The sequence below is a fragment of the Oreochromis niloticus genome, linkage group LG11, assembly GCF_001858045.2.
Source record: "Oreochromis niloticus isolate F11D_XX linkage group LG11, O_niloticus_UMD_NMBU, whole genome shotgun sequence".
NCBI classification, from domain to species: Eukaryota; Metazoa; Chordata; class Actinopteri; order Cichliformes; family Cichlidae; genus Oreochromis; species Oreochromis niloticus.
This window is the reverse complement of record NC_031976.2, coordinates 31,194,997-31,267,085: the sequence shown is the minus strand read 5'-3', so window position 1 is coordinate 31,267,085 and position 72,089 is coordinate 31,194,997. Positions and strand designations below refer to the sequence as shown.

Here is a 72,089-nt window from a genome sequence, read left to right as displayed (position 1 = left end):
GTTAAGTGATCTGATGTTTTGCCTTCAGGCACTTTCCATTAACCTTCAGCTCTTTTTAAAACACATCAATTAATGATAAAATTCCCTCAATGCAACCCCCTATAACAAATCTATTAGTGCCCAATCCTGTATATTTCTTCAGGCACACCCTGAGCAAAATGGTTTTCAGAGGTACCGTCTCTCATTACAGTGGTAAACATTTGAAACAGGATGACCTGTTAACTCAAAACCCCTCTAAACCGCTGTAGGGCTATATAATTCTCTATATTAAATCTTCTACCAGTGTAAAGCTGCAGTCAGAGAAAAGCTTGCAGCTTATAACAAGATTTCCTGGAAGCCCATTCCCTTTGACCGATAACCATGCATTTCTTAAAAGTTCATCAGGAGTTTTGATTGTGTTCTATAAAACTAATGACAGCTCGCATTCTAGGAAAAATAAAAAAGAGTTATGGGGCAGGTGGGAGTAGTTTAGTCCCATTCTTCCTTGGAACGCCTGCACAGGAGAAATCGAGCAGAGCAAAGCGAAAAGCAGCGGGATGTTTTGAAATGGATTAATGCTCCCACTGTTTGAGGTTAACAGCCTGTCGCTGGGTTTCCTTATCAGATGGCCAAGATCAATGGCACAAACACATCTGCTCCCAGAACAATCTGCCAGGGTATTGCTGGACACTGCACTAGGAATGAAATAAAATCATTATCCAGCAGCTCCTGGAGCTATTTTAAACCTATTGGTCCTCTGAATCCAACACAGCGTAAGGACCAACATCCATTGACCTGTTTGGGAAGACTCATGTAGGAAGACGGTTTCAAAACTGTCTGAGACAAAACTAGAACATGTTTTTTTCTTCAGATACACCATGGAATTGTCTGTGATTAGATATCTGGGCTTTTTTTTACATTAGGTAGTGTAATCTTCCATGTAGTAAATTACATGTGTTATCATATAGTGAAATTTTACCTGAAAGCAAGCGTGTTGGTTTCTCTCTAATAACCAGAATTCGGGGCTGATACCACACATTTCCAAGTAATCATCACACTCCTGATAATAAATCCTAGTTTTTTATAACAACCACAGGTGTTTCCAGGTAATAAACCACAACATAATATTTACATTGCTACCTTCAAACAAATAAGAATGCTGGAAACATAAGGCAGGATTCATTTCAGCATTACATAACGGCAATAAAAGCATAATGTTAAAGTATCAAACAATTACTTTATTATTACGAAGTTACCACCACAAATCAGCATGTAAGAAATACACAGATATGACATTTTATTGCTGGCAGGTTATTATCTTGTTACCAAAATATTACTATATGATTACTAATTGGTTTTTCCTCATAGGTCTCCACTTAGTTTCCATGCCATTATACCCGATTTCTGGCCTGTTATTACCCAGTTACATAACTTTTAATGTAGTTTTGCTCATCTATAACCACTGTTAATAGAAGAAAATTATTTAGACATTACTTGAATATTACTTTGGCAACAAAGAGGCATGCTATTTCCACATATTACGTTCTTGTCTCCACCTTATTATCCTGCTACTACAAAATTATTTCAAATAGAAAGTGCTAAAAAAATCAAGTCACAGTTACTGTAACTTTCTAATAAATCTAAAAGAAAAAATCTTAATTTCATAAAAGATGTTTTCTGTTAAAGACAAAGCAAACTGAGGTCACCAATGCCAAATTCTAAGTTTTCTTATCCATAAGATTTATTTTTATATAATCTGGGCACGTAAAATAATTATAGGAATTCTGAATTGCACGGTGGTTTCTACAATTCCCTCTTACATTTTATATTTGCATTTTATTAGGCAGATACTTCAATGATAAGACACAGTTCAATGACAAAACCTTTCCTCAAATTTCACTATATTTATTAAACTAGTTTAATTTGTTTTGTCAGAATTAGTTGGCATCAGTTAATACACCCAAGTGGTTGTGTGTGTCATGCTATCTGTTTTTGAACTGAGCTGAATGCCCACCATCCTTTTGCATCCTTCCACATAATATAAAAAAGCCCCAGTGTGGCTCTTGTACCATTTGAATAGTCTCACTTAGCCACAGGCACAGTACCAGTATAATCATATATTCTGCAAGAAAAAAAATGAGGCAATTATTTGTACATTTTGTGCAATAAAAACTAATCATGGATGGAAAACCTTTTTGTGTTAAAATAATGGAAAGTAAGAAAAAAATCTTTTGAAAGAATTAGGACATTCAAATATGTTCAGCATTTAGTGTTTTGGCCCCATGACTAGTTTTGCAAGTTAAATTGCTTTTGAAAATAAATCAAATGATCGGTTTTGGTATTAAACTTACCATTTTTTTGTGTACTGTACTGACAACACATACTATGCAAGATGACATGTGTTAACGGCCTTGATGATCTCCCTTACAATAACAGCACATGTCCAAGTTTTTCATTGGAGATCTGGCTGCCATGTCATGATGCAGCTGGACTTAAAAGAGGTATATGTTATCTAATTATTGATGTATGCAGTTAAAATTGAAGAAGTTTTTTTTTTCTCAACATAAAGCTTCATTTTTAAATGCTGCATATATATCAAATTTAATGCATCAGTTTAAAATGAAAGGCTTTTGAGCAATGCTAACAAGTCATGTAAGTGCTGTGATCATGTCTTTGTTTTGTTTTTTTTACCCATTTGTCTTGAAGCAATTGCTCTCACATGACTTGGAATGGTGCTGAATGCCTGTTGGGAAATCAAACAGGGGCTCAGTTGAAGCGAAGAGTGCTATTTTGTTAAAATGGAAATTGTATTGAACATTTCTAACATACATACACTTCAAAGAAACTTTCAACACTAAGCCTTCACATTTAACCATTATCAATTTTTGCTGTTAAGATCAACAAATAGCATAAATAGCGTGCACTAGTTACTATTTGACAAGACTTTGAGTTATCCAAAAACTGTACAGTATTTCATGTTATTTGTTATGCAAAATTTATTTCTATAGCACATTTTAAAAACAACAGTGTTGACCAAAGTGCTTTACAACCAGCCAAAAAGAGAATAAGTAGTTAAAAACAAAGCATTAACAAACAACACAAGTCACAAACATAAAAAGCAAAAAAGGGTTGTTTTTTTTTAGCAAAATTAGGAGGAGTTTTAAGGCGTGATTTAAAAGACGGAATAGACTCGGAAGTACGAATGTCAACAGGAAGGTTATTCCAGAGTCTAGGAGGTGCAGTTGCAAAGGCATGATCACCTCTGGACTTCAGCCAAGACCTTGGTTGTACTAAGAACATCTGCCTAGAAGATCTTAGTGCTCTTTTGGGGTTATACAAGTAGAGGATTTGCAAATAATGCAAATAAAAACAGACTTCAATAATCTTAAGCTTATATGTAATCACAATTTTAAATGTTGAAAGTGTTGAAAAGCAATATAAAAGTATATTATAATTAAAACTATATTTATTTTAATTTCTAGCTGTTTTGCAAAAGGCATGTGGTTTCATCGGCTTAAATGTGATGAAAGACTGTCAGATTAGGGTTACTGTGAAAACAGAATGAAGTAAGAAGGCAATACCTACCAGTAACATATAAAGACCCATTTAAAACCTACTTAAAAAATCAGCTCAGCAATTATTATTTATTTTGTAGCTTTGAAATAAAATTTTCATTTCATTATGCTGAAAATGTTTGACAGTCTTCTTACTGAATAAAGCAAATAAAAAGTTCTCTCATGCATTACTTGTTCAGCCAGCATCAGGACAAGTTACAGTAGCTACTGAAGGAAGGAGAGTCCAGCTAAAAAGAAAAGGTCACCTGGGAGTGTATAGCAGTGGGATGCCTTAAAGGTTAGCTCCATCGAGCTCTATCAAATATTAATGGCATCAGAGGCCCCGACAGGACCCCCCGGCAGACAAGCAAGTCTTTTTAGCAAAGGGGGTGTTTTAAGAAGCGATGCGCATTGTGATGCAACACTTTGTTGCTGCTCTGCTTCATCCCGATTCTTTCTGTTAGATTTTCACTTCGTGCTCCATCTGCAGAGGTCCAACAAATCCTTGGCAATCCTATGCTGCAGTTTATGTGGCAGCATGCGGTGTTTTCCAATGCACCATTCCTGTATTTCTCTTAAAAGGTCACGGGCTGGTGGATTGTGACTTCTTGCCCTTATATTTCCAGTATTTTGTATTACCTTATTGATCCAGTAATGTCAACAAGAGGGGCATAAAGGTTACTGTGGAGTGTGCTATCTCTGCACCCATGCCTTATTAACTATGCACCTGCCTGGAGACATTAGGCTTGGTAGTAAAAAGAGCCAAAACTAATATTTAACAGAGAAAATCTGTCCTTTCTTTAATGGAATATTGGCAGTGCTCCTAGCAGAAACAATCTGAAAGGGTGCAACCATTTCTCTGATTGATTCCAAAAAAGGATATTTTACCTCAGTGGGGCAAGTAACAGTAAACACCGCTATAAAAGAGCAAAATGTGAGTTTATATTTTTCTTGGCAAGTCTCAAAACAGGGCAGTTTTGTTTACTTCTTTGCAAAGTTTCTCTTGACTTACTGTAACCTGATATGAAGAATTTTCTCCGCAGATTAATACAATATAGAGATGCAGCGAAAGACAGCAGGTGTTGGCCAGATGTTCGCAAGGAATGCTGTGGGATGCATACAGTTTCTCTGCTGTATATTTGCCATTGATGTCATTGTTTTTGGCAACCGCAATCTGCCTTTTTTAAGCATGCAGGTGCCCAAGGGATGCATTCAAAACAAAAAGTGAATTTGTATACAGAGGGAGCCAACAGAATTACAGTAGCGGTTTATTTTTTATGACAGTAGCTCTGTGTATAATGAACAAAAGAAGTGCTCTGTCTTTCCAAGCAATATCAAAGTACTCATGCAATCAAACCAATGAAAAACTACCTTTTTACATATTTCACCTTCTATCTTACCGCATAACTTACTATATCCCATTTCGTTGCAATTGCTTGAACGTGATTAGCATGCTGCAGTCTGGTTTATGTTCAGATAGCACTAACAAATCTGGCATTCAGACTTTAGGTGCTCCATTTGTTGCAGGAGGCTTTAGTGTTTTTCCATTAAACTTTCATCCATTGCTTACATTTGGAGCTGAATTCTTGTGCATCATGCTTGTTAAATTTAAGAAATATCTTGTAGTATCTTGTAGAGGTCATATTGTAATGGTTTGTGATCTTTTTGTTAGTTTGAGTTGCCATTCATGAAAATGGATTTTTAACAAAGTAATAAGAAAACTGAAAATCACTTTCTCTGAGCCAGTTGAGTCACTTTCTTTCAAGAATGTTAAAAGGATGGAAAACTTGAGATTCTTTACAAAAAAACTTGCACCTTTCCCCCAACAACTAAAAGTCAATATCAAATTGACATAACTCATGATTTGTATGATGTAAAATGAAACAATTCCTTCTTCCTGGCTTTTATAATCTCAATACCGCCAACCCATTGAGTCCACCCCAGCAGTCCTGCAGATGCCCCCATCTTCATACAGCTTTCATCTGCTCCTTAATAATAGATTGTGGTCAGCTAGTCAAGTCTTCCTCCTGCTTTGGGGAGCCTCCGAGGCCTTTGGTTACAAGACTACAGTACTGCACTTCTTTACGCAGCACATGAACGGGGAAAACCAGCTTCCCTGCCTGCAGCTCTTTGCTCTGCTTTCCTGTTTCTAATGTTTTGTGCGTCGGCTTGGCAAGCTAGGCAAAGGTTCACGGAGCCACAGTGAGTGGAGGAATTCTGCAGTTCATTTCCATGTGCTGAAAATGAACCGAGAAAAATAACCACAAGGAATTGCTTTATGTAATCTTTTATGTCTGAGTCTGCATCCTCAATTTATGAAGCTGTAAACAGTATGCACATATTTCATCACTCCGAGGCGAGAGAGTGTGCGTGTGCGGTGTTTGTGGGTATGTGTGCATGTGGTGGAGAGAAGAGGAGTAGGGAGGATTTGTAATATCACCACAATATTAGAATGTGAATAATGCATATAATCCACCTTAGAGCGCGAAATAAGACTGGGCCATTAAAAAAAGCTCTAAACTGAAATTGATGATAAGCATCACAACTGCAAAGCAATCTACTATAACCGAGAAACAGCAGCACGAGTGGTTTCTGAGTTAGATGAAGCTGCTTGGCTGCAAATGAACATGCAGTGAGTGATTTACAGGTTAGCTGTTTATCTGGGACAGTTGCAGCCTAAGTGGAGTGTGGGAAGATAAACCAGTCTTGTGAAAATCTGGGATATAAATTTGACTTTTTAAAGGTAAAAATGTGCACCAGGGAATGTCAATCCTTTCATTATCATCCAAAGTATGAAAGAAATGAAAGTGTTGAGGTGTCTGTTTTGAAATGGGAAGTTGGTGTACTTCATTAGATACTAAGAATATACACAAGCCAAAAAAGGGGGCTGAAAACAAGCAAAAAAAAGAAAAAAAAAGAGATCCAACGGCTTTCACACTGCAGGGCTCCAGTTTTTACATATTTATTTTATAAAAGAGTGATGTTTTGAGCAGAATAGAATATCATCCTGTTGCACAGCAAGCGTTTGTATTGTTCTTTTCATTGTTGTCTTTCATTGTTTGTTAGAAACAAATGAGGATTAGAGTGCATATCTGTTAATGCTATTGTAGTGTTCTATGATTTAGTTAACACATTTATGCCCTGTATTTTATACTATTGCACAGATATATCTACATAGATGTCACATGGGAGCCGCTGTTTATTGGAATAATGCATCAGTGCGGCAGCCTTACTGCGTAGCTGGAGCTGGGCCTCCACCTAGAGATTTAAAAATCCTCATAACTGTCCGAATTTTTTGAGGAGTTTTCAATTGTTTTGGTTGTTACAGAATGGCAGTGAAACCATTTATGAGTTCTCTAACTGTTGTGGTCCATCAATGTTTCTAACTTTATTCTTTATTAATTCATTTGATCAACACTGTGAATAATTATTAACTGTGTGTTTACATTAGTGCCGAGAAACAACCTGAAAATTTAGGCAGATTTAAGTCTTTAATTTAGGTGTTTAAGGACTACTGTATGTATCTACAACTATGTTTTCATGCCATAAATGAATCATGGCTAAAATAGTCCTTTTCAGTCAACAACCTTGCACAGGTTGTTGACTGGAGCACAGGAGGTTCTCAGGCCAGTTATGCATCAGTTTTTGAACACAAATACTTATTGTGCATTATCATCAGTATATGGCTCTCTTTTTTTTGGAGTGTGCATTGAAGGCTGAGAAAAGAGCATTATTCTACTAATGTATGAGTTAAGGTGAAGTTGCAGCATTGCAAATGAACACCACATCCTGTTTACATGTAAATCAATACTGTTATATGTCTAAATGGTGAGAAACATCCAGGTCACACTTGCGTAGAGGAATACTGGATGAGGCTCCATGTAGCTGGGAAAAAGAGATGTCTCAGATATTTCTGAGCACCTAGTGTTATATACAGTATATACTCATAAAAAGATATGGCTGCAAAAAGTCAGAACATTGTGTGTTTTTCCCCCCGGAACACAATGATGTGATATAAGATAACTTTAAAGACATAAAACACGAGCTGGAGCTAGATGACAGAGCATAGTGTCTGGAGAGGTAAATTATTACAGTATACAAAGGCTTGGTAGAAAGCTTTATTCGAATAAAAAACATCAAAATGTTATCACTAGATTCCAGCGGCAGCATCAACTTCTCTAATTAAGTGCCAAAAACATCAACAACAACCTCTGCAAATGGTTCAATGACTCTAAGTAACAGAGACTTTACAGCGTGCTTTCATCCAGGGAGAATACTATGAAGTTGTCACGTTTATATTCTGTCAAAGATTGATTTACTGAATATAAATGAATTTTCGGAGGTATGCTAGAATTATGCAATAACTACCGCAACTTTGAGGCCTTATTTCTCTAAACCCGGTAAGTTTGAGTAAATGTCTCTTTAAAATAAAGAAATATGACAATGGTGGAGGTGGAAAAGCCAGTCGTCGGATATATTCCTGTTTGAGATTCATCAAGTGTTATGTGCGCATGGCGCCCATGCATGGTTTTGCTGTTGGCCAATGACAAATTAATTTTGAACAGCTTGTGGAGCTTAGGAGACTTGCTATACCTTCTATGCTCTACCAAAAGAAACTGTCAAAGAGTACACAATAACGGTGAAAGCCAGGTACTTAAGTTTATCTGTAGGCATGCACATCCATGAAAACAACTGTTGAGAGCACTCTAGAAGTCTCTCGTTACATGTTTGTAACTTTGTCCCCACCTTAGACCAAAACATTGGGCTCCATGTCAAATTTGCTACTCGCTCATACTGAAGCTTAAAGTGCTGCTCACTAAAATTCTGAGTGCTTTTGATTTCCTTTCAACAGTAATAGAAGATGTGACATACAGAGAAATTAGTTAACCAAATGGCAACCTTCCATCCATCATGCATTTTCCTAACCACTTATCCAATTGAGGGTTCTTGGGGGTGCTGAAGCCTATCCCAGCTGACATCAGACAAGATGTGGGAACCACCACAGACGCATTACTAATTCATGACAGGGCTTACAGAAACAGACAATTTAGAATCACCAGTTAACCTAACAAGCATGTCGTTAGACTGCGGCAGGAAGCTAGAGTAACCAGAAGGAATGCATTTGGGGAGAACATGCAAACCCCACAGAGAGAGGCCTCAGCTGGCCAGCAGATTCAAACCCAGAAACTTCTTCCTGTGAGGTGACACTGCTAACCCGTGCACCATCATACCACAAGTAATAAATTGTATGGGTAAAACCCCCCAAAATTCCAAGTCTTTAAACATGTCTACAAACTGTGACAAAACACTTTTGGGCTCTATAGTTAATTTCCTTCACACAAACTGTAAGTAATGCTTAAAGTTAGCCTTTAGTGGGGTATAGCTGGTTTGTGTGAAAGGTTGACGCTTACTAGGCCGCTAACTATCTAATAGGCTTCACCCCTAATATAACTTAGAGCACTTAACTGTTTAACAGAGATTCAAAGTAAGTCTCTGATCCAGTTTTGTTGAAATTTTGGTGGAACTTGTTTTTTTTTTTGTTTTTTTTACAAATTTGCTGATATTTGTGTTTGCACACATGCAGTTTATGAACTGTTACTTTAGCTGATGACTTAGAACACCATTTCCTGTCTAAACATGGTTACTTTTTACTTCTAGGGGGAAAAAATCACTACAGTTGTACTGTACATTCAAAAAATGATCCTTCTGCCTCAATAAATATGAATTAATAATTTTCAATAAAATCCAACTGAAATATATGAAATCAAAGGTTTAAATAATTTAACGCTCCACACAGAAATGGCAGACAGTGGAGTTAAACTCAGGACCTTCTTACTGTGAGGCAACAGTGCTAACATGTACTTATATATATACTAGTCAAGGAAATTTGTATTTTAAGATTTTATCCTATGCTTGTATAAAAAAAAAGAAAATTCATGGAAAATTTACATGGTCCAATCATCTCAAATGCACATATGAATAATATCCATCTATCCATTCGCTCTTCTTATCCTTTTCAGGGTCGCGGGGGGCGTTGGAGCCTATCCCAGCTGTCATAGGGCGAGACGCAGAGTACAGCCTGGACAGGTCGCCAGTCTAACACACAGAGACAGACAACCATTCGCACATTCACTCCCGCATTCACACCTATGGGCAATTTAGATTGATCAATTAACTATCTCCACTAACTGCATGTCTTTGGACTGTGGGAGGAAGCCGGCGTACCTGGGGAGAACCATAAAGACACAGAAAGAAAGACTCTGGAGCTTCTTGCTGTGCGGCAACAGTGCTAACCACCGTGCCACTGTGCCGCTCATAACCCATATGAATAATAACCCTGGACAATTTACAGAAACTGATTACTTAACAGAAACACCAATACTTGAAAAGGGAAGACATTTACACACCGGTTTTTAAAGTGAATTAAAGACTTATATATAAAATAATGTAAACGGTCAATTTCCGTAACACTGAAGTATTTACATCCCCTTCTTAATAAAATGAAACAACTGAAAGTGTATGCCCTGAGAATATTTAGTTACTGCATATCCTCTCTGGCTAATGTCAAATTAGTTCTAAATATTCATGATTCTGATCCCTACATCAGCATGGATTAGCACTCTCATCGCTTGTGTGTTTTCCGAAAGAACGAGCTGGGATGGCACCACGGCATCAATTAGTCATGTAAATGTCATCATCATTATTTAGACTGGGTTTTGATGCCTCTATCCTGAGAAGCTGGCTTTAAATGAAAGCTTAAAATGAAACAAGAATGGGGAAATCTCCGCTGATGATATCCACACAGCTGTAGATAAAATATTAAACACAGACCTCCAGGGCATGAAGGCTATCTGATTGGCAATAAAAACGGCTTGAACAATTTTAAACAACGCTAATTGGGATGGGAAAGACAATGAGATATGGCAGCAGAGGAAACACAATGAGAAAGTTCAGAGATAGCATGTGATCACAGATCAGTTTGCATTATGTTCCCCTTTATTACCTAAGATTTAATTTTACACGAAAACAATATGCTCTATCCTCCCGCCTGTTTCATACGCCTCACCATCTGTTGTTTTTCTTACTCAACTGTTCTCTTATGTTGCACTTCGCTCTAACAGTGGCCAAGATTGTCTAACTGTACCTCAATTTCTACAGAGATGAAAAAATGAAATGAACAAAAGGCCTCTTTCGACACAGGTATATTTTCTCTCAGTCCAGAATAGAATGATTCTATCTGCGGCCATCACAGAAAATCTAATCATACAAGACAAAAGAAAGAAGAAGAAGAAGAACGTGGCCACCTTTGGCTCCTCATGATGTCAAACTCAGGATAAAGGTAGACAGATAGAGCTGCATACCTCCTAAAAATCTGAGTACTGTCAGTGCACAGCATCAACAAAGTACTTTTCTCAGTGCTTCCTCTCAGGCCTTTGATAAGCTTTAATAAATGTTAATAGAATACAGACTGCTTGGGGTAGAGTTTAGGAATTACAAATTGCTGAGCTTATTCTCAGGCATCCTCAAGGGACTTCTTGGACTGCAACACCTTGACACATTCCCTTGAGGGCACAAACGGAAAGGAATGAGAATTGTGCAAGAATGTAAATTTGACTACAGGGAGACGCTGCCAAGCAAGCGCGCAGATGGCTGTGTCAAGCTGGCAGAGAACGACGGAGAGAGGAGGGGTGGGTGGCACGTGGCTGTCTTTGGCACACCACAAGCATCTGGCACAAGAGGAACGTGCATCCCACCAACATCACTGCCACCCTCATCACTGACGACAACCCCACCTCCCTCCCTCTATATTCAGTTTATCGCACCACCCAGCGTCTATGAAGACAATGGGACAGTGAAATTCTAGCGTGTGTGTGTGTCCCCTTGTTGCTGGAGCCTTTCTCTTTGTGCTATGAATGTGCATGGCTCAAGGTTTATGATAATCTCGTCCCAGGGCTGATGGTGTCATGCAGGACTGGGTGGTCGCAGGGAAGTGAAGCATAGAGAAAATTTGCAGCTGTTGTGAATGAGAGGTTTTGTTATAAAGGTGGGAGCCTTACCCCTGTGGCAAAATCTTCTTTACAATGAACTGATGAAGTTGTACACATTGAGCTCCCAAGTGGTACCCTCTTACACACTGCATGGCCGTTTTGTAAGGTTCGTCTCGGTCTTGCACACATTTATGGGTCTAATGGCTATAATCTGGGATCTTTTCCCCTGGTCCTCAGTTCAAAAAAGGCTCAAACACCGAAAAGGCAGAAACATTTCTGAAGTTTTTGACCATTATATACACCCAAGTAGTTTGCATCTTCTTTAGTCTCTGTTGTCCATAATTACATCTTGTTGTAACTGTCACAAAATTCATGATACCATGTGCATTTAACATTTATCACATTTTCATACAGAACCTGTACTTTACACAGATAAGCATCCTGGCACTATAGCACGCATCTCGTTAATGAGTTTAAACATATGAGATCAACAATCTGGTATCCATTTACCGCCTGTGAGGAGATTCCTGCTAAGACCCAATCACTTGGCAGAGACCTGGCCTCACAGCATCCAAAATGAGCTGCACAGCGATACATTGAACACACTGGCAAAACACACAGCAGTGTCTTATCTACACTGGCATGCAAACAAGCCAACGCATTACAAGGGCAAAACATTATGGCAAAACACATTCATTTTCAACAATGTCTCACACAGTTTAATGAGTTTTACAACAAAACAATGTACACCGTTGCACTGTTATATTAGTATCACTGCTATGCCTTTATAGTACTTGTCTTTTAGCCAAACCCTTAAGATTCACATTTATATAACGAGTAAATGCTTTAGATATATGACATAGATTTGTTGAGCATCAAATGTATTACATATATTTGTAATCTTTAATCTCTATACCAAAAAAGAAACTAATAGGCCACCTGATTTCCAAAACTTGGAGATACAATAATGAACAAGAGTAGCGTATGATTTAAATCAAATTCTGTGACTTTCAAATATAGAGAATTCATTTTTTCTTTATGTTTGGCTCTTTTTGTTTTAATACATTTTATGTATTTGTGTAACATCATTGCAGTGTACATGCTGTAGTCTCATAGCATTATATTATAAAGCTCAATGTTACACCACTGTATGCGATGATGATGTTTCCTGGCGTGCTAAAAGCATTTTTGCCCAAAATCAAAAGGTAAAAAAAAGTAGATCTCTGCCTTGGTGACAATTGTAAGAAGTAAATAAAATACAATTTTGTTTGTCTCTCACTCTTTAGTGTGAACAGACTGGCCTAAAACATCAAACTTCTTAGATAAGAATGACATTGCTGCAAAGATGACAGCAGACACTGATGCACACAGCCATGAATGATAAAAGGACCTCCCACTGCACGGGGACAGCGAGGGTCAAGTTCAAATTTTTTGTATCATCTGCACTCCAGAAGAATCTATAGAGAAATAAAAAGGATTATAGATCTACTCCCAACCCATGCTGCAGGGCTTCATCATCAGCCCCTGTGCTGGGAAGGGGAGCGTGCAGAGGGCTTTGACAGACTCACACCATTTCAGTGTCGAGACAAAAGCACCATGCTGCTTTATCCAGCAGGAGGTGTTTAACCAGCTTCAGAGGGCTACTGGGACTCGCTGCCTGCCAGATGACCTGTTTAGTGCTGCGTGGTGCCAAGATTTTTTTTTAAGGACAATTCACATTTTAGACTGTTTTTTCCTTGTTATTTAGTGTTTTCTGGATATTCTATGATCAAGTATTGTGATATTCATGTTTGTAGAGGTTTTTTTAATCTTTACTCTGACATTTGTTTCTTACTTTTCTAGAAATGATTTTCCAACACTGAAAAATAAACTGTGTGCAGTTATTTTTTATTAGTTTTGGGTAGAAAAAGATATATAATCCATCATATATAATGCATCAAAAGACAAACCATGCTATTGCTGTATTGTAAACTTTTCATTTTCACTATCTGGATTGTAAAAATAGTTTTTATGGCTTTCTTTGAACATATCACTGTATCAAAGCTGAACATTACTTATAGGGAAATTATGTCTACTCATTTTTCATCATTTTGAATAACAATAAAAAATACCACTATTGATGTTTTATATCACTATAATTATTTTTCCCTACATCTAGATATACTGTCATCATTTCAGGTGACTAAACTGTCATCAGCTTCTGACTGATGATTGCTTGATTTAAAAAAAACTAATCAGCTCAGCTCCATTCACTCAGGCCAATTACTGTATTGTAATTATACAGTAATACAGTAATAAATTGTAATTATATTAAGTAACACTCACCATGCAGGTTTACTTCAGCTGTTCACACCCCGAAAAACAGAGTTGTGTTAGAAGCTACAAAAAGGGCTCTTGGGCACTTGTGTTTTGAGAATTCTGGACACAGAACGACAGTAAATTCTGATTTTTGAAAGAGTAAAAGAGTGTGCATAAAAATCTAAAAGGGAATGGTGATGGCCTTAATCAGACTGTTAACTTCTAGACTATAACTCCTGTTTGGGACTTTTGTGCATCTGTGGCTGTCTGGGGAGAAAGGAATTAGGCTTAGCTAAAGAATACAGTTAAAATGAGTTAAAATATGCCCCTTTAACCCTAGATGTTGAAAATGATGCTTTAGGCTATCCACTACACTGAAATGTGTCTGCAGGTCACAATATGTGACAAAGAAATAAGATGGGCTAACTATTGACATGAGAGGTGCAGTGGCACCAGCATCTTTGACCAAACTGTTATATTTACTAAACTTTACTACAGTAAAAAAGAGTTGACCAGTCTTCTATTATTCAAATCAAAAAAGATGTAAAAATGTCTTGCCAGCACTGCAAGGGGGCAGGTTCATGCCTGAATGCAAAACATGACTACGTAAAAGATGTTTCTTTATGAAAAACATTTGTAAATAGAACTTTTCAGCACCAACACATTAGTCCTTGAACATTACAGAGGTGCAAACACACAGTTGTTGGAAATGTACAGACATGGATGTGTAGACATCTCCAAACCAGCACACATGCACAAGCTTGGCCATAAACTACAGTTCAATAATTGTCTGATTTTTTTACTAAACTCAGTAAAGTGAGTGTGGATGTGTAATGTGTTTATACTATGTTAACATAAGACACGACTTCTCTCATCACCAAAGAAACTATAAAAATATATTCATGTAGCTATGTTCTAATGCTGATGTACTGTAAGTCCTGTGGCATTTTTTAAAATGTCGTAGATTTGTCTGTATAACACAAAGAAACAGTAACAGAAGAACAACCCCTGTCTGAATGACCGAATGCCAGAACTTTGACAGACCAGTGTTACTTGAAAAGGCTACATGAGCACATATTTGGAGAGAGAATTATATTACTGAGTTCAGAAAGACATAGAGTAGTTCCATTTTTATGGACAAATCTAATGATCCATATAAGTAACTATACTAAATTTAGATGTTCTAATATTTTGCTGATGGTATCTCTGAAATAATAACAGAGTGGCTGGGTAGTAAGCATGACCCATTATTACCCACAAAGCATTTCATTACCATTATCATCGACCTGCAAGTAAGAATTCTTAGGTTTCAGGCTGTGTTAGATGACAGTTGGTGACGAATGTGGTTAAAACTGAGATTGAAGTTCAGCCATTATTTCAGTGTAAACAATACTTCAGCCATGATCTCCAAGCCTCATTGTTGTGTGAATGATTTACGACACTCACTGCTGACTGAACCGCTCCACCACTGGAGGCCCGTCTGTGCATGTAACAAAATACAACACGACTGCACATGCACAAACATAAAGGGGCCTACAACAGCCGGGCTATGACCCTGTTTTAAATTACTTCTTTGTGATGCAATTACCCCTCTTGCTGGAAACTGATGTTGGCTTTTTGTTTCACCATCATTTGTTTTGTCAGTGTATCCTCTGGGGACCATCTTCACAAACACTCCGTGACCTTGCCTCCCATTTAGCCACCAATACCCAACCACGCAAAAAAATAAATGTGCTACTCTTAAAGACATTCGGGATGATGACAACTGTCAAAGGACTCTCAGTGGAAACATGGGGGATAGGAATAGGAAATGGGATGCTCAATGGTGTGTGGAAAGGTGTGTGTGTGTGCCACTGTGTATGTGCATTGATGTGGCAACAATAAACTACAAAAGGAGATGAAGGAAAGCACTGAAGGTTTATCATCTTTAAGTTGTTGTCTCCTGTTTCCTGGGCTGTGTGGTCACTGCAACAACACCAGCTAAGAGAAGAACTGCTGTCTTCAGCACTTGTTCAAGTTACCAAAATAAAATGCAAAACTTTTGTTTACCTCCCAACCACTCTCTCAGTACGTACTCTTTGCCTGCCACTTCACAAGGGCAGAAAAACTTCCATGACTGGAACTCTGTCTGTTTCCACTTTTGAAGCCTGCAAACAAGAATACACAAATCATAATTGTGAACTGATCTGTACGAATAATATAAAATGCAATGTGCCAAATGGTTGTCATTTATGAATGTGAAGTCACTACCTATTTTTAGTATAAAATCAAAACAGAATTGATGCCAGCATTACTTACAATGTGCTCAATTATCTGCCTTTCGGTGTCATTCATTCCAGTGTGGGCTGTTTGGACCATAAAAATCAATGTGGGCAGATGGCTGAGCAGTAAATTACATATAAAAGTCAGTTAATGCAGAAACCCACAGACAGAAAACAGATAAATGGAACAAATGCATAAAGTACTGATAGTCATAATCTGAATTAAATACCACGCCGCCACCCTCCCCAGTCAGTGTCCTTACTTCACCCACTCTGTGCATGCAATGTCTCCTGCCTACTAATAATACAATCTAGGTGTGAAATCAACACGGAGCTGTAGCATCTGTTAGCAAACTCAAGTTACTCCAGTAACAATCGAATTTCTTGGCTGGAAGAAAATGCTTTCTTACCAGGTTTAACTCTGGTGAAATGATGCCTTTGCACACAGACTTGACTAAATTTACCAAATACAAATCACTGGCTTGTCTAATTTGGAGGAAGAATCCAATCCAGTAATATCCCTATTAAAAACCATATTACACATGCCAGCTTAAGTAAATAAGATACAAAAATACATTCTGACAGACTAACTATGATTCCAGAACTGCTGTTAACTTGTCTTAAGTTAAGAAATATTCAATATGATTGTTTGTATAGAAATACTAAACTTTCCTTCCCATTCCCACACATTCCTGCTTCATGAAGTTTACCATCCTTCATTTAAGGCTTAGCAGCTCAAGAACAATGCCATACTACTTAAAGCCATATCTCTGATGGAGAAAAGTCATAATTCACTGATGATATGACAGCCACTGGAGGTCCCTCAATCTTGGGTTGCCCAAAATCTGGACATAAGAGCAATAAAAAGGTTGAGGCCTACAAAATTGGCAAACACTTGTGAAGTGATGCAATATATTCTTGAAGTAAAAAAAAAAAACTGCTGCCTTGTGTTTGCGTGTTTAAAAAACTACAGATTTGAATTAACAGTTTACAACCCAATTTTGAATTTTTATTGAGCGGTAATAGTTGTACCAGGCCTTTAAAGAACATTTTTGGTCTTGTGCTGCATTTCTTACTGAGTTTGTTTGTTGTATGGGAGTGCAATTTTCTCATTTCCAGCAACTATAATGCAATTTCTATACCATCGGTTAATGTCAGCCCTTGGTGTCAGTCACTCTGAATCAAAGAGCCATGGGCTTATTCCTAATCTCACAATTCTGCACCAAGATTCAATAATCAAACAGGGAGAAATCCATCATGGAAGGCGCACAGAGACTAATTTCTCTACTAACAGTATCCCCAAGAGGCTGATGCAATTCAGCCATGTTTCGTGCTGAGAGTAAAAGAAAGACTGACACAATGTCTAAATCTGCTTCAGAAGTCTAGTCATGTTAATTTAACAAAATTGGAGTGTATTTTTCCACTTAATGAATTCTTAGTAATATGGCAGAATGTGGTTGGAAAGTAAAGCAAACACTCAACTCTGGAATTATATTACTGCCACAATACAATACTACAGCAATTTGTCATTTACTTAGCTATTGCTCAAGCGTTCAGCAGCAAGTGAACCTTGAGTTTTGCTCTATCACAGTAATATAGTGGGGTTTAAAGAATCAGTTCTTCCAATATTGAATGAAGCCTGTGCATTATTAAGAGAAACTAAGTAATAGTTTTTGGAAAGACATTTTATTGTGGAGATTTTTGTTTCTTGAAATTATTTTTGATTAAGGAAGCTTTTTGATTTGTAGTCTCGTAGCAGGTAAAGGCTTCTAGCAGGTAAAACATCTGTGTGGATGGCATTCAGCAAATCTCAAAACCATCGACTAGTGTCTGATGATGATGATTTGCCTTCTTACTCTTTTTATTTCCCATTTATACGCAAGCATGAGCGGGTGCAAAAGGACAGTTTGCACCCGCTATTACTGTAGCTGTCTTTAGATGGGTTTCCAGTCTACCCTCATGGTAAGTCTTGCTGACAGATACATTAAATCCTTAGCAAAGAAAACCCAAATGGGTAGTTTAGATTAAATGTATAATTTAAACACATGTTGAGTAATTGACAGACATAAAGATTATCTGTATACTGAGTTACTAGTCCGTGTTTTGAAGGTCATGCAAATGTGTGTGAGATTTTGTGTGTATGCATTGTAAAGTGCACACCTGGACATATATGTATCCCTCACTGTGTGCATTGTGTGGCTACTGTATGTGACCTTTCAAAGTGTGCATGAACCACTTACGTGTTTGTGTGGGTGCATAAGGCGGGTGGAATCGGTACACCAAACCACGTTAGAGCTGTCACAAGCAGAGCTGAAATTGGATTAGTGTCACCCGTGATAAGGAGAAGGGGCGAAAGAGGGAAGAAGAGAAAATTGGAAGAAAGGAAGCGGCTATTTCACCACCAATACTTCCCTCTCTACCTCCACCTCCACAATAATTTCATTTCAAATTCTAGGCACTGAATACAAAACCGCAGAGCCATACCGTTATGGAGCCGGCTGAAGTTAATAGAATATTTATATGCAGACTGCGGAACCCTGAATTCTCTTTCTTTCCGAATAGCACCCCCCCTACGCACTTCCCTTTCTCCTATCTCTAGTTTTAGAATTGCCTTTGTTAGGATTTGACACTATTTTTACACCTCCAAGAGCACTGTATTTCCATTGGTTGCAGTTGAAAGGGCCTGTAGAGAGACTGAGTGAATATGAGCAGCGTTTGGTCAGGTGCTGTTACCTTCACCTCGCAATGGCACACAGAAATAGGCGTAAAAACATGCCCACACCACATGCTTTTAAATGGCAAAGGAAGATTCAGTTAAATTAATGCAGAGTGACGCAGACAGGGGGTTACTACTAGATATGTTAAACCAAGAAATCACTTAAATAGAGCCTGTCTGATAAATTAAAGTAGGTTAGATGATTTCCAAAAGCAACACATTATACCACACTCTGAAGAAGCAGCTGAGAAACAAAGTCATTAACCTCCTTCCAGGTTGGAAGCAGTTACAAAGCCATTTCTAAGGTTCTGGGACTCCAGCAATCCAGGTTAGAGCCATTATCGACAAGAGGAGGACAAACTGGAACACTGATGAAACTTCCCAGGAATGACCAGCCTAACAAAATTACTTCAAGAGCGCGTCAACGATTTATCAGTGAAGTCAGAAAAGAACCCAGAATGACATCTAAAGAACTTCAGGCTTCACTTGCATCAATTAAGGTCAGCGTTCATGATTGAACAATAAGGAAGAGACAGAGGGAAAATGGCATCAATGAGAGAGTTCCAAGGCAAAAACCACCGCTGATCAAAAACAGCGCGAAACCCCAAAACATCCTGATAACCTGAAGACATTTGAGAGAATATTCTGTGAATTGACAAGACAAACTGTTAACTTTTTAGAAGATTTGAGTCCCGTTACACCTGGCATAAAAGTAACATAACATTTCATGAAAAGATCATCATACCAACAGCCAAACATGGTGGTGGTAGACTGATAGTCTTAGGCTGCTTTAGGGACTAAACAAAATCGGACAAACATCTGAAACACACCAGCAAGTCCACCTCTGGATGGCTAAAAAAACACAAAATAAAGGTTCTGGAGTTACCTAATCAAAGTCTGGACTTTTCAGACCTTTCATGCTTGAAAACCCTCCAATGTGGTTGAATGAAAATAATTCTGCAGAGAAGACTGGGACAAAAATTCCCCACGGTGATATGAAAAAAAAAAAACATTGCCAGTTATAGCAAATTCTTGATTGTAGTTCTTTGTGCCAGGGGTGAAACAGGGCAAGGTAGGTTTGGTTACCTTTTTTTCCTTTAATAAATGAAATCATCTTTTATTAAAGGAAAAAAAAACTACACTTTCCAATCCAACTACATTTTGGATTTCCTTTGGTTATTTTTGTCTAATATTAACATTTGTCTGATGATCTGAAGTGTGACAAATGTGCAAAAAACTAAGGAATCAAGAAGACGGAAAACACGTTTTCATGGCACCTTATTTGATGAATCATAGCCATAATCTGGAAACGCTGCCTTAAATGATGGTGGAAAGCTGGAGACAGCTGGAGTTGGAGGAGACTGAAAGTTGGTCTTTGTAGAAATAGTAAAAAAGAGAGAGAAAAAAAAGTATCAGGTGAAGTAAAGAGTACCGGGGGGAAAGATAGAGATGCTGACAGGTGAAACTGAAAAGAGAGGGAGGGAAGACAGGGGGAAGAACTCACAGAGGAGCTATAAATACAGCAAAAGTGAGGACCTTGGTTGCTGCATAAAGTCACAATAAGATGCTTCGACATTGTTAGCATTCAGCTAGCGTCGCTTTATGGAGCAGCTCCTGCTGTGTCTACAGTAAAACCAATAAGAGTGGGGTATCATGGGATTGTGCAGGATAAATATGGAATATTCGTTTGCAGTGGGAGGTATGTGTGCACGCGCATGTGTGTGTGCATGCGGGGGAGAAAGGGGTAGGTGTGGGGGGCATGGTTCAGTGGATTGAGAGATAGGACGGCTGGGATACAGATAGACTCCCATTAAGTATTCCACCACAGGGTCACAGCAGTTACAGCTCCTCCACAGAGGCAGAGATTTCCATTTTGTCACATCGCAGGATTCATACCTGCAGCTTTAGTGCAGTCACAGCCCTGCTACAGCAAAGGGATGTGTAATTTTATCTTGAAGGGCTGCTGGTTATAAAATATAAGCAGCAGTTTATGGTGCGAGTTTGTCATCCGATAACTCCATCGCCCGAGTCTGCTGAAATGCTCCAATAACCCGATTGTGCTTTGTGCTGATGCTTTAATCAATGTCTCTTATTTGAATGGTGAACTCGTTTCGTGCTTCGATGATATAAAACTTATATAAACCGCTATCTTTTTGCCGTAGCCGAATAAGCCCAACTATGCATGGCTTCCTCCAGTGACCCCGATTCTCTCCAAAGATTGGATCGCCGCTCTGTTAGGGGAGTTATCAGCCTCAGCCAGCCCAGATAACCAGCAAGGACAGAAAAGAAACATATATGAGTAAGAGTGAAAAAGATACGGCCGGTGCATGTGGTGGAGTAATAAGAAAAACAGGGCTGTGTCTGCCCATTTGTGTAAGTGTGTTGCTGTGTGTGTTTCTGTTGTTCACATCAAACAATAGGAGGGAGGTGTTCCTTGGCTCCCTGTTAGCGTTTGAAAAATGGTATGAATGGACACCTTTTGAAACAGCGGCACCTCTCTCTTTGTGGGAACGGAAGGAAGGCAGGGTGTAATATTGGTGAAGCAAAAGAAGATGAGTCATGTCATCTTTAATGAAAGCTCTCGCAGCATCTGTGTGGAGTTGTGGTTGGCACCATCAGCACATTGTTATCTCCCTCTGTTCCCAGGCTAAGAGGCAGCAGCAGACCTCCCAGACCAGAGTGTGGCAAAAGCTGCACTAGAGGCCATTAAAGACAGAAGGCAGCATGTAGAATATAGGGGACAGCTTGGAAGAAAGAGGCAGGGAACGGGGCAGGAAGCCATACAATAAATGGAACAGAGAGTGCCTCATTATCGCTCAGAGCAGGTATTACAGGTTAGCTGTCATCACCCTTTTGGTTGCCTAGTGGAGAGTAGGTGCGGTGGAAAGCGGTGGCTAGATGGCTCAAAGTGTTTTCTTAATTAGACCTCCACATGAGAGGAGTAAGCCTCTCAACCTTCCAGGTCAAGATTTAAATATTAAAAAAGTTAAAGTAAAAAACGTATTTCTCTTTGTTCATGACTAAAACCGGTCTTTTCATGGAGTAAAAGGATATTTTGAACTAGGTCTGTATATTTTGCAACAGGCCAAATATAAAAGGCCACAAATGTCAGAAAATGACAGAATGCTTGATCTTCGCTGTCTGGCCTTACCAAAAGGCCACAGCCACACATTTTTTAGTTTTAATCTCCGCCAGTAGAAGCAGAAGAAGAGCCAGTAATAAATAAAAGATGTTGTAACAGTGCCCCCTTGTGGATTTGTTTAAATGTTTACCTCATCTTAGAAACTGAGTAAGCCCCACTAGCTGACAGGCTTTTTTGGTTGTGTTTTTTTTTTTTTTTTTTTTTTTTAAATAAAGCTTCACTTATCATATATGTCTGTTCCGGTATGACAAAATACTCTTTTCAAATGCAAAAGTACTTTCTGGTGGTCAAAACAGTCATCGTGATATGAGTCAAAACACAAATGTTTGTCAAATTTTAACCTTCACTGATCAAGGGGTAGATAATAGCAGCCTTAACAGGAGGCCCGGATGTTTTGAATGGATCCATTTAGCTACACTTCACAAAGCAACAAAACCTTTCAAATGCCAATCTCAACACAATGCCTGTCAGTTTAATGTGCACCTGACTGTAATTATGCAAATTTAAAGTAATTAGTCAAACAACCTGTAGCCCTAATGAGTTTTTGCAAAAGAGTACAAGCTAATTTTGGATAATGAGCCTGACACTGTGAACTAAGATGGAAACTGAGCTTCTGTTTTTTAAGGGATTCCCATAACCAGTCACAACCAGCCACAGACCTCTTTCTTAACAAATGCCTCACAAATTATACAAAAATAAGAATTTTTTATTTCCTGCCACAAACATTCCTTGGTGTTACTATTTTGGATCAGGTCATCTGTTGACCTGGCAGCCAAATGTCAGGGTAGAGCACACATGTCAGCTGCAGGTGGAAACTCTCAGCACTGGGTAATGCTGGCAGGCACAGTCGGAGAGCCTTGGGTAATACAGCACTAAGTGACTGCAGGTAAGGGGCCTTGTCTTTGCACTTTTTCATGCTTTGTTGGATTTTTTGTCTGCATTTTATGGATTTTATTGCCGATAACTGATGGGTTACAAGCATTACACACTGGTTGATTACCTAGCGATGTATCTTCAGTTTCCATAACAATAAAATTTTACAGTATGTGTAAAACAAAGCAGCAGTGGGTGTGCACAGTTACAGCAGTTTTTTATTTAATACTTATCCTGATATCCTCTCCTGGATGTAGCTGGAGTCTGGAGAAGCTGCCAGAGTTCCCATGACTGTTTTGTGTGTCACAGGTAAAAAGGATATTATCTTGTTCCAATCACTGAATACATGTGGACTCAATATGAACTGTATGCCCTGGAATTTTTTATTTTATTTTCATTTTTTCTCACAGACGTAGTAATATTTAAACCATTGTTACAGATGACTCCAAGCTTACATTTTGGATATGTCAGTTCTTGTCAGATCTCTTCTCAGTTAAGCAGTTAACTTAGGAAATCTTATTAAATAACCCTCTAAAGATGTCCGGCCTGTATTTGGAAGCGGCGAGCGGTTACACGAATGAATCCTACAGCGAGGATGTGTAGAGACTGACTGAGAGCTGACCCAACCTCAAGTTTCTGAGACATCAGATGTATAAGTCTGTTTTTGTTTTTCGTGCCACAGTATATTGTGATGATTGCTTTGTTTAAGAACAATCTTTACAATATCTTGGATTTCTGTACTTAAACAGAAATAATCAAATTCTGGAGAGAAAACTAATGCATAGGGAAAACGCATGCAACTTTTAAGACTGCACATAGTTAACTTGGATAATGCACTGTCCGGCCTAACACAGAATTGCTGCAATAATATACTGTACTACACATTACAGAAGCTTGTTTTAATTATTATTATTTATTTGATTTAGGAGCTGTTTAAACACTTAATGTGTTCATCGCTACATTTGATGCTGATTGACTTAAATTATTATTTGCATTATAATTTTAGCTATTGTTACATTTTTAACTTCATGCTAGCCATGTCTGCAATCAAAAAGCCAGTTTAATCGTAAAAGCATAACAGAAATCATGCAAAATGGAGGGGGGAAAGGGTATTCTCTTTTATACAGTGACAGCTTGTTCCTGCACGGTAATATAGGAAAAAAAAAACCTGTATACAAGTACCTTATATAGCAATAGTGGGGTTGAATTGTGATCTTCAACCCCAATGAGCAGTGAAACAGCACAGAGTAGGAACAGATTACAAACTACTATGTTTTGTGGCAACATGAAAAAAAACTTTAGATTAAATGTTATTTAAATTATACAAACAACATTCTATTTTACTGCTTATAAATAATTGTGGTAGCATCTTTTTTAGGATTTTGGGAGAAATGTGCATGATTTCATCAATGAGTTTGAGAAGCTGCACGAGTACTTCTGCTTCCTCAAGTTGCAGCCACCAAGTTTCTGTGTGGAGGAGGACTGTGACACGAGCCTCATGCTGCACTACCGCACAACCCGCAAGGGCTTCACCTTGTTTGTCAAAGGTAACAAGAAACATGATGGGGTAAACAGCGGGTGTGCAAAATGGTTTACCAGAGCAACAGGAAATTGGTTTGACCCCAAACCCTAGACCTATCTGTAATGCAATGCTTACATCTCTCCTGTGTTTGTGTGACTTTCTTTGTTATTGCATGCTGGGAGAGGGTCTAGTCTAACAGGTCCGATCAACTAAGAAAAACAATGGCTTCAATAAAAATTGAAGCCATTCCTTAAAAATAAAGTTCTTTAACAATAAAAGTTGCTTTGAAGTAGTTTGGCCAGATTAAAAGGAGTGTTTTGTTTTTTTTAACACACTACAGTAGCTATAGTATACAGACACAGTGTGTACATGTGTATATACTGTATACTATAGCTACTGCAGTATATTAAAAAACACTGCTTTTAATCTGGCCAAACTACTTCAAAGAGTATATGTATAGCAATTTTAAGGAAATGGAGAGAAAAACCTTTTGTCAACAAATGAATGAGCACAGTTGTTGAAACAGAAAGGTTCAACCTATTCAGTCCTTCATTTAAAATAAATCTAAATATAAACCTACTACAGACAGCTCATAAATTAAGCTTACGCAAGCCGATTGTAACTTAATTTCCTGTGCACGGAGTTGACCTCTACACATTCATGAGCAGCATGCGCTTGTTTGATTCCAGCAGGGCAGCTCTCCTAAGTGGGACGACAATTTTACAACACAGATATTGAAGTAGAAATCCTGTCTTAGAAGGAAACTGAGAAAATGACATATGTGGTAGGTACTCAGACTTTGAACTATCAGTCCAGCTACTGTATGCCTGACCTTGACCCTATGTCAGTTTGTTGAGCATGAAAAAGATATCATCATCTTCAATGAGACACCAGGCAGCGTTTGTGTTTGCACTTAGAGAGCAAGTGGTTATTGGATCTAGATAAGTGTTTATTGGGATGGGACTCTGGGTAAAGACAGGATTTACAACGGAACAAATATGAATTATGCAACCTAGTGTACCTGCACGATTCTGTCAGTATTGTCTGCAGTTACTTGTACACATTTTTTTTTTCTATTTTTACTTATGATTTCAGATCGGCTTACATGAAATGGGACTTGCATCTCGCACAGATGCAATTAATGGAAACAATGTAACAAGTTTTGAATATGTCATGCATGTTTCTTCCAGAGCCAATAGTTATTTGATGTGTTTGATTAGCTTCGTGAAGATAAATATCTATCTCCTAGATCTTGTTATTGTGTTGCTCTTAATTCGTTAAGAGTATGTAATAAAAAAAAAAACTTTCTGCAGAGGATCATTTCCTTCTTTTCTTCCCTTTTGGATCACTCTGACACCACACTTATAATAGGAGTGAGTCAAAGGAACTGGCAGTCTACAGATATTCTTAAACAATACATGAGTGATTTGGTCTTTGCGATGCTTGGCGCTCACATCAACATCACCCCACTCTCAGGGATTACACCTTTTTGCCAGTACACCACTCACAGTCTCACTTACACTAGTTTTTAGTTAGCAGCGTCATTTTGAGTGATATCACAGACATTCAGATTCATCCTATCACCATCAACAATCATGCACCGATATCTATCTCTCTGACAGAGAAAAGAGTCACACCACCAGTTAGGAGCTGGAGATTTAATACATCATTATTGGAAGAACAAGATTTCATTAATTTATTTCAAAAAGGAATGGGCGTCGCATTTAAATAATAATGACCTGCCAGGAATATCACAATGTGTTTTATGGGGAGCAGGAAAAGTAGTAATGGCAGGCAAAATATTATCTTACTGTTCATATAAGAAAAAGAAGGGGAAAATGCTTGTATTAGAACTAGAACAAAAAATATAATCATCAGAATCTGCCTATGCTGCCTCACCACAAAAACATATAATTAATAACCTGAGAAAACTAAAACTAGTATTAAATGAAATAATTAACAGGAGAACAAAACTTCTGAGGCACAGTTTGCTTTTGGAGAACTTTGAAGATGGTAGTATATCTGAAGAAGTCCTTGCAAATCAGTTAAAGCTAAATAAAGAAAAAAAAAACATTTATTCTATGAAGGATTCCATTGGAAACAATGGCAACAACTAATGATCCACATCAAATAAATAAATCTTTTAAAGAATTTTATGAAGCTTTATACTCATCACAGATTAATCCCTTCAACGCTGACGTCACAGAATTTCTTAACAATATAAATCTACCGAAACTAAATGGCGAACAGATTGTGGCTCTGGATTCACCTCTTTCAATCTCTGAAATCCATGAAACCCTACAGTATCTCCCAAACAATAAAGCCCCAGATCCAGGTGCTTTTTCAGCAGTTTTACAAAGAATTTGGGCCTATGCTGACACCTACTTTTTTCTAAATGGTCACTCAATTTCAGAACGAACACCAGATTCTATCTCCAAACATGAACTCTGCCATCATTAGTCTACTTCTTAAACCAAGCATGAATCCTGCGTTTCCATCCAGCCCAATATCTCTCATAAAATTAGACCTTAAAATGCTGCCATATTATTAGAAAAAAAATCACTCCATTCATAACACATCCTGATCAAACAGGTTTCATTAAAGGTAGACACTCAGTGAATATTATACATAGACTAATAGATTATTGTTCCATCAAGAAATGTGAAACCAAAGTTGTCTCCTCGGATGCAGAGGAAGTATTTGACTGGGTAAACTGGAAAACAAAAATTTGGATTTGGTTCATTTTTCATATACTGGATTAAAACACTGGACAGCTCTCCAAATGCTTGTGTCAGGACAAATGATCTTACTTCACAAAGCTTCAGCCTACAGAGGGGCACCAGACACTTTTCACCTTGCTATTTGTTATTTTTATCGAGGCATTAGCAGCAGTAATCCAAGAAAGTGTAGATATCAAAGCACTGAAAATACAGACCATAAGATAAGCCTATATGCTGATGATGTATTACATTTACTCAGGAACTCACAAACCTCGCTTATAAAGACAATCACACTTATGAATAAGTTCTCATCCATATCGAACTACTCGATCAACTGGAGTAAATCAATAGTTTTACCTCTGAATTGTAATTTTAAAAACACCACCACCACTCCACTACAATCAGGTAACATTAGATATCTAGGTATAAACGCTTCCACCAAGTTCTCAGACCTGATACAGCTGAATCATGTTCCTTTATTAAAAACAGTAGAGGACGATCTCACACGTTGGAGAACTTCACCTCTATCACTCATGGGAAGAGCTGAGACCATGAAAATAATGATTCTCCTGAAAATAAACTACTTATTTTCACTGATCCCTGATAAACCCTCTCTTATTTGGTTTAGATCACTAGATTCAAACATTTGGAACTTTTTATGGAAAATCAAACCATCACAGATAAGCCTAAAAACTCTGCAAAAACCAAAACACAATGGTGGTCTAGAACCGGCAAATTTTTATCACCGCTTCCTATCCAATAGATTGCTATATGTCTCAAAGTGTTTTAAAGCGTATTAGACAGCTCTTGGCTGGACCTAGAACAGGCATTCTCTGGAAATGTAAAACTTTCAGGTCTGCCTTTCATTAGCTCCACTATTAAACATTTCTCTGACAGCCTAGTGGGAATTCTTAAAAAAATAAAAATATAAAATATATATATATATATATATATATATACATCACTTATCCCATGTAAACTAACACCCATTTGGAACAATCTACATATTTATCAGAACAAGAATATACTACGAATTTCATTGTGGCAAGAGAAAAGGTTAAAAAATGTAGAACATGTTATACAAGATGGAAAGTTTATTTCATTTGAAGAATTTGTATCTAGAATCAGCAAAGGTAAATTTCTTGAATTTCGGCAACTGAAATCCATCATACAGGGAAAAATAAATCCCTTCCCACCCTCATTACTCATTACAAGTACATTTGTGACAAAGACACACACTCTGTCTCTCTCACACACACAAACACACACTCACACTACAAAAAGACTGTTAATTTACATATGAGTGCATTTTCAAATTTTTGTGTTCCAGGTATTGTATGTTTGTTTATTCTTGAAGGTGAAGCAGTTTGTGATACATTATGCATTTCTATTTGTACTCTATCCTTTTATTAGATCTCCCCCCACCCCGCCTGTTCTGCTTTAGACATTGTCATACTATAACACATATAATGTAATAACTGAAATTACCCAAATGGAAATTACTAAATATACAGATAAACGATTCACATCAACAAGAGGAGGCTACGGAGATTTTATATAGCTGTTCTTGGAAAAGAAAAATGTGTTTGGCACCACAGTGCATTCAGATCACAATCCTGGTTGCAAAAGCTGCCAGACAGAACAGGATTTAAAAAAAAAAACTCTCTGCAGAGGATCATTTCAGTCTAAAGGCCAGCATTTTTGAAAAGAGCAAAAATGGACCCACACATTTACAGCAAAGATGGATGGTTGAATCATTGGCAATATACAATTTTTTTTCACTAATCAATTTCCAAAAATATTTAACTGGGGCCCCTGAAACTAACTGAAATGTCAATCCGTTTGGGCCCATTAATTTTGACAAGGACTTCTTTTGAGAATATTTATTCTGTTTTAGCTTTTACAACCATATAACATATAACATATGAATTGGAATATTAGGTACATAAAATATTATTTTTATAGCACTGTTCATGATAAATATGACAAGTACATCATCTAAAACCACAAAGATAAAAACCATCCATAAGCAAGTTTAAAAAGATGAGTTTTTAGCTGCTTTTAAAAAAAACAGATTACCAAGTCCACAGATTTCAGTCTCAGTAGGAGAGCGTTCCAGATTCTGGGGGCCACTGTTGCACAAACTCTTTCTCCTTTACTTCTCAGGCTTGTATGCTGCACAGCCAGCAGGCCCTGATCACATGACCTTGGGGACCTGCTGGGGATGAATGGATGTAAAAGTTCACTGATGTACACTGGTGTTTGTCCATGCAGAGCTCTAAAAGTCAAAACCAGAATCTTAAAGTGGACTCTGAAGTTAATGGTCAGCCACCACAACAATAGTGCAATGCAACAGTGTGAAATGTGAGTAGTTAGAGGCCTCGCAGCAGAAGTTCCAACACAAGTGAACACTGAATTACAATAATCCAGATGTGGTGAAATAAAGGCATGAATAATAATTTTGTATTCAGACCGTGAAACAGTAGAACTTAACCTGGCAACATTTCTTGAGTGACAACAAAGAGCAAACCACAGATTTCATGTGAGTATCCAAAGTGAAGGCTGAGTGAAAAGTCCAGGTTCCTAATAGAAGATTTAGCAACAGAGACAAAGGAACCTAGAGTTTCCATTACCTTAGGCACAAATCTGTCAGGGCCACAAACAAGGACTGTTTTCTCTTTATTAAGTTGAAGAAAATGGTCCACCAACTTTTAATAGAGTCTAAGTACCTATGCAATATCCATTTAGACACATCTTGGGAGTTAAAAAAGGTATATAAGTGAATGTCATATTAGGCTTCACATGGACATTGTCATCCTTATTGTTCTAGAACTGTTCCTCAGGCTAAATGTTTCTGAAACAGTAAACTAGCACTTTCTTTGAGCTTTTGTCGAAATCTGTGGTGGAAAGCAAGCAGAAGATAAATATCCTGAAACTCAGTAAGGAGGAAGACGAGGAAAAAGAGGAGTGTGACAAAGCAAAAAGAGAAGAAGGGGTACTGGTCTTGCCATGTCATTTTTTTTCCCTTGTCTTTTCAATTTCAAATTTAGGGCGTATTAAAAACATTTTTAATAAATGGGATCACAACTTGATGGAAATAAAAGGCCCCATCAAGTTTATAAATGTAGAAAGGAATAGATAAACTTTCAGTACATAAGAGACCCTTATGCAAACTTTGTAGACCCAGTACAGACTGAGTAATATGTTTCAAATATTCATCACTAGAATAAAAGGGGATTAGAGGAAATGAAATAAGGAAATTAATCTGAAGCACAATGCTGTGTATAATTATTTCGAGAGGATATTCCCTTTATTCTATCCTCTTGCTGGCCGGCGTCATTCGGCTATTGCCCAACTGTGTGATTTGGATTTGCATCTTGACACATTGTTAATTTTGCATGGTTAACTTTTCCTGGTTCATTCGGCCACCTATCCTGTCACGGTTTCCATTTCTCACCCTCCATCAGAGCCAAAGGCAGTGGAGGAAATGAAGGGCGCAGACCAAGAGTACAGCAGTTTTCTCACTCAGTAGAACAGCTCTGCCAACTCCGTAGGCGAGGACATCAAATTGTTGGCATTCCACACTGTAACTGGTCAGAACATTTTACCCTTTTCAAACAGCCTTTGTTAAGTCTTGAAAAGAAAAACAGCATATCTTACATTTCTAGCTCAGAAGCATTTTTGATATATTTATTGTACTTTTCCTGTGCTTATCAGTAGGATTGTAAATGAATAGCTGTTTTAGGAAAACCAATCTATCACTGTCCCTCCTTAATTATCTTAATGAAAAAAAAACTTAAATTAATGTTATTTTAAAAAAAAAACCCTCTGTAATTAAAATGCAATTATGATAAACTGTCTCCCATGATATTCAGGCAAGTGTAGTGAGACCATCTCTGAGGACATGTGGGAGCCTCCTAAGAAGCCTCTACACCTAAAAGTCCAGATAAGTCCCCCAGTGGGATTCTCATCTTCCAAGGAACATGTAAGACCAAGGCATACTGTGACAATAGTGACTGATGAGACTGATTCAGGACTAGACATCTAGCACATCCTTAATAACAGAGACCTAACACAAGCTGCAAGACAGACTGGGTATATTCAGTCTAATCATGTCTGACTGGCCATATAGAGGGTCAGACAATCATGTTAGTCTGTAGCTTATTGTGTCTAACTCCAATATGGATCCACCTACATCATGTTTAATCATTATAGTAGATTTTTTCATTGTCTTCAAAGTATTAAAAAACACACATAAACTGAGGCTCTCTTTACCTGAAGGATCACACACCATCAGCACCAAATCAGGACCAGAAATAGAAGATTAGAATGTTAACTTCATACTATGAGATGTCCCGAATGCTCGAAAAGAGATTTGTCAAACTGAGGGAGAGTACAAATTATATTACCCCTGCTTACAACCACTTCACAAATTAATGGCACAACATAGCAGAGCCACCTCAACAGGACAAGACTCTACTGTATACCTGCACTTCAAAGAGAAAGGATGCTCTTTTGAGGAATCCAGTGTTCACATTTTTGACTAAGAAGACAGATGGTTTGAAATAGGACTAAATAAGCCATCTACAGCCACTGCAACCAACCATTGCTGAACAGAGGTGGTGGCTTAAGACACCAGCTATCAGCCACATACAGTGTAGTCTTGAGATCCATCCCATGCATTTCCACCCCATTCTCACCATTGCCTCAGGTGACCTCAAGTATCTTACAGATCTTTCACATCTTGGCATCTTGGTGATAGGCTCAAGCAGACTCTCCATCAGTTGTTTTAGATCCTATGAAGTCTCTTAGATAAGAGGTAAAATGTCTTTTCAAGCTCTCTTAGTATGAAATTTACATTCTGATTTTCTCCTATTTGTGGTCTTAATTTGCTGTTGATACTGTTTAACTGTTTAAGATAATTCAAGCTGGCATATTCCTTTGATTTCCTTACAGTAAAATGGTTTTATTAATATCGGCTTAGCGGAAAAAAGTAATAACATTCAGACCAGAACAGAAAGTGGACTATTTGTGTTGTGCAACAGGGGAAAAACAGAACTTCCACATTTTACCCTAATGTGCTGACATTTGATACCAAATTGTGAGCTTCCCAATCACTGCCTTATTTTCTTTCTTTATTCTTGTCGTATAGAGACTGTGGAGGACATGATAAAAATGGGTGTTTATGTGAACAATATGAACCTGCATGATTCTAGCAGAGCTGATTTTGGCCTGAACACAGCAATCAGCAGAGCTGCAGCTGGCCCGGGATCAGGCGAAGAAAATACCCTGACTGCTCAGTCCTTCGAGGGAGGGAGAGAGAGCACATTATGCCAACAGAGCTGACTTTTGTTCAACAGTGAGAACCGAACAATACAGCATTTTAAAGGCAGTTTGAGGTAGCTCATATAACCTTATAAAAGGTAAAAGACTTGTATGGCTTAAAGCATCAGTGATTTTGTAGAATGATACACTAAGTGCACAAAATAATGCCAGCTCTCTATAAAGCAACATGACCAAGTGAACCCAGGTGAAAAGCTTTGCTACCCTATTGATTTCACCCATTAAATCCACTTCAGTCATGCAGGAAAGATGTGGATTAAGAGGATTAGAAAATGCAAAGAGGGATTTTTGAGCTTTAAAAGAGGCGAGACTGTAACTATAGACTCTTGTGTCCCGTTTCTCATCCAGTAAGAGCAACAAAAATATACTCAGCTTCAGGAAATTATCAAGGAGTTGGACAAAGAGAAGAAGAGATGCGATTTAGGGCTGTACCCTAAAGTCATCGCTGACCGCCTCAGAAAGGGAATCCCTGCTCTGGAGACATGCCAGGTAGAAAAAAAATGCTTGGTCTGAACAAGGATAGCAGGATTTCCTACATATAAAAACATTCTGCTTTTTAAAAAAATGGTCAAAAGGGAAATTGAGGTCATAGACGTTTCTTGTTACTTGAAAGTCCTGCTGTTCTAGTTATTAAGAAATGATCACCAAAGCACCCAAGTCACGCACAGGGAAAGCACAGCTTGCATCTAAAGTAACTTTTATTCATTCACAAAAGAACTCAGGTGTCAGAATGCAACACTGGCTGTAGCTTGACCACGAACATTTTATGAATTAAATGCACTTTTTCCTGGCAAGTGTAACAGTGGAGGTTTGTCATCATTTGAAATACACGTCTTGTGTCCCAGGTGTTCCAAGATGTGATCGTCCTGTCCATGGACGTAGTTAAGTTTAGCGAGATCTGTATCCCCATTACACCCATGCAGGTGGTAGACATATTAATGAGATCTACATTGTCTTTGACACTCTAAACACAACGTCTACAAAGTCAGTCCACGAAAGCAATACAAACAATTGTATTTGTATATTACTCTGAACCAAATTATCTGACATATGCAGTTTTTAGGGTCTGTCTGAAGCCTATTTTCATATTTCAGAATATGACAAACATATTTTAGCACATTTACTTAATAAGAAAAACAAATGGGAAAGGGAGGGAAACACATCTCTTGCAAACAGACAAATATATTTATTTGCAGAACATATAAATATTTATTGCAAGTTGAACAGTGTGTAGGAGTCTGGTTGTTATTTCTGGAAAATAAAAGAAAAACTGATGATTGTTACATTTGGCCTTTTCCCTGTTCAGCATGCAATTCTGTTTCTTGATTGTTGTTAAGGTGGAAACAGATCCATCCATGTTTGCCTATCCCAGCTGACATGGGGCAAAGGTGGAAACATTTCATTTGATAAAGGAAAAGGAAAATATCACTTACGTGAATAAATACATAATAAAAATCAGTTATTAAATGAAATGAATATTTAATGAATTAGAAATACTTTAAAATACTTACTGAGTTTATTTATTTATAAACTGAGGTTTTGAGGGGTTTTTTTGTTTTATTTGGCATATTTTAGTTTTAAAATAAAGCATAAAACACATTCTGGTATTTGTTGGCCAAGAGAAAGAGTTATATTTTCACTTTGAATTTCCACTTTCTGTCCAGGTGGAAACAATCATGACGCCTACATGGTGGTTGCAGGTGTGCCTAACAAAAGCACCTTCCATGCTCACCATATCTGTGATATGGCCCTGGACATGGAGCTACATCGACCACATTAAAGATCCTTCCACCGGGGACAACATCCAAATCAGAGTTGGTGAAACAGTAAAACTGTCTGGAGCTTTGGTGGCTTCAAAGTCGTAAGGCACCCAGATTATTTGGATGCTTGTGGTATTATAAATATTGCTGTTCATATGTTGGTGATGGTATACAATTACTTCTTGAAAGGATCCAGTGCCTTGATTCTTGCACTTCAAACAGTCTTGGTTTTGGCATTTTATCTACTCAGCTATTCAGTAATGTTCAAACGACAGATCAAAAACTGAAATTTTGAGAGATATTTAACAGATGCATCTTTTTTCAAATACACAGATCACAAAGGGTCTCTGTTTTGATTTTGTCCCTGACATCATTAGGGCAAACGGGGGATATGGATTGTCTTCTTTTTTTTATCAGTTGTTATTGTTGACTGGATTTAAGAATTCGTAAAAATATTATTAGACTTTATGACATGAGACCATGAGGCAGCCAGAGTTCAAGCTGTGAAGATTGCAACTAAATGCTTCGATTTAAAGGAACATTAAACAATGCATGACTAATGTACTATACTACGCAACAGAACAGCTGTTTTATGTTTTTTCCTACCATCAGTAACAAAATGAGAAGTCGTAATGTTGCACTGGGGTGTGACATGTACACTAAGCTAAGTTAAAATATCACTGTACTAAACTGTCCATCTACTCTGTAAACAGCTTAATCTGATCAGCTTTTCAGGAAGCCTATGCTAGCATGTACTGAGATAGATTATTGTAGATCATTATTGGCTGAAGTTTACTATTCTAGATGTTAAACATCTGAAGGAAGCACTGCTATACAGAAAACTTTTTCAACTGGCAGAATTATTAATTGCTATTAAAAATGGATCATTGCTATGTTAACAATAGCAAATGTTTAAAATTACTGCACCTCCAAAGAAAGAATTGGTGAGGTTTTTTTATTAATGTGAATTAAATTGAATTAATTGCTTAAACTATGGCTGGAAGCTAAAGAGATAAATGTAAACCTCTTCTCATATGTCAACAAAAGCTACACTAAAACATGGATTTTGACATTTTATGGGTGCATCCGCTCATGTTTTGGTCTATTCAATGTTTTTTTCATTCTAAGATATTAATTCGAGTATGAGGCTGGCTGGCGTTGCGGGTCTGAAGATGCCTTGCTACTGTCTGCGTGGCGACACTGTTAACACAGCCTCAAGGATGGAGAGCAGTGGAGTGGTGACTACAATAACTTAATAACCAACTGTCCTGCAAAATGTTCCAAATAAGCAAAAATATAAAAAAAAACGGTAATAACATTCATGACTTCATGCAGTCAAATTTCATATAGTTTAGAATAGAAAACCATTTTCCGGTTAATGATGCCACTGTGCGTGTTGCTTTTTAGTTGATGCAACACGCTATTCACTTCATTTCCTTTCAATTACTTACAATAATAGAAGTTGATGTCATGTTGTGTATGAAATCTGCTCTTGATGAAAAGAAAAGGAAAAAAAGGAATCCGTTTGTGCAGTCATAATTTCCTCGCTACACTTTCCCACAAGGCAAGTAAAAGAACTGTCATTTATGAGTTCAGTAAACTGCAAACAAAAAGATATTTCAGAACAAATAGGCCTTATATCTCAATAGACAGCTTTAGCTTAGTTTTGTGTTTGTGCGTCTGAGCAGGGCATGCAGATCCACATACATTAGACCACCAAGGACCACTTGCAGCATAAGCCCTATATAACTGAGGAATAGGGCAAAATTGTTGTAAAAGTGAGTAGAAGCCAAGCATACATATCTTTTTGCTATCGGTCATGCTTTGGACAAAAAGAGCATTCTTATCCTCCCAGAAAGCATCGAGATGAACATTTTGATTACAACTTTATACACTTTCTGTTGTTGTTGTAACTGCAGTTGTAAGCAATTTATTTTACGATGAGGTGCAAAATTTAGGGGAACATTGCTGTTCCCCTGAATTTTGCCCCCTATCTTAAGCCACTCTCTGAGATATTGCATGAAATATTCATTCCAAAATGTATACAAAGAATTTCTTTTTCTTTCTTTTTTTTTTATCAAATAATATATCTTCCACATTCTTATAGGGTAAAGGCTACATGAAAAACTACTGGCTTAAAGGAAAGAAGGATCTATCATTCAAGCCCCCAGCAGAGCTGCGCTACAGCAGTGAACAGAAAGACTCTGAGGAGCTCTAATGGGTGAGTAGAGAAAAGTAGAGCAGTCAGCACCAAAGAATCACTTATCTTCTTCACACAGTGTGGACTCAGGATGCCCCCTGTTGATTTAGTCAGAGTTGTGCTCATTGCCCCCTGCGGTATGAGACAGAAAGCAAACTGGAAGGCCACTTAAGGTGCTTTTGTCTATTGGAAGGAGTAATGCTGCCCACCAAGAACACAACTTACCCTCACATTGGGCCTGAAACAATGAAAAAAGAAGGGGAAAGATTCATTAACTTTAGCAACATAACTGCATTTTTTACTCAGTGATGTTTCCCTTGTTTCCCAAGGTTTATCTTAAAATAAGCAACAATTTCTTAAAAGAGTGGATTAGAAATGCACACAAATAATAAAATAGTATTACTTGAAAGACAGATGTATGTTTGTTGTAAGAAAATAAGACTTTTTTCACAACTTTTTTCCAAACTATTGTCCATGTGACCATACGTACCAAAGTCTGATTTCAGCCGTAGCATTTCTGAACATTTTCTATGTTCTATCTGTGAATTCAGCTAATGTATAACTGCATCTGCCCCACAAGCACCAATCTTAAACACATGGCCTGTAGCCTGCACATTAATGGCAATGAGGCGCAATCAGAAGGTAAACCAAGCCCAAGTGACCTTCCCTGCAACACCTTGCCTACACCAAAAGCTGCTAATGAGCCCCCTACCACTTCAGCAAAACTTCAAGTGAAGGAGGAAGCCAAAAAGACGAAGAACAACATGTGGTGAAAGCTCAGTCTTCTCCAGGGTAACATGATGTCAGAGTCCTCTTCCCTTGCTGATAGGCTGAAGAACCCTGGTCCTTTACTCAATAACAAGCGAAACAGCTTCAAACAGGACTGCACGAAACTGCCCGCCAACCCACTTCTGTTCAGTGTTGCCTGCTGCATCCTATAAGCAGTGTTGTAGTGTGATTAAAACAAATAAAAAATTATATCTTTTCACGTCAATGAGGGCAAAGATAAAAATTATTACTAATGAACAGAATTGTAATGACATTGTCTTGTTTCATAGGTTTGTTACTATTCTAAATAATGAGAATGTACAGGTTTCACAACATGCCTGCCTTTGGGGTTGTTGGGTTTTTTTTTCAAAAAAGAGGAAGTCCAATTTCCTCTACATGCAAGAATAGCAGGCATATACAGAAGCAGAGAACCCAAAACGTGTACTACATAGTGACCAGAATGGGAATTGTTGGTGTGCTATTTGCTCTAGTTTATTTCACTAAAACATTTATGAAGCCACTGCTAATAGTACAGTGATATCACTTTCCACTTTTCTTAAAAGAGGTGCGAGATTATACAGAAACGGAAGCCTGATTAATCAAAAATAGATGCAATCAGAAGTCAACTTGTTTATCTTGTTTTGTCCAAGTATATGAAAAATCTATGATAGACTTTCTACTTCCTGTTTGTAATTACAATTTTCTTTTGCTGACTGTATTTATTTTTTAAACAACTGCATTTACAACCTCAAATAATTCTGTTTTGGAAACAACAATGACACGGCAGTGACACCTAAGTGATGATTTGAGAAAATACTGACCTACAGAAATACACATCTAATGTGTTCTTGACTTGGAATGTTTGTGAACTCTCAATCCTGATTTCTAAGTATGATAATGCGGTGACCTCAATTTACACAGGCATAAATTCCTAAAAATGAGGCAATTTCTTATATCACTTGATAACATTCATATAAAAATAAGAAGAATTTCATTGAAATACATAAATATTCATTCATGACTGGTTCATTATGCCTATAATGGTCAACCTCTATTAGACAAAGTCTACACTACACTGTGGACAACTAAAAGTTCATCTGAATTACAAAATACAGTTTAAGTGGCGATGATAAGCTGCTGCTGAAGTTTCCGAAAACTTAGGAGATTCTTGAAATTGTAAGGACATTACAAAGGTGTTTCCAAAAAAGCATGAGATTGCAAAAGGATAATGAAAAACAACTACTGTTCCAGTGTTATCTGTAAACAGATGGCATTAATTTTAACAACCACTAGGAGGTGATGAACTAGCCATACAGCAACAAATAAATGAATTAGAGACCATGACCTAGTTATTTTTTGGATCACTGAGGTTCTTCACAGCTAAAAAAAGCTGAGCTGTAAGGGTTTAAAAACTGATTCTCTGTTAGCTTCAGACAGACCATATCACGCCTCTAGCCTCACCTGAAACAGCATTTGTTCACCTTATAACACAAAGCCAGCATGAGTGCAGAAAGCACCTAAGCTCACCAAATCCTCCATCCAATTCAGACTCCAAATCTTCAGGTCCAATTTTCTGACCTCAGTGGTTATTCTTGTCTTAGTCATCTGGTGATAACACACTGCCATTATGTGAGTGCCTGTGTGTGTGTGCAAAGTTGGAGGCTTTGAAGGTTCCTGTGATCTTTTAATGAAACATAACAGACATAATTTAAGATGCTCGCATTATCTCATGACCAAAAGAGGTGCATGCGTAAGATGTGTACAGTACGAGGGTGAGAGAGTTAAGATCTCAATTTCACCGCATGCGCGTTCCTTCACAAAAACACACTCGCTCATATGCACAAACATAGGCGAGCGTGTAAACTCTCACTCACAGATATACAGCTGAGTACTCCCTGCTGATGTTTCCTTGTGAGATGTCATTACATGATAAAGAGGAAGCCATCAGGAAACCGCTTAAGCACTACTTCCTGTCTGTTGCCAGGGCGACAGACCTCATTCTGCAATTGCAGAAAAGTTTACCACGACTTTACTCAAGTTAATTTCTTGCAGAAGGGCAGGGTAGGTGGCAAAACAAAGAGGCAGGTGTGCTCGATCGGATACTGGTGGGCTGTATCCTGTCCAGGCACTCCTCTTAGTCCAGCTGGGTCTCAGAGCGACCTGTAACCTCAACATCTGACAACAATTACCATTTGCAAATGCTTAGTGGACATGTCTTTTTGAATGGCCCAGGCCTCGGCCAAAAGTCTTTCAGCACAGCTGGTTGTCATTCAGAAAAAAAAAATATATAGATAAACACACAGCTCAAGAGGCAGGGGACACTTCCTGATTCTAAATGAATAGTTGAATTCACAACCTCAGTTTCGCAGACATTTGCTGTAACTGCTGAGACTTATTGAGACCTTTATGTGTATTTACATGCCTCCGATTCAGATAAGACTTTATGAGTTTTATGGCCACTGGTTGAACAAAAGTTCATTCAGGGGAGCGACCCTTTTGGACTTTAGTTTTTATTGTAATCTGATAACAGTGAATAATGGGGATTATTGTATGAAGTCTATGTTTAACAACGGAAAACATTTCAGCGACAGTGTAATTAAAATGTTAGTGTGAAGATTTAAAATTACAACTTACAACTTCATTATTAAACAACTAAAGAAAAGAGCTAATATAAAGCTTTAACTTTGTTAATTATCATGTTGGTGCTGTGTTTCTACACAATCTTTAAACCTTTAAAAAAAAAGCTGTAGTACAGTTAGTGATCTCTGACTGTATGTGTACGTCAGACACACTTCTGGCTACTCATTGTTTTGATTCTACCTTCAAAAAGAGACATGCGGGGAGGGACATGGCGCGCAGCAGAACTGACAGGAGCCACATTCCAGCGAAGGTGAACAGCAGAAAAAAAAGAGTTAAGCCTCTCCCCTTTCAATGGGCTGCATCACTGGATTATTCGTAAATTCTTTCTGGGTTTTTCACTAGTCAGAACAAGCAGAGGCACAGCGTCAGCAATACAGAGAAGAGCAGGGAAAGAGACAAGCAGACTCAGAGTGCCAAATTGTGAAGAGCGAGGCTAAGAGAGAAATACAGTGGTTTGGAAGAGTTTGAATTTGAATTTCAGGGGGAAACACATGAGAGCGTATAGAGAGAGAAAGAGCAAGAGAGAGAGAGGAAGAGAGAGCCAGGGAGAGAGAGAGAGAGACATACACACACACTAAGGGGTGTGTCACAGCAATTTAGTTCCTCAAGGAAGTACAACTCAACATTATCTTAAGAAAAGGGTGGCAAGCACTGACAGAAGCGCTGCAGGAGGGCTCTTTTTAGGTTTTGGTTCTGTTCGTAGTTAAGATGAAGGGATCCCGTTAAATTGACCAGCCTGTGCTGTCAACTTGATACACAGAGCAGAGGGAGACATCTGACACAGACAAGGAGGGAGGGGGACTCAGCACGCACACACAGGTAAGAAACTTCTGCTGTGTTCATATGCCAGTAAAAAAAAAACCTCTGGGACTAGATATCTGTTGCCTCTCCATTTCTTTGATGTCGTGAAAATTAAGAGTATTAATTAATGGCTTCCAACAGAGGTTAGCTAAGAAGAGGGATGACTGGAAACTGTGTGACTTTGCTTCACTTCCCCATCTTGAACACGAGTTGGAAGATATGCATGTATGCTCACAGTCATGCTGGGACAAGTACAGTGACAGGCACAGATATAGAGCCCTCATTTTTTTGTTTGCACAGGCTGAGAGTTGCTCAACTCAAATCTCAAGGCAGTGAACTTTTGTTCTTCTTTGGCCTTCTTTGATTCGAAGCACGTTACGTCCAAGCCAAAGACAGTGAAAGGTTGCAACACAGCTCTCATTGCCGCGCACATTCAAGGGACAAATACAACGCTGAGGGCCTTTGCTAATGACTCCTCGCCAGTGCGCCAACGGCTCTGTTTCGCTTCCCTTTTGAGGCAGTACAGATGTGTGGCAGGCTTGAACAACTCTGCTAAGTTGTGCAATGTTGAAAGAGAAACTGCAATATCTGCTTTAAGAGGATTTCAAAACGCTTCCTCGTTTAACCTATACCTATGAAGCAGTCATCTTTACTGAAATAAAAGTATTACTTGGTTAATGTATAAACAATAATATCAAACAAAATCTATTCTTAGAAACCTGTATAAAACACTTTATATACCTGTGATGTAAGATAATATTAAGAGTGAGGAACACAACAGGTTGAATTGAAAAACAGGATCACAAACTACAACGATTACCCACAGTTCAAAACATACAACGGAAGTGACATTTCATTCAGCAAGATACTGATCTATTACAAAAACCTGCTGAGTAAGGACACACAAACTTCTATTTTTTATGCCGTTATTGTCTCAGGTTGTCCAGAATATCATCAGGTACTAATGCATCTACCACCAATCAATGATGACCTTTCTAAAAATGGCATGACAGACCCGTGTCTGTGTGCTTTTCCTGGAATATTCTCAGTGTTCAGTATGAGAAAAGGCAACTAAAGGGAACATACATTCCTTTAGGTCCCAGAAGCTACAATCCAGTATAGAAATCCTCAGCGCTGGTATGAGAAATGGTGAGGATTTCATAGAGTAATAATGCTCTGCTGCACTCTAGGAACATTACAAAGAATATTTAGATTGGCTCTGTCAAAGGGGGCGTGTGAGCAGCTCTATTTTCATAACACAAAAACAGTAGAGTAAACAAAGATGCAAGCACATAAGTACACACGAAACATCAAACAAAGCGCTATCTTTTATTGCTAAAAAGGTGCAGACAAAAACTGCAGGAAAATGACTTTCGCTTGGCCATACACGCTGTCATCCTTGCAAGTAAGAACATGTAGAAACACGAACAAACACAAAAATACTCCGGCTCAATGCTTGAGTCATCTGAGGAATGCTAAATATTTACCTCTCCTGCCTGCCTGGATGACTCCACCAATAAGGACAACTCTCTTTGACTGTCCATTAACCTACCATTTAAAGATTCCACACTGCCTGGATGTTACAGCAGCTCTGAAACTGATTAAGGCCATCTCTGCTCTGATAGTTTTACTTCTGCATTTTTGTGCTTTTCCTTCCAGCATTAGATCTCACACAGCATGCAGCTTCAGGCATTTGGGAGGGAAACAAACACTTGAACATATAATGGAGTCACTCCCTGTGGATGTCAACAACAAACTGATAAATGCTCAAAGGCCCTCTTCTATCCATTTGTACCAGAAAATTGCTGCTCAACATTGAGCGCATCCTCGACATGATCGACTGGATGATGTCCATTACAAAACACTGGTTTTATGGCAATATGCTGCTGTAGCATCGAAATGTTCCAGTGTTACCCAAACAGCCTCAACCCCCTGACAGCGCTGCATAAAATAAACAATGCTGATGCACAAAAGGCCAAGCAGCGACCTGTCTCGTGCTGTGGGAGTTTCACTGTGTGGAATACTGGCTGATGACTGCGCACAGTGCACATCCTTCAAATCCCTGTAGTCTTTTTAGCAAATAAATGAGATTGAAGTATGAAACTGAAATAGCTGTCACACTGCTCTACTTTCATTATCACTGTTAAGGGAAATTAATCTTATGAATGTTTTTGAATTCCCCACAGGGACCCCAAAGCTTTTGTAACAAAGGGAGCTATTAGAAATGTGACACTTGTTTGAAATGAATGGTTGTGCATGTAAAATGAACCCTACTAGAGATATGCTATAAAAGTGACTGTTTGCTTATAATGAATTTTGGAGCTGGGAGTGGGATGCATAACAGTGATGGGGAGAATCACAGCGAGTGCTACTTATTTGCATGATATGATCGTTAATGTGACTCGATCACTTTTTCATTCATGAGTGAATGGTGGAGTCATTTGCTCACACTGCTGACTGTGCATCGCTGGCACTGGGCGTCTTGAACATCATATTTTTAATGATGGTTTCTAATAACAATAAACACGGAGGAAAGAAATGCATCACAGGAGTTACAGTTGTTGATAGCTGACAGCTTACAGAAAATATGCTCTTAATAAATAGTGTTTACATCCTGTTTCGATGTTTCACTCAAAGGTAGACCCAGTTAGAAAAATTGAGGTAGCGTGTGGATTCAGGGTGCTCAACTTCCTGTTCTTGTTCTAGCACTGATGCAATGTGAAAAAAGCAGGCGCGGACATGCTTCAGCTATGCAGCCTCCCTGCACCCCTCATATACTTGTCCATACAGGCCACAAGTCAGGTTTAGTGCAGAAAATGACTCAGAAAGAGGTTCAGAAACAGTCTTATTAACTGGAGACCTGCTTAAACTTTGAGATTCTGCACATGTGACAATACTAAGTGACACAGGAAGTAGGAGAGAATGCACAGCTGCCTTGGTGGCACTGATGTTTGCTAAAGATACTGCATATCTGTTGATTCTGTGTTACTCATAAAACATGGATTAATATGAAGCAGAAGCTAAGCATTTAGGCTCATACTTAAGTGGCTGTGTTTCTGGAACTGGAGATATAAGGCTAGAGCTTATCTATTTAACATTAATATTCTAAAAACACACTTGTTTGCGTCATCTATTGTAAGAGTCTTATTGCTGTGATACTTTCAATCTTTGTTCTTTTGGTGATGTGGGAATTAAATCTTATTTTGCTTGCCCACTCTTTGTAAGACTCTAACAAGAACATCAGAGAAATCAAATTCAAATGTAGTTTTCCTCTGTGAGTGATCCACTTCATATCTGCTTGCTTCCATGTTAGAGATTAGGGGGAAATTAGATGGAATTAAAAAGGAATTAATTCAAACTGTGTTGACAGTCAAAGATAAAACTGTGGATTTTGTAGTTCTGTCATAGTGTGCTGTATGCATGCTGATGACTTCCCGGGGGGGGTGTCTGTGATGGATGTTAGGTGTGGTTAGAATCCCAGGGGAAAAATTAAGTGCCTCTGTGGAGGCTCTTCCATGGTACTTTTCCCTTTTGGCAATGTAAGTACACGTCAGATATCAAAACAAACACTGTAACTAACATAACATGAAGGCATTGCTTCAGAATTTAACACACTAAATGTTCAGTGTTTGTTCATTTAGCACCAAGAGTAACTCGATGTATGTTTCTAATTTTAAGATAACCAATAAAAAGGTTTGAACTCTTAGTAATATTGACACTAAGATGGAGTTTTATTATGTGTAAGAAGGGTCAGTGGATGATAATCTGAAAGTTAAAAAGTAAAGAGGGAAAACTCGCCACTTTGCTATAAAACATGTTTCCCCTCCCTTTCCAACAGTTTAATCTTGAAGTCAGCACTCATTCTCCAACTACTCAACTGGAACTGCTGTTTTTTTGAAGATTTTGTGGCAGAAAAATCTAGGGCAGAAAGAAAAACTGTTTTCTTTTAAGAGTGTACGTGTGTGTCTTCTCCTTTTGGGTTTAAACAGGACCTCTTTAGCACTTCATTCAACCCAAAAATGTTGTGCAATCTAGTCTTTACTTGCCTACCAGCAGGATTTGCTGTCGATTTACTGTGATGGGTATGGGCAGTGACAGGAAATCTGCCTAAAGAGACAAATTCAAACGTTCAAACTGAAAATGGTTACCAATCAGTTTAATCACAGGAAGCTGAAACTGTAAATGTTGAACAATCTGCCTCTATAGCTGAGAGAACTACACACTGTGTAATGATATCCTGTTGGGCTATTTATGAGCATAAAGTATGAATATTTTATTTCTTTTCACTGCTTTCTTTCTGCAGGTATAATTATGAAATCTTTTGTCTATACACAATTTAAATGTGCTCAAACTGAGCTGTAAAAAGTTTATGTGGATATTAAAACAGCTGAATAGTTGTATAATGACTTTATCAGGACAGACATTAAAATGAAAAATTCAATTCATTTTCTTCATAATTCAGGCACAATGGATGCGTTCAATGCCAAGGACATGGCCATGAAGGCACAGAAGAAGATCCTCAGCAGCATGGCCACAAAAAGCTCTGTACAAATGTTCATTGATGACACCACCAGTGAGATCCTAGATGAACTGTACCGGGTCTCCAGAGACTACTTGGGAAATAAATCAGAGGCTCAGAAAGTCATCAAAGACCTCATCAAGATTGCAGTCAAGATCGGCGTCCTTTTCAGGAACAACCGCTTCAGCACAGAAGAGCTGGCAGTGGCCCAAGACTTTAAGAAGAAGCTCCACCAGGGAGCAATGACAGCTATCAGTTTCTATGAGGTACACTTCCCAACTTAAAAATTTTAATGCATGATGTATAAGTAGGCATACATCACCTGAAAGAAAATTGTGCTAATGCACATGTTTTCTAGCTCCAACTGCAAAAGAATGCCAATTACTCTCAAATGGGAAAAATGTTTTGTGCACAGCATGAACTTCAAGGCTGGGAAATCAGGCAACTTCAAGAGTTGCTTGACCTTAGTTTTTCCACAATAAATGCAATTTGCAGTTGTGTTAACATTTCCAATTAAAACAGATAAATATATTAATCACATAGCATCAAAATGTCCAGGTTAGTTCATTGTTGAATATGATTCTCTTCTGCATCAACGTGTGGCTCAGACATTGCTTTAAAGGGTTGCTTGTTTTATTTCAGTTCCACATAATCAAGTGCTTGTTTCTCTGCTTTGGTAATGTGAGAGAACAATAAGTTGATATTGAAACTTCTGTATTGGGATTAAAATTGAATATGCAAGAAAGATTAAGATAACGAAAATATGCAACCTCTAAGACGTCTTTAAACCTGGTAGAATATTCATACATCATATCCTGCTACTTCACAGTCATGTTAAGATATTAAACAATTCTACTTGTATGAAATTCCTAACATGAATGCATGTCTTGTCTGATGCAGGTGGACTTTACCTTTGAAAAAACAGTGATGGCAGACATCCTGACCAGCTGCAGGGATCTGCTGCTGAAACTGGTCAACACCCACCTCACCACTAAATCTCATGGTCGCATCAACCATGTCTTCAACCATTACTCCGACCCACAGCTCCTGACCCAACTGTACAACCCTGATGGGCCCTTCAGACCCAACCTCACCAAGATCTGTAAAGGACTGAATAAACTAGTGGAAGATGGGACAATATGACATCAGAACTAAATTTCAGACAGACACTGGGAGATCAACAGACAGACTCAACTAGGACTCTGAACTGCTTGTTTTTCTGTTACTGAGGACTGGCAACATAAAACAAGTCATTTGAGAACCAACCTGCTTTCCCATAGTTCTCAAAGAACATGTGGGATACAAATAAAGCTTTGTGGAGTCATTCAAGTTTTTGATATTTTGGGGCCATAAATATATATTATGTAAGTGATGCTAATTTTCTATTCAGACAGTGTCCAAAGAAAACAAACTTGAAATTAAACAGATATATTGTGCATTGATTATTTTACTAGCATACAAAATATCATCTAATATTTGTGACTTTGAAATGTATTATTCAGAACTACTGATATTATGCATTATAATCACTGATATGAATCAGCTGGACAGATGCATAAGCAAGTTAGGCCTGGGAACAGTACCACTATAGTACACCACTGCCATCTGGTGGTTAAGATGATGCTTCTGCAGCAACAAACTGTATTTACTGAGGTGTCCAGACAACAATCAAGCCAAAAATAAAGATAATGACCCCAGAGTGCACAATTACTGCGACCATGACTGTATTTTAAAAACATGTTTAGATCAACAAAAAGACAGACTCTTTACTCATGACTGCTTGAACAGCCAATCTATAATTCATGATTTTTGGATCACAGTAGGGCTTAAAAATGTTTTAATTCATTGGTCTATTGGCTATTCATTGGTCTTACACGGCAGTTAAAATGGATAAAAATCAACTCCAATTGGACATTAAATCTCACATAACAGCTAAATCTGCATGTTATACTAAAAGATATTTGTTAGCAGTAATGTGAATAAATGTCATTTAACATGGGATAAAAATATTTATTTTAAAACAAAAAATACAAAATTGAGAAGACATTAGAAATATAACCTTAACAACACAATTATTGCAATGAAATATTATAAAGCCTACAAAATGTTTTCTTGCATTTTCAGCAGTAATAGAAAAACCATCATTCTAATCAGTTTATTGTCATCATCATTATTACAGTAAACGTAACTTGTGTTTAAGATTCCATTTCCTAAGGTTACAAGTCTGAAAATATGAGGCAATTACACACAAACCCCTTTTGTGTTGACCATATGATCATCTGACTAAATATGATTGATTTTTCATTTTTCAAATTTCAAGTTTCCATTTCCTGGATGTGAATAGTCATATGAAGCTTTTCACAACCTACAGTATGTCTCACCAAATAAATAACAAGTCTACAATTGTGCAATATAATTTTTTTTAAATGGAAGTGTAAAAACACTTTTATGCTTTAGGCAGCAGCGGGATCACCGGGGATTCCTTTTCATTCCTTTATCCGTAACGCTCCGTTATCCTGGAGATCAAACAGCGCATCACGGCTCCCTGCGAAAGTTCCATTAATGTTCTGAGTGACAGACATGTCACAGTTCAAAGATTTCATCTTCCTTGTCTCTCAGTTTCTTGGTCAGTTTGGTGACAGTGAGCGGTACTGTCCCATGTACTGCCATCCTGGAAGATGAAATGACACTCTGTGACCTCGTAAGCGGCCGGCAATCTGATGTCCTGTTGTTGCAAGTTGCTTCTAGTGTAGCAACCCTGGTAAATAAAAAAAATATATAACAGAGCAAGTCATTCACAGTGTACTGATCTTAGGCTAAATTGATTGATATTCTTAAAAAATAAAAAAAAATAAAAATAATCGCTGTTGCACTGGTACTATCACCAGGTCATTACAAATTAAATTCAAAGTAGCTATTAAGCATTGGGAATCTTTTGAACAGCCACATTGTGAGTGGTTGATGAAATACTAAGAAGGCCAGAAAGGTGGATGACTATACTTGACATGACAATCTAGGTTAAACTGACCACCAGATACTATCCATGTATATCTATGCTTAACATCAAAATGCGTGTATTTAACCATGACCTCAACATTGTTTACACATCAGTGAAGGTACAATATTCTCAGCGACATGACTAAAAACATATCCATAAGCAGGACCAACTGATCTAACTATTAGTGACTTAAATACGAAGAGGGTAAGTCTCTGTAATGCTACAAATGACCCTGACTGGACAACAACTGTGCAAAGAAAAGAGCAACCAGCGACAGGCACAGTTATACCTTTTCTCTGCTTCCTGGCATCCTTTGACTGCAGCCTGCTTGGACTGGCTTATCAAGTCATCCAACCTTTTCAAAAAATCCCCAGGAGTGAGATCTTTTCTGTCTTCTTGATTTTTCTCAGAGGAACTCCCTGTGTGTCCATTGTGAAGCGAAGCAGAGTTAGCACTGCCTTTGTTGCCGTCCTCCTCAGCCACATCCAGCCCTTTACTGCAGTCGTCCAGGTCTGCTATCACAGGGATTGTCAAAGACTTCTTCAGGAATATTGAGTCATTGGTGTACAGCCTGTTTGCTCTTTTGATTTGCTCCATCTGAAAGAGAAAATGTCCTTGTGAACCTTATGTTAATTAGTATTAGACTTGGCTAAATCAAGTCTCACTTTTACCGAGATCAGTAGGCAGACAGCAAACCAAATAAATACATGCCATTTTAAGGCAAGCACTTTTTCATAGTATGCCCTAACAGCTGAATAAACAATTTAATTATGTAGTTGAACGTTTTTGTTGAACCACTGAGATAACCCTACCTCAATAAATATGAAAATAAAACAATAAGAAATGTGATTATTCACCCACATTTACATTTCAGTATTGGTAAATCAAGTATTCAGTTAGAAGACATCATATCGCAACAAGTAAATTTCAACATAAGCTTAACATGACATCGTGGTTTGGGAACAGCTGTGTGAAGGACCAAAAAGCTCTCCAGAGATTGATCCGTACAGCAGAACGCTGCTGCAGGATTGCTCTCCCCCCGCTTCAGGACACCTACACCAGGAGATGCCGGACTAGAGCAACGCAGATACTGAAGGACCCGTCCCATCCTGGCAACAAACTGTTCCAACTTCTACAATCTACAAGAGGAGCTTCTATCCTCAAGCCATCGGCCCTAAACCAACACCCCCCCCCACCCACCCACACACACACACACACACACACACACACACACACACACACACACACACGCCCTCTCACATCATCTATAATTGACTGAGACTTTCCTCCAGACACTCATTTCCTTTAACTTTAAATATGTTTATATTGTCCATTCTGTAAAATAGTCAGATGTCTATTCATATTAATGTACAGAATTGACCTGCTTGCTGCTACTACTGCACATTCACCCAATGTATATTTATAATGTTATTCCTCTACCCCCCCTCCCTTTTTGCACATGTCGAGGAGCGTGTCAGGATACATTTCACTCTGTGTTATACTTGTATAACTATGCATGTGACAAATAAAGAACCTTGAACCTGAACTGTTAAAGGCGCAAGAAATAAATACTTTAACTAATTCAGTCTCAGAGTCAAACCAACACAGTCATACTCACAGACACTCCATACTTCAGCGCCAGGCCTTGCAGTGTCTCTCCCGGCTGAATTATATGTTCAATACGTCTCTGGTGCACCGGGGACAGCGGAGATCGGATCAAACTGCCGTAAGATCTTGTGCGGCTCCCTCGGAGTAGGCCGTCTCCTCCAGCTGGTAGTGGAGCTCGCTCCTCTGACATTGTCGTAAAACACTTATATTGTTCTTTTTTTGTGTGGTAAACAACCATGTGGGCCTAAAATGCGCTTACCAGCGAACTTCACTGCTGTTAACATCTTCACAATAATGGCTTCCGCTTTAGCCCATAATTATCAAACTAGCAGCTTAGTTAGCCTGCTAGCTAAGGCTATCAACTTAATTAACGTCGTCGCTCGTTATTTGTTCCAAGCGTTCAATCTTTTCTCCAAAATGACAGCCGTTTAAACTATATAGAAAGTTTCTTGGATTACAAATATAACGTACCTTATCTGTCAAATACACAACTAAAAGTCGCTGAAAAACTTGTTTTCAAAACTCTTGCAGTCAGCTGTCTACAGCCATATGTTGCCATGGCTGCCGTGTTCACTGACTAGTCCTATGATTCGCCACAACGCGTTGCATTAAAGACTGTAGGGGAAAAATTTGCGTTTTATATTAAGTTGATATAGTTTGTTTCACAAATTGAGCAAATACAAACTATAGCCACAAATCGAGCTTTCAAATGACTATGCGGACTTTATATTATAAAAACCAGCAGATATCGTTGTAGTTCCGATAGCCGAAACAATTATCCACCTCAAAGATGAGCACAGGTCTATATTTCCTATCTTCCGTTTGTCCATGAATGCAGCATTGCTATTAGCTTATATATTATAGCCAAGAAGCTACGCTGCTACTCAGATTAGTTTTTATATTATTGATCATAACAATTATGTCCTTTAAAAGAGAAGGTGACGATAAAAGCCAGCTGAATCTCCTTAAGGTACGGATCAATTTGCAGCATTTTATGTTGGCTTAATAACAGAGACTTCAGCTAAGAGCACACATGTGGCTAGTGTTAGCATCTTTAAGCTAACAACATACTGTAGTTATTACTTTGGGAAATAAAATTGTAGTAAAACTTACATACTATCTAACGTTATTCGCTTCGTTTTACAGAAACGTCGTGTGGCAGACCTTTTGTCTAATTTTATTCCAGAAGATGAGGCTGCTCTTATGAAAAATGGAAGGTGGAGTGAACTTCAAAACATTGATATGTTTGGGAAAGACAAACTTGTGTAGCTAACGGCATGTTTAGTTTAATTTCTCCCCGTATCTTATAGGTACACTTGCCTTGTGTGTTCCTACCGTCCTGTGTTTGATACAGTCGACATGTTGACAGTCCACAGAAAAGGAAAGAGGCATCTAGACGGTGAGCACCTTTAACCTGCAAAGTTATTTAAAGCAACTAAGTTAGTACGTGGGCTCGTACCCCGGGGACCTAGCGGACCTGAAGTTTCGGCCCCAGTCTTATTAAGAAGCGCTGTATCAAGGGTTAGCCATCTGCACACCATTTCTATCCCTTGTCTTTCGCCCTATTTATTGAGACAGTACCCCATATTTTAAATGACTCTGCATTTCTAAAGTCAATGCTGCAGGACAGGCACTTTTATGAGGTCGAGCTATCATCTGAGGTGCTGTGAAGTGCAGGTTAATATGCCATCCTTGCTACATATGCTACACAAAATCAGAGGAGTACAGATGCATAAACTATGCATATTAATAGAATCTGCTCAAAAATAAAATACAACACTGAAGACTGAAAAGCTACTTGTGAGAGGGAGAAGCTACATAACTAACTGAGGATCAAAGAAAGAGATGCGCTGGTCAGTAGTTATGTCCTCATCAGGCAAAACAACAGCCAACACAAGACCTGTATTGTAATTTGATGCAGCAGTTGAAAACCCAACTGAGTAAATGAATAAACTCAATAAAACTCAAAAGCAGCAGTCAAGGGGAAATTTTGCATTGCATTTGCAGATAATCAAGTCAAGTTAACAAAGAGTTGAAATATTGGAAAGTTCAATAGTTTTTGGATTGCGTCATTGGTTAGCTGTTTTTGTGTGTCTTTTCTAATGCTGCGTCACAAAGAGTAGTTTTGGTTTTCAAATTATCTGGATTTGATATCCCGTCATTATTTGGAAGAATTAAAAACCCAAACGATGATACATTGTAGCACTTTTTCACACTAAAACTGCATATTTACAAGTACATAGGGATAAGTAAAAATTTCATGCTTTTGAATTTGTTAGTTTTTCCATCACTTTGAATGGCTGTCAAACAAATTGTACTCTTTAAGTGTCAGAGTGTTGTACAACTATCTAATTTTTCTTCACCAGGTTTTTTTTTTTTTTTTTTTTTTAACATCCAACTTTCCTCATTCGGAAAAGCAAAACTCTGTCTGTTGTCTCTTACACAAACAATTAAAGACAAGCATTTGTACCCTGGAAGTTTTCTTTATTTTCTGATGATTCACTTGAAAAAATTCCGGAAAGTGTATTTTGAATAAGGGTATCACCGTATAACATGTATGTTAGATAAGTTACAGCATATAAAAAGTGTTGTTTTTACCTACATTTCGATACCAGTTTAATTTCTACAGTATGAAGGTAAAGTTTTGCATGTCTTCATTGTATATACCAAACTTGCTGTACTTCAAAGGGAAACGAGTATGACTTTTTTTTCAGGTTTGGTTCAGTTTACATTGACTTTTTAGTAAACCCAGTTGTTTGTTGTGTGTTCTACTCAGGGCTAAAAGCATTTTATGGCAAGAAAGCACGGCTGAAGAATGAAATAACAAAACGGCAACATGAAAACTACGTCGAGGCTGAAGAAAAAAGGCAGGTTGGTAACTATTAATCATGCTTTCTCTGTCAAGTTCACAAGTCTGTCATAGCCAACAGAAAAAATCTGTGTGTTTAACAAAGCAACAACAGATGAGAACCAGCCGGGTCATTCTGCCAGCAGACGGTCAATGAATCATCACAGGAAAAACATCACGAGCTCAACAGATGTAATCTTTCTTTACTGCATGACATTGTTATTCCATGTTGTTGTCTCCTGTTAAATCACTTATGTGGTGCCCGTGTGACTACCATATGACTCTAACAAATTACACCTTACTAAACAATTCAGTGTAGTTGTGTAATGGTGGAAAATATGAGCCACTCTTGTTGTGATTTCAGGAGCCCTCCAGTTCAGCCCCATTACTAGCACAAACACGGAAGCTCACCCATCATGCTTTGCTGAAAACTGTACCATATAACAGCTGTCATAGAAAAACCAGGTGAGTGATTACTTGGTATGAGAGTTGTCTGTATTTGAAGCCATACAATGAAAAACACAATTTAAATTATTTGTCATTCTTTTTAAGCACAAAATCTGAAAAAGTGACAGCAAGCACCAGCTCAGACCCCAGTGACAACATGACATCTGCATGCTGGGAATCTGGCATTTCAGTGAACACGTCACAAAGCAACTCTACTGTCTGTTCAACAGGTAAGGTCTGCTAGAGGAAATGTTTTATTGTCAGCTTTTATTTTGAGCAAACCTTGGTCATGATTTTGCCTGAACTCTTTTTGTAGCCAATAAAGAGCCACATCCATCAAAAGATACGGCCGAATCTCAGGCTGCAGAGACACAGGAGGCTGAACCCATCACTGCCCAGAGGAAGAGAGAGCTGGAGCACTACCTCAAACTGAAAAGGTGCCTAAATGTTGTGGGACTTTCACTTTCTAATGTTGTACATTTTCACTACTTTTTAGCAGATTATTAGATTTTCAGTGCATTTTATCTATTTTTTTGTTGTTGTTGTTATTTTTTCATAGTGATGGGTGGCTGCAAGACCACAGCGGCAAGTGGGTTAAAGACGAGAATGTCGAGTTTGATTCAGATGAGGAAGAGCCGCTTACCCTTGCCCCTGTGCCTGCAAATCAATGACAGCACTTAGAATGGTGTGGAAGCACAGATGAAATTTGTACCACAGTGGTACGTTCACGAGGCACAGTGCTGCATAAAACAGACACAGCTCCATGTGAAAAGAGTTTATTTAACACATTTATTCTGTTCGTGAACCTTTTATGTTGTTTTAATCTACTGAGTCTTCAGCGGCTATTTCTTCCATCCAGGATGTAATCAGTGGAGGTTGCTACAGAGTCAGTCTTTATTCAAGTGTAATCTTTGACCAGACAACTTTTCATATCCAGTTATATTTTATGCTTAAGGCTGAACCTTTGTTGGCTTATCATAGTCCACCCTGAAAATACATTTAGAGTTGGGGGAAAGTGATAAGAATTAACCAATGGTCTCTGAATTTGAGTACTTATATTATCTAACAGCTTACTTTACACCCATAAAGAGTCCTGAATGGAAGAGTCTGAAATCGTTTACAGCTGTGAAAGAGACAAACCACTCATGTTACCGGCACTTTTCCTTAAAATGTTGTGTGTGACTATTTTTTGTTACATTAAATCCAACACCACTGTTCCAATCTGTTGAAAAGATTTGTGCAATGTGACCTCTGCTTGTGACATGAGCATTCTTAGTGTACCTAGAACCCTCCCTCCACCCAGACAGGTTGTGCTACTTCATGCGGGAAGAGCAAGTTTGTCCCAAAGATGTGTTAAGATTTGTCTCTTTTGTCTGCTGCATGTTTGTTTCTCTACTTGCACAAGCAGATTAAGGTAACATCAGGGTTCTGGGAAATGTGATTTTGGAAATATTCATATTCAATACGACTGACCAAACTCTTCATGTTATTAAGAAGTTGGAAAATATTCAAATTGGCATTTGCCTGATTATCTGGCAGGAATTCAGACCATGTTTAAAATCTGTATAGAATTTATACATTAAAACATCTGCCTTAGCTTTAAAGCCATAAAGATTAAGACTGAAAAAGTCATCCTGGACTCTTGAACAACTTTCTTTTTTTATAGTGACTCACTCACAAAACATTGTCCCAACATATGCGATAGCTTTGTTTTTTACAACTTGTTGTTATTGTGATGTAGTTGGGGGTTTGTGTTCGTTAAATGAAATTAGTTTTATAATTGTTTATTATTGTTTATTCATGATCACCACAGTGGTCTTTTGCAAAAACATCCTGCCTGAACATGAAACATCTTGGAAGTCTGGAAGGACTGGATAGACTGTCATGCTCAGCGACATTAGCCTTACATCTTTTTCATGGCTCCTCTAGAATGAAAGAAGCGGGTTTAAAAGCTCAGGCAGCAATTTTCAGCTGAACTTCTCCTGACCTTTATAATTATTGTGACTATTTTCATTACCCTTTTCTTGTCCATTGTGTCCTTTCCATTTGAGTTCAGTGAGCTCTGATAGGATCAATTCTCAGCCAGCTTTCCTATAAATCAGCAGCAGATTGGCTGTATTGGTGCTAATCTGTGCGTTCGTTCAAAGCTCCTCTCAGCACAGTTGGTATAAATTGGATAACATCAGGGTCAGTGGAAGGGGGCAAAGGGACTTAACATGGGTTAGTTTCTGATGACATGGCTAATATGTTTCAGAAGCTCACTCACTTCATTAGTTTGGAGTTAAGAGCGTCACCACGGTCTTAAAAAGTCTCTGTAGGGATTTGGAAGTATGTTAGAACGTTTTAAGACAAATTCAAATCTGATATTTCAGTATTACTGTTTACGAAACAGTAGAAGCATAAATACAATGTGGTGAATACATTTGTGACAGTGTTACAGTCCAAAAATACATCCGTGTTTTACTGGAAACTAAGAAGTGGAAGAGAAACTCTCCGAATAGATTGTGGTAAGGCAACACTGACTTGAAAGTTTTAAACGAAGCCAAATGTCAGTGAAGCTTGCAGTTTTACAATGTGACCTTTGAGAAATCTAAAAAGCATATGTGGTCTTGTCAAACTTGACATTAGGTGAGAAGTCTTTCAAGAAATGGATAAATGAAATGAAAGGTGGAAGGCAGGGATGCAAGCAATGCTGTGAAAATCCTGAGAGGTTAGCAGCTGTTTCTGCTCATAAATTTCTGTGGGTGCATTAGGGTGCAACCCTCTTAAAGTTAGTTCTTATATTTGGAACAAGGTAACTCAAGCTGAGTGGGCTAGGATCCGTTTCACATTTGCGTTGGGCCGGGTGGGATGTAAAAATAGCTCAGGTGCCTGGAGGAAGTCTAAGGATCAGAAGAAACTGTAAGCAATTAAAGGGCTGTGATTTATTAAATCAAGGGTATTTTTTACCTAAAATGCTGTATGTGTTAGTTTTAGGAAATAATTTCATATAATATTTACCACAGAAAATGCAGATATTATGATGATAACAGTTACAATTATGTATAGTGCTGTTAAAAACTATTTGCACCCCTGCTGGTTTCTTAAATGTTTCAGATCATCAAGGAAACAGTTATCCAAACCTACTTGCTCCCTAAACCTTATAACTGGTTGTGCCACCCATGACGGCAAAAACTGCAACCAAGCTTTTGTAAGGAATTTTGAATTGAAGTAATGAAGAATTTTGGTCTGCTGTTCTTTGCAGAATTGTCTTCATGCAGTCACACTGGAGAGTTTTCCTGCATGAACCTGTTTAACGACTCAGTTTTGCTGCCTAAGTGTGCTTGATGAAGCAGGTCATGAAATGATGGCCTGACATTCTGATAGTCTGATAGTCTGATTCACGGTTCCATCAGTTACCGATCCTGAAGCACTAAAGTGCAAGCCCCAAACCATCACACTGCCACCACCATGTTTGACTGCTGGTTTGCTGTTGTTTTTTATGAAATGCTGTTAGTTTTGTGCCAGATTTACCCCACTCAAGCCTTCCAGAGAGTTCCACTTTGTCTCATCAGCCCCCCAACATTTTCCCCAAAGTCTTGGAGATCATCAAGATGTTTTTGGGGGGGAAAAATATAAGATGAGCCTTTGTGTTCTTTTTGGTCAGCTGTGATTTTTCTCTTTGGAACTCTCCAATGGATGCCATATTTGCCCACTCTCTTTGTTATTGTTCAATCATAAGTGAGGCTTTTGGTTCTTTAGATGTTATGCTGGGTTCCTTTGTGACCTCCTGGATGAGTTGTTGATGCCCTCTTGGAGTCATTTGGTAGGTTGGACTCTGTTTTTTTTTTCTGTTCTTGAGTCTATGTCACAGCATAATGCATTGCATTTTGAGATGTTTTAGCCGACTTCACTTTGTCAGTCAGGTTAAGTCATTTCTTGATTCAACAGGTCTGCCACTAATCAGACCTGTGTGTGCTGAGTCAAATTGAACTCAGTTTTCCAAAAAAAAGGTGGTTAATCACAGTTCTTAATTCATCGTTTACAAGACGGGGGCAATTATTTGATGGACACAATTTGGAAATGAAATGTTGTCACTTTTGTAAACAGCTGTTTGTCCAGTATCAGTGGTTCAAATACAGATTACTTTAACACAGTTACTTTACTTAACTCACAACCTGTAGATAGACTCCTTAAATGTGCCAAAGTATATGATTTATTTATTTTTTTTTGGTGCATTTAAAACAAAATTTGTTGAGTATAATATTTATGTGTGCAATAAGAATTAGAAACAATAAAATTAAACTTACCAAACAATTACAAAAAATAATCGAATATATATTTTTATTTAAAGTATTTACAGATTTTTCCCCCCTCTCCCACAGATGATATAGCACCACATTGAATTAGTGAATGAAAGTAATTAACTATTTGTTTGGGTTGATGTTGGTGACGCATAAACTAAAAGCACAAAAAAGACACTTCAGGTTGTGCTTGTGATCTATACATGCCTTTATGATAAATTCAGCAACCTACAAAACTCTTGCTGCAGTAAATGAAATGAATGGTTGAACATGGATGTTAGACATGGCTTCCCCCCGGCACAGTGACCAAAATTAATTGGGGAGAATTCATTCAGCTCTGCTGCACCACAGTGAGCTGGCACAAGAGTCATCAGTTTTTGCAGGCTCCGAGGGGCTAATGGTTGCTCTTCTGCTCACTCCTTGTTGTGTTCATCTTAATCTTTGCTGACGAACTATGTAAAAGAGAGAAGATGCCGATTTCAGATTCTGTTACACAATCCAGTAACACTTTCAATGATTCCTTGTATTATACATGAATATTTCAAGACTATCTGACCATGCATTCAGGATCATTTCTTACTCATGTCATTGTTTCGTGTGATGGCCATGGCGGCTCTGGCTCGGGGACCCTGCTGGGTGAAGTGGTATCCAAACCTCAGGATACTGGAGTTGTTCTCCAACATGGTGGCAATCTCCATCTCAACCGAGTCTCCAAGTTTCTGTCGCTATATGATACATGAAAGAATAACACAATCAAGCACTGAGTTCTTTTTTCCATTGTGAATTAAAATTGAAAGCAGTAAGAAAAGCATGTCATCATCAGATATGAGGATTAACTCAGTTATTTCATACTTGGACAATAAAAGTGAGGATGTCTTGTTCTGGTTGCTGTGCATAAGTCTTTTTTTATATGTTGCCATGAAAATGGGAAATACGTGCAGTGATTTACTGAAATATCCAAAGATACATGGAAATACAGTATATAAGGCAAAGTTTGCACAGTTCTAATGAGCTTGAAAATTAATAGTTGGTGTTACCACCATTTTTATTCTTTGAGGCAGGCTTGTAATTTTTTAAATAGTCTTCAGGAACAGTTCTCCGGGCTTCTTGAAGGACACTAAAAGCTTCTCTGCCAAGACAATCCCACACTGCTTCAGTAATGTTCAGGTCCAGCCTCTGGGGAGGTCATTCCATGTTTCATTGTGTTTTTCAATTTAATTTCTTTCTTTTTTTAGATTACACTGCACATCATGCTGAAACATGCCAAGTCTTCGGCTAACAGCTCTTTTGGAATCGCTTTGTTGGTGCAAAATTACAATTTAATGTCTGTAAAACTGTAGTCATTGGCATTGTTTTGCATATTCGCTAAAGAAAAGGAAACAAATGGTACGTTTGTGTGCCAGGCTTAAATTATTCTACAGGTGAGTGTTAAAGTGGCTTGCAAATTATCAGCTGTAGATTCACAGCATGTCCAAGAATTTGTTTCTAACCTGGTTGTCAATCTTGAGCTCCATCAGTGTGGCGTTATTAGCCATTGCTTTGATGATCGCCATCATGCCGTCTGCAGTGATGAAGTTAGACTCGATATTAAGACTCTGTAAGCTGGTGTTCTCCTGCAGCATCTCAGCGCATGCCTAGAAACACACATAATAAATATATATCTATAGCTAGACTGAGATATAAACTGTAAGACATTTCTAAGGTTTTTATATTAAACAAATAAATACCATACAAATGAATATAAACTTTGAGGAAATTTGCTGTCATTGGCAAGCAGTTGATAATTACAGTGGGTAATTTACTCACATATGCCACAGGGTCGTTGCTTCGGGTGGCAGCGATGCTCAGAAACTCCACGTGAGAGTTTCCTTTCATCGCTTCAAAGATCTCTTTTAGTGTTGGGATGGGAATGTCCTGCAAGGAAAATACAGGGATGTTCAGTTCTCAAACAATGAATACTTGATAAGCCTGCAGATCCGGGTTTTCCAGTCTAAAGGATCAGTATAGCAAATGACATGAGCTGGTTCACTGAAACGACTGTGTAATATTTGTTGTCATATGGGAAATTAATCTTGTTTGGGAGTTTAAGGACTCTGAGTCCAGCTTCAAGTTCCCTTTGACAAACATTTTTTTTTATCTGTGCATACTTTTTTCTTAATTGTGACGTTCCAGTGAGCTGACCTTGATGTTGTTAAGGTTGACTTCAGTCAGGCTGCTATCATTGTTGTGAATTCTCTCCAGGGTTTCCTCCACATTGGTGGGGTTTGGAGGTTCTTCAGGGAAGACCTTGAAAGGATCTGGTTTCACAACGCCTGAAGGAGATACATGATCACAACTGAGGCTACAGTGTAAACAGTACACAATAAAACATACAGTACTGTCACATTTCTGCCTGCATTTCATTTTAACGTTTGTCTGTGTGAGTATAAGCAATAGCTCATAAAATGTCTTTGGCTTCAGACATACTGTTGATGCCCTCTGTGTTGGCGATGGTGCCTGTGGTGCCCAGAGCATCGTAGTACTGCTTGTTACTCATCAGCGTGTACATTCCAAGGATAGCTGTGAAAACAGGAAAACAATCACTATGAATACATTCAGATAAAAATATCTATACTATTTGAACAAAATCAGAGAGTTGTGCCCCTGTTATAGTTATTTTTGTAGCTAGTTTTATTGGTGTGTCCTGTGTCCCTGTACTGATATACCAAAGGCAAGTTTGTTAATATTGCTTTGCTAGGAAAAAATGTTTCTGTGGCAAGGACAAAACCTCAAGTGCCACAGTTAGTTTTTCCTTTTCCTTCATCTCCTGTGTGTATCTATGTGTGTGTGCACGGGTGTTTGATGAGATAAGGAAACTCTTGTCTGAGTTCAGTGGGGACTTCTAATCTTACACTTTCCAGGGGGCCCCAAGGAAGTAATGATACCCTGCACAATACACAACTTTCAGGGTCAAGCTGTGGGCCTCTAGAATTCTTAGTGTTATTATAGCTGACATTGAGACAGTGTTAATTTGTGACCACACAAAGTTAGAAGAGGAGAAGACTCTGTTTATGGGCACCTACAGTATTTGTCAGGTCAAACTAATCCTTGAAATACATCAATAGCAAATATTTAGAAAAAGTGAAGGAAGTCCTGCTTTTCTCAAGTAACACTAACTATATCTTTGCATCATTCCTATTGCATTAAGTTGAAGTTATAGTTCAGTGTTCACTGGCTTTTTTGTTTTCCTGTTTTTAGGTTTGTTATGGAGTTTGCCAGTAGTCACAATCAGCAATATGCTGACCCGTGTCTGTCAGCTGTTTGATGGGGTAGTGCAGGGCGGGTGTATCGCATTTTGACTTTCTTAAACAGCTGACACCTCAGCAAAACAAAAAGGACAATGAAACCAAGACATTCACGTGATGCACAATAATTGTGTTCAGTGTTAGATGTTAAAAATAATTATTTATACCTTTGTTGTTGTTGTTTTACAGTAACTGCTAACATATGCTAAAATTGTGATGCAAAAGATATTCTACTGCTTTTACATGGTGTACCTCTAAGCTTAACTGTATAGCAATATGAGCCGATCATAAATGCTATAAAGAACATTTCAAAATACAAAGAATACCTGTCATATTAGAGTAGTAATGTCAAAGTAGCATTTACTGCTGAAATGTAGCAAAGAGGAACCAAAACTGGAAATAATAAAAAATTAAATAAGAACCTCACAATCTGCATATTAGTGCAGGAGTTAGTATTGTGTTATTTTATTGTGTTTAATATGCACTGTAATGTTATAGTATCATAATATTCACTGTAGTTTTAGTAGTTTGAAGATTAGGTGACAATATACTGTGATCAATTTTTTCCCAATTTCTGCAGTTTATCATTGGACAATTACTGTTGTCTTTATTATTATATTCATGTGAACTAGAACTTACACAGATTACACTTATATAAAATATTTACATTCTAAACAAATTACTTATACAAATGAGTACCTTCTACAGCTGTTGAATTGTGGCTTCTTTTTCTATTGCTGTTACTGTTTATGACCAGGAGGAGGCAGACTTCAAGTTGTTTTGTGTGTTTTTTGCTCTTGTTGAAACCTGCCAGGTCCAAAGTCTCTGACAAGCCAACTGCTGTGACAGCAACACCTCCCTGCATAGCACCTTCCCACCAACCTCCTCATCCAGTGTTGGAGGGTTTATAACCATGGGAAGGTCCTTGTGTCTGTGTGTGTGTGTGTGTGCATGTGTGTGTGTGTGTGTGTGTGTGTAGCAGTTAAGGGGAGTATTTGCCATGGACACCCATGCCATTAGTGTATTTAGCTAAATACACTAACAACAACCTAAAAAAAGGTAATGCTGGAACTCTTTTAAATAAACTGAGATAAATCTAAATAAACCAAGACAAGATCAATTTAAATCAATTAAAATAAACTGCTATTGTCTTATATAAATCAAAATCCTTAAGTGATTTGTTGGACATGCCAGCCAGGCTATTCATTCCCTTTACTCTGTTTGCCAGAAAGCCCCAACAATAGACTGACAGAGGCTAACCGAGGTTTAATCCTCATCTGGACTCTATCCAAGCTTAAAACGGCGGTCTCTCTGTCAGACTCATGGTGCTGGACAAACATGTTCCCCTACTTTGCCTTTCCGGATGCCTGCCTGCCTGTTTGGCACATCAGGGGAGTCTAACTGCCTGTTCAGGGGTTCACACTCAATAAAGCATGTTTTATGTTTCAGTTTGACTTAAAATACCATCCGGCATTTAGGATTAATGGTGTGTAGAGGATTTTATCAAATCTAAGGTTTTCAGTTAGATCAAAGCATTATTTATGCATTTGCAAAGCACCTCTCCCAAATAGGCCTTGTCCAATTACTGACGAGCAACGTAATTCACTGAGGAAGGCTGTGAGGGGTTTGATTTCTCTCTAACACTTAAGAAACCCAGAAAGTGCATTACACAGGATACTGTTAACTTTGACAAAGCTGCAGTTGTCATACTGTCTCTACATTTTCTTTAGTTTGTAATTTGGCTATTTACCACTACTATTAACCTCATATGCATTAGTACATTAAAAAAGATGTCAAAATCACCTCTTAAATGATTTCATTATTCAAGAACAAAGCAATCCAACAAGTGTGAACATTTTTTTAAATTTCAAGCTTCTGGAAACATGGAAAACTGAGGCTTTATCTGCGAACACAGTATGTTTTAAACAGATACAATATCTTTGCCTCCACCATCCCCATGTCCACTCCACCCTTCCTTCGGTGGCCTGGAGCCAGGCCTATTTATTTTTGTGTTGCTGAGCGTGGGGAATTGGACCCCGTCACATGTTTGGCCATGTCATTAACCTAGCTGTCTCAGTGTTGAGGGAAACAATATAAAGCTAGCAGTAGAAAGAGAATGGGTCTGTATAATAGAACTATGTGGGTCAAAGCCACTGTGATGAAAACACTGAGGTCACAGTATGCTGTGCATGTCATTGTTGGTTAATAAGCACCGACTGGTGGGAAATTGCATGACAAACAGATGACATCACACAAAAAAAGATGTAATTACAGATATTTTTTGCATGTCATAGGTGAGTCAGGGTCTTGGTGTTATGAATGCTGGCTCATTAGTATGGCTTACTGGGACAGAACCATTGCTAACATCCACATTTAACAATTTTTTTTACACATTTCATCCCTCACAAAAGTACAAGAGGGCAATGGCTCTGGTTTCAAAAAGATGTTTGGTTATGTAGAAGTCTATGAGAAAATGACCCTTCAGCTCCTTTGTCTGTGATCTCAGTAAACATTTCCCTAACAAGTTTATAGTCTCAGTCTCTAGTTCCAAATCTTATCAAATAAACACAATGTTCATTTTATAAATTATGGTCCTCATTACAGTTGGAATGAATGATAAAGCAGCGTATGCTTTACTTCACAAGTTGCTGAGCATGCACTGCTCCTTGATTTCTCAGTCAGATCTGCTTACTGGACATGATGAGCAGATCTGACAGACAAATCTCTCTCCTATTGTATGGATAGATGGATGGATGGATACATAAGGTTTTTTTCTAAGAACTTGTGGTCAGTGTAATAGTTGCAGTTCCCTTTTACCTGTGATTACCTGGTGGATCGTTAGATGTTTAGCTCCTGAAATACAGACTAAATATAGATTTTGGAAATATCTGCAGCCTGATAAAGCCTGTCATAAAAGCGCACTGTTTATATAGTATATATACTACATAAGTATAGTGTTGCCATTGCTATTAAAACAATTAGTAGTAATAGTAAACAGTAGCAATAGTAAATCTTACCTGCAATATCGCACATCTCTGCATCAGTGGCATTTTTCAAGGCCTCCTCTAGCTCTGGCTCCAGGATCACCTGCTCATGTATGGGGATCTCTGGTGCTTTCTTGGCCACAAAAGGCTTTCCTAGATATAGAAAGAAAAAGATGATAAATAAGAAGACAAAGGAAGGCAAAAGGGTAGCAAAAGCCAAAAAAAGGTTAAAAAAAACTATATATATATCCATCCATCCATCCATTCGCTTCCGCTTATCCTTTTCAGGGTCGCGGGGGGCACTGGAGTCTATCCCAGCTGTCATAGGGCGAGAGGCGGGGTACGCCCTGGACAGGTCGTCAGTCTGTCGCAGGGCTAACACACAGGGACAGACAACCATTCGCACTCACATTCACTCGCACATTTACACCTAGTGGCAATTTGGATTATCCAATTAACCTATCCCCACAAGCTGCATGTCTTGTGGGGATATGTATATATATATATATATATATACATACATATATATATATATATATATATATACATACATATATATATATATATATATATATATATATATATATATATATATACATATGTATATACATTATTTCTTAATGAAGTTATCTATCTGATAATTTCATTTCTCATAAAAGCTTTGTTTGTATGATGTTTCCCAAAGCATATCACAAATGGAGCTTTAATAAACTCAGGTTTCACTTAATCCTACAAGGTGCTTTCGCAACTCTTTTTTGTGCTCATTTATCTTCACAATTTCAGTGGTGAATCCCAAGAGCATCTGCTTTTTGCATCACTAGTTTCCATTTATTGCAAATTCTATTGTTGATATTAGTAACTAACTACACCCAATTGAAAGGGGGAATATAGAGAGTGCTTTATAGATGTTTACTGTATGTTCAAACTTTAGCCTGAAAACAAATTTAAATGACTTGCTGCATATTTTGTAACAGGACACCTACATAAATCCTCAGACAAAGAATCTGCTTTCCCACCTTTCTTTTCACCGGTGAAGGGCACCAGGTCTTCCCTGTCCTCGTGCTCCAGGGCCTGCTTCTCCAGGTGCTTCATCAGGGCGTCACGGTCAAATGGCCCCGTCGGACCCTTCTTTGTCTGATCTCGTTGCCGAAGGCCAGCTGGCAGCATGGCATTCTGGGAGAACATCAGGTCATATTATGTTGATGGGAAAATAAGACTAAATTAGTAGAAAGCTTTAGGTATATCAAATGATCTGAACAGAGAAGTAGCAGAATTTATTCCCCAAAAGATAGCTGAGAAGGTTCTTTGTTGTCTTCCTTCCTTGTTATCTTCCTTGTTGTGTTCCTTCTAAGAATTATATAAAATGTTGGCTTCTAGACTCACTTTTATTGCATGAAATGTTTTACTCTGCACTGAAAGTGCATCAAATGAACACTTTCTGCAAATGCATGCTATTTTTTAAACATCTACTGTGAAAAGTGAGAGACCCATTAAAACTGTTTCTTTTATGAAAGAACTCACTAAAATGAAATGTAATTTGTAGCCCATGCACTTTCTGCATTGTAGAACCATGTTCTTTTATCTTTATAATTGGATAATGTTTGATATGGCAACACTATAGTTTACTGACTGAGAGGTATGCTTTAAAACTTCATCATTTGCTTTTACTCTCCTGCAAGTAAAAAATTTACAAGTAACAAAGTCAATCATTGGTAGGGTAAAAAAAATGTAGTTCTTCCTTTAGATGTCACATACTTCCCACATGTCTGATGGTTAACAAGCTACACCTGATATCGGGTAGATTTTGGGCACAAAGGTAAGACTTGTGAATGTCAGGAACCAGCTATTAAAGCCCCGTGGCACTGGAAAAGCATGTTTTAGGTCAAATCAGCCATACCTCAGGGTCCATCTCCTGCAGCTCATACTCCAGCTGATCCAGCTCCTCGGCGCTGAGGCCTCTGAGGATGGCATCCTCATCAATGTCCCTGGGGTCTGACATGGTTCCTGAGGCTGTGACTCACATATACACACACTCACTCATACACACTGCTGCACACCCCTGGGTGAGAGGGCACTGCCGGTAAAAACGGGGGAAAAAAGGAAGAGAGGACAATCAATCTTTATACTCTCTTATCTAAAATCTTTTTTCTGTCGTACCTCGGCTCCTTTTATTGTGTCATATTTCCACCCTCTTTTAGTTATCTTGTGCTGTCATTTATTATGTTAGAAACTTCTTACAATAATATCATTTTCATTGTAAAAAGCTTAACTTTGACATTTAATCATGCAAGAAAAAGGAGTGACTGAGTACTGTTTTATCATTACTATAGCCTACATTAAACATGTTGCAGTGTAAACACAGGCTTTTGAAATCCTCAGCCAGATGCTAACAGAGGATGTTACAGCTCATGGTCAGAAAGCTTAATCCGCAGATCTTCTGACTATATAAGTAAATGATAAACCACCCAGCTCTTATTTTATCCGGGATCCTCTTGGAAACCTGTCAAGGACCACAGGGGGTCCCCTTCTTTGCATTTTGTCACCCACTGTCCTTGGCAAGTAGCGTTATGATCTCCTATCAGCTGCCCTATCCAGAGTGCTTCAATAATGCTATTATGATAATAATAGATGCGCTTCCAATAATACATCTGCAATACTCAGGAAAGCAGTGTCTGTGTAAATATGCTACAGCAGCCCCCAGATCACATTCTTGCATAGTCTTTATTTTCACCTGAAAGCAAACTCCAGCAGAAGAAGTGCCCACTGATGCTTTGCAGTTTTAACAGGAAGACAGACTCAGTGACGCGATGAAGTGTAAGCAATGAAAGACTGAGAGCGAGAGTGAGGTCTTTGTAACTTTAAACCCTCAGCTTACCACACAGTGACTAAGAATAGTCAAATGGAGAGAAGAGAGGAGTGGAAAGTGCAATCCCTTATTTATCATTGACAGACACTCGCTGATACAGTTGTGGACCCACCCGAAACATATCTGCACCCAGGGATGAAAACTCAGTGACACAGTTATGCTTTAGACACATTAAAACATTACAGTAAATTCACACCAGCCTCAGATAACAAAGACCGTGGTCTACATACAACACCACAGGGCTCCCCAAACAAGAAAATACCACAGTGATAGAACATGTATACATCTGGGTCAAAGTATGAGTAATACAGCTATCAGGTTAAAGGGCCAGTGTTTTCATTTTCACTCCAAATTTTTCCCCAACTTGGTCACAGAGGGAAAACCATTGCAGATCAGGTCATACAATATTGTATTTTGCAGGCAGTCTGCTAGTGTGATGTCAGAAAACACTCACATCTATAACTCCAAGTGTTTTATAGCAGGCAGTTCTTTTGCATGACAACATAATCATGTGCTCAAGGATGGATTAGGACAGCATAATTCGGAGTAACTTTCCACTATCCAAAGTGATCTGAAAAGTGTACTTTTCCAGCACTCAAATAACTCTATTGCGGTTGCAGGGTTTTGTGTTTCAGGGTGCTCTTGCTCTTTATTTTCATTTATACTGAAACAAAGTTTGTCGAAATACATTTAAATACCTTTAAATGTACCTAAATTTAAAGTGGCATTTCAATAAAATCTCAGACCAAGGTGATTAATGATCAGCTACATATTCAAGATGGTCCAAATTAGTGACTGCATATGTGCAGCAGATGTCAAGTTTCTCATTTCCATTTTTAAATGAATTGAAAATAAAAGCTGTGTGTGAAGATATAAATTATTTATAACAATGGTTTATAACATACAAATGAGCCACATCCTCTTTTAGGATTTTCACTTGCTTTCTTGTACATTTTTCTTTCAAAACAAAAGCACAAACACATTAAAAAGCTGAAACATTTAACACACAAAATTTCTGATATGAAAAGTTGAATAAGGACATTGACCTGAGGTGGAAAGTCACACCTTGTGTTTGTTTGTAAGGTCCTGTGAGTTTGTTGTGTAACCAGAGTTTCTGTAGAAAGTCAGTACAAAATAATGTCCTGACACAACACAATCAAATGAGTTGGTTTCCCTGACGACGCCATGGGAACTTGGTTACCATGGAAATAGAACTGAACTGCACTGTTCTGCATTATTCCAGAAGCTCTAAATAACTTTGCGATTAATGGGCATTCTATTCTATTCTATTCTATTCTATTCTTCATAAAGCATCTGAGACTGAAAGCTTGTTTGTGTTCTTAGAGTAACTGATCAGGTTACATTTTATTAGAAAGGGCAGACAGACACACACAAAGAAACACAAACACACAAATACACATACACATACAGGACAAAACAATGATGTACATCAATTTCACAGACCTAACCTAACCAAAAGCCATGTTTCTACCCATAAAATTTCAAATCTTTATTGTGGGGATTTCTTTTTTGTGCCCACAGTAAAGTCTACTCCCCACAAATAGTGTGACTGTGTAATACTGTGTATACAGATATGTGTCCAAACTCTGAATACAGAGTTTTTTAAACAAGATATAGGCCATTAAATTATATTATACCCCACAAAATGACATACAGTGAAGTATATCTTTATTTTCATCAACACTGTGTGCCTCTAATGTGTAAAGCCAGGGACGCAAACACTGGATCGCATAAACGAGTGTCGAGGAAGATAGAGGAGATTTAAAAGATGCAGCATACAGGACAAGGTGGGGCATCAATCTACTTAGACTCACTTTTTACCACGGATGAAAGGTTTTACCAGTCTCTTGACAGTAAGGCTCCCCCAGCTCTTTAAACTAGACTCATAGCTATAAAAAAAAACACTAAATACCAGTCAGCTACAGAGTCATTCGTCTTTTGCTGGACCATCATGTCACAGATGCAGACAAAAATGCTTTAATGTGACTTCAGATCAATAAAAGTCATTACAGTGAACTCCTTTTTAAAAATGGCTTCTTTTTTTTTACAGAACACTGTCTGGTAATCTGTCAAATCAAATCAATAAATTGGTAGATTTAAAGATGCATTGTGGGACTTTTTCTATAATAAAAAGAAAAATAATGATGTAATCTGCAACATCTGATGAATGTATTTTTTTTACCTATTCATATATATTTATATTATTCTGACTCATGCATTTGAAGCCAGCAGTGTCATAAATCCAAAACATTGTGACATGAAAAAAAAAAATATGAGGCCAACTAGATCATTCATTTTTCCCTTTTTCTAAAGTAAAAAAGTGAAAGACTGTCACCTGCAGTTTTTCTCCTAAGCACTGGATATTACATTGGTTTCTGTCCAAACGCAGCTCATGTGATTTGCCTGCTGTCAAGCCTTTGAGCCTTACTTATTGATGAGCTAAATACATGGCTGTTCTGACACTTGAGCTGAGAGTGAGGGCTCAGACAACTGGATACCAACAACCTGATAGTTACAAGTGCCGAAGAACATATTTTCTTAACTTATAAAGGCTTGAAGGGTCACATAATCACAAAGGGAAGGTAGATTAGGGGGAAAATGACAAATCAGAAAGCTAACCTTCAAAGTACCAAAAGGCAAAACTACCACTGAGACATGAAAACTACAAAACAGAGTCAAAACTTTAGAATTTTGAGGCAACTGCTTGTTGTCAGCTTTGGTAGATTATAGAAAATAGCACTCTGGTAAACTAACAGTCTGATCAAATGATGTGTTTTGACACATTCCAGGAAGCCCCTGTCCACATTGGAAACAGATGGTGTATTTGTGCATGTGCATCTGTCTCCAGCTGTCCCAGCAGGGTTTCTGCATGATAGAAAGCAAAGTGGGTGTGGAGCAGTGCAGCGACCGTCACCTGCCGCTGCCAGCTGGCTCTGGACCGGTCTTTTTCCAGTTAAAATCTCAACCATGTCCTGCACCTGCAGCTGCTCTAGTTATAGGAGTCGTGACCTCAGCTGTGCCTGGCTATAAATGTACATGTATAAACATGTTATTGATGTTTCATTCTAATACAGTTTTTTTTTTTAATTCACCTTTTGTGAAATCAAAAAAGTCCAATGGGTCATATTTTTTCTGTTTTGATCTGAAAAAGTTTTTTTCTCAAATTCAGATAAATGTGATTCTTTGTTACAAGTCAGATAAGACTGTCTCATTTTACGTAAACCTTAAACAGTCTCTTGAGATAAGTACTGCTTTTGTAAGCAACATTCAATCCAGGTCCCTTTTAACCTATTGCTTTGACTAATTTATATAAACTGTTTTTGTATCAAGTAACTAAATGTTATTTTAGCTGTAAATCAAAGACTGTCGCTATTGACATATCCCCCACTCTCCTTTGATTAGATCACACCTATGCAGGCCAACTTCATAACTTGCTCAAAGGGAGCAAAAGTCCAGTCAGTCAGAATAACTGAGCTCACAGGGCAAATTTCAGCTAAGACTGATAAGCACACTGAGTTTTCCTCAACAGGAACAGACGCCTGGTCTCCACTCCCCTTGATGACTGCACCTAATGTTAAGCCAGTGTTACAGTTTCTGCACCTACAACTATGCCCGCTTGGGTCCAAGTGACATAAATTTGTTTTGATCACACGAACTAGTTTGAGTAGACACTACACGACACTGTACACTGCTCAGGCACAATATAGTGTCTCCAGGCATATGCCAAGAAGACTTGAAAAAAAGTGGAATAAGAACAACTGCTCATCCATGGTGTCTGCAGCTGTCAGTGTGTGTGCAACAATTAAAATCCTGCCCTTACAAACTTCTATCTCGAGCCATCTGTTGGGTTTCTACAAGCATTTTCACAACTATGTTGTCTGCAGCAGCTCAACTATTGAGAGATTTCAAGGCTTGCACTTCTGTGAAGTTATTTGAAGAAAAAAATGCATGCAGCCCCTTTTTGGAGCAATGATTGTTGGAGTTCTGAAGGATAAAAACCCTTATTGTGAATGCATTAAAACCATGACTCACTATAAGGTAACTTTTATCATCGTTATTGCATTTCATTGCAAGGAGTTCTAATGAATACATGTCAAAGTACTGCATTTAGGCAGGCAGCAGGGAGGAGTTACAGTGCATTTTACAAGTAAAAGACCATTACAAGGGTCTACATTTCATAGTGACAAAGGTTACACACTCATAAATGCTCCAAAATGATTTACACTCTGCTTCTGTGTCAGTGCATTACCTTTACTGGAACATAAATAAACTTTAAAGGGATTCCAAATACTGTACTGCACTTTTCCCTTTGCTCTTTTGGTAGATCCAATTTTCTGTAACGGTAGCAGGAATAGGTTTTTTTCTTTTTGCTCATGAGCAGGCTAAGGCCTCGTTCTGCCACCCAGAGCTCAGAAGATTTGTCACCAACAGCGAGCCATCTTCTCCACGTCTTACCGACCAAGTGTAACATTCCAAATCACCCTTCAGCTTAATTTTAGCTTCACAAGTCAGCTACTTACAGCTGTGTGAATCCTCCCCAGCTTGGGTTGCTCCGTGAGACCAAGTCAGAGCACCATTTTGAGCGCCCTAAGAACCACTTTGATTGGGGGGGGGTTCCATTAAAGAAATTCATTTTTTAAGACATACAGTGGCTTTCACTAACATTGTACCTGAGCCAAATAACCCAAAAGGTCCCATCTACATAAAATGAAAGGTCCCTGCTTTTAATATAATTACACCATTCAGTCCCAAAAGACAATCTGACCCGGTGATAATAGTAAAATATCAGGCACTAATGGATGTTAAATGGAGAGGACGAGGAGGCCGAGTGTAAACTTTAGCCTTTTCTGGTTTCCAAACTTTGCAGGCTCCTGAGACAACATCTCCAAATCCCCTGTGACAAATTACCTACACAGTGATGGGCAGCCTACAAATACCATACTGATAGATTCATTTAAGTGACAGTCTTTTAGACGTTATATCTGGGAGAAAAAAAATGTAAAACTCATTTCTGATTTATAGTTAAATCAACCACATTTTACAGAAACACCATATTTTTGGACAGTATCATTTGTCTAGCACCTTTCTCCTATTTTACAAACACCTCATAGTGACACAACAGAGTGTGGATGAAGGGAAGCCCCACAAAGAGGCAAAGAGAGAGATTAAAGTGTGAATCAACCCGACATGCCAGTAAAAACTCACTGAAACAGACACAGAGAGCAGCCTCACACCTACCTTCACAGAAGCGCAGTGCTGAAGCCCCTGGGCAAGGCAGAGCCTGCTGTCAGAGAAACTTGTTTCTCTTTTTTCCCTCCTCTCACTCTCTCTCGACCCCCTATTTCTCCCCCCCACCCCTCTCTCCTGTGTGTCAAGCTTCAGGGCTGCTATGCTGAGACCGGCATACTGACAGCACTTTGAGAAGTCAGCATTTTATTATTTTGGCTGTATAACGGAGATGGTAGAGAGTCGTGTAGAAAGGGGGGCGAGAGAGAGAGAAAGAGAGAGAGACTGAAGTTGGGCATGAACCACATTCATCATTCAATTAAAACTTAGCGGCGGGCAGAAGGAGGATGGCTGACATCTAGCGGTCAGAGCTGAGATGTACATCAAAACGGTAAAATTTCAAACCTTTTTTTATTTACACAGATCTACAATCAGTAGGT

The 72,089-nt window shown here is 38.3% G+C and overlaps 4 protein-coding genes and 1 long non-coding RNA gene across 7 annotated transcripts; 3 read left to right on the top strand and 2 right to left on the bottom strand.

Annotated features, from left to right (window-relative positions):
• Window positions 1-22,167: 22,167 nt before the first annotated feature.
• On the top strand, window positions 22,168-25,642 carry LOC102079439 (uncharacterized). Of its 3 annotated transcripts, none has more exons than XR_002063696.2 (5): window positions 22,168-22,824; window positions 23,069-23,120; window positions 24,190-24,358; window positions 25,026-25,117; window positions 25,429-25,642. It is a non-coding gene; the product is annotated as an uncharacterized LOC102079439 (long non-coding RNA). The 3 variants fall into 3 exon arrangements; XR_266583.4 differs by having other exon boundaries at window positions 22,170-22,824; window positions 25,023-25,117; XR_003222294.1 differs by lacking the exon at window positions 25,026-25,117 and having other exon boundaries at window positions 22,174-22,824.
• A 14,458-nt stretch (window positions 25,643-40,100) lies between these two features.
• On the top strand, window positions 40,101-46,794 carry tnfaip8l2b (tumor necrosis factor, alpha-induced protein 8-like 2b). Its single transcript, XM_003450265.5, has 3 exons — window positions 40,101-40,583; window positions 45,028-45,350; window positions 45,985-46,794. Exons 2-3 carry the CDS (start codon window positions 45,033-45,035, stop codon window positions 46,225-46,227), a joined length of 561 nt encoding a protein of 186 aa, XP_003450313.1. The 5' UTR covers window positions 40,101-40,583; window positions 45,028-45,032; the 3' UTR covers window positions 46,228-46,794.
• Window positions 46,795-47,055: 261 nt separating this feature from the next.
• Window positions 47,056-50,276, bottom strand: lysmd1 (LysM, putative peptidoglycan-binding, domain containing 1). Its single transcript, XM_003450266.5, has 3 exons — window positions 49,701-50,276; window positions 48,372-48,679; window positions 47,056-47,842 (listed from the first exon to the last, which is right to left on the bottom strand). The coding sequence occupies exons 1-3, from the start codon at window positions 49,926-49,928 to the stop codon at window positions 47,668-47,670; spliced, it is 711 nt and encodes a 236-aa protein (XP_003450314.1). The 5' UTR covers window positions 49,929-50,276; the 3' UTR covers window positions 47,056-47,667.
• Window positions 50,277-50,475: 199 nt separating this feature from the next.
• Window positions 50,476-55,137, top strand: scnm1 (sodium channel modifier 1). The gene is made up of 8 exons (XM_003450267.5): window positions 50,476-50,660; window positions 50,837-50,907; window positions 51,001-51,089; window positions 52,467-52,561; window positions 52,903-53,003; window positions 53,091-53,215; window positions 53,302-53,422; window positions 53,545-55,137. Exons 1-8 carry the CDS (start codon window positions 50,610-50,612, stop codon window positions 53,654-53,656), a joined length of 765 nt encoding a protein of 254 aa, XP_003450315.1. The 5' UTR covers window positions 50,476-50,609; the 3' UTR covers window positions 53,657-55,137.
• A 2,154-nt stretch (window positions 55,138-57,291) lies between these two features.
• On the bottom strand, window positions 57,292-71,874 carry tmod4 (tropomodulin 4 (muscle)). Its single transcript, XM_003450268.5, has 10 exons — window positions 71,662-71,874; window positions 65,434-65,610; window positions 64,553-64,709; window positions 63,570-63,689; window positions 59,735-59,827; window positions 59,450-59,580; window positions 59,075-59,182; window positions 58,759-58,902; window positions 57,849-57,993; window positions 57,292-57,720 (listed from the first exon to the last, which is right to left on the bottom strand). The coding sequence occupies exons 2-10, from the start codon at window positions 65,533-65,535 to the stop codon at window positions 57,698-57,700; spliced, it is 1,023 nt and encodes a 340-aa protein (XP_003450316.1). The 5' UTR covers window positions 65,536-65,610; window positions 71,662-71,874; the 3' UTR covers window positions 57,292-57,697.
• Between the last annotated feature and the right edge of the window lie 215 nt (window positions 71,875-72,089).

Coding starts and splice junctions, on each gene's coding strand:
- tnfaip8l2b (XM_003450265.5), top strand. CDS start 45,033: ATGGATGCGTTCAATGCCAAGGACATGGCCATGAAGGCACAGAAGAAG. Junction 45,351..45,984: donor CAGCTATCAGTTTCTATGAG/GTACACTTCCCA, acceptor TGTCTGATGCAG/GTGGACTTTACCTTTGAAAA.
- lysmd1 (XM_003450266.5), bottom strand. CDS start 49,928: ATGGTTGTTTACCACACAAAAAAAGAACAATATAAGTGTTTTACGACA. Junction 48,680..49,700: donor CGCTGAAGTATGGAGTGTCT/GTGAGTATGACT, acceptor TTTCTCTTTCAG/ATGGAGCAAATCAAAAGAGC. Junction 47,843..48,371: donor TGCCAGGAAGCAGAGAAAAG/GTATAACTGTGC, acceptor TTTATTTACCAG/GGTTGCTACACTAGAAGCAA.
- scnm1 (XM_003450267.5), top strand. CDS start 50,610: ATGTCCTTTAAAAGAGAAGGTGACGATAAAAGCCAGCTGAATCTCCTT. Junction 51,090..52,466: donor AGGAAAGAGGCATCTAGACG/GTGAGCACCTTT, acceptor TGTTCTACTCAG/GGCTAAAAGCATTTTATGGC. Junction 52,562..52,902: donor AGGCTGAAGAAAAAAGGCAG/GTTGGTAACTAT, acceptor TTGTGATTTCAG/GAGCCCTCCAGTTCAGCCCC.
- tmod4 (XM_003450268.5), bottom strand. CDS start 65,535: ATGTCAGACCCCAGGGACATTGATGAGGATGCCATCCTCAGAGGCCTC. Junction 63,690..64,552: donor CTTCACCGGTGAAAAGAAAG/GTGGGAAAGCAG, acceptor TTCTATATCTAG/GAAAGCCTTTTGTGGCCAAG. Junction 59,828..63,569: donor AGAGATGTGCGATATTGCAG/GTAAGATTTACT, acceptor CTGTTTTCACAG/CTATCCTTGGAATGTACACG.